The 72,089-nt window shown below is 39.9% G+C and overlaps 1 protein-coding gene across 3 annotated transcripts; it reads right to left on the minus strand.

The window, feature by feature from the left end:
• Nucleotides 1–13,180: 13,180 nt before the first annotated feature.
• LOC122654338 (eukaryotic translation initiation factor 5B-like) lies at nucleotides 13,181–29,656 on the minus strand. 3 transcript variants are annotated; one of them, XM_043848394.1, is made up of 7 exons: nucleotides 28,872–29,656; nucleotides 26,696–28,601; nucleotides 26,512–26,593; nucleotides 26,298–26,364; nucleotides 14,886–15,071; nucleotides 14,740–14,800; nucleotides 13,181–13,541 (listed from the first exon to the last, which is right to left on the minus strand). In XM_043848394.1, the coding sequence occupies exons 1-7, from the start codon at nucleotides 29,565–29,567 to the stop codon at nucleotides 13,372–13,374; spliced, it is 3,168 nt and encodes a 1,055-aa protein (XP_043704329.1). In that variant the 5' UTR covers nucleotides 29,568–29,656; the 3' UTR covers nucleotides 13,181–13,371. The 3 variants fall into 3 exon arrangements, with proteins under 3 accessions (XP_043704329.1, XP_043704328.1, XP_043704330.1); XM_043848393.1 differs by having other exon boundaries at nucleotides 13,182–13,541; nucleotides 26,696–29,656; XM_043848395.1 differs by lacking the exons at nucleotides 14,740–14,800; nucleotides 14,886–15,071 and having other exon boundaries at nucleotides 13,374–13,541; nucleotides 26,696–29,656.
• Nucleotides 29,657–72,089: the final 42,433 nt, after the last annotated feature.

Consider the following 72,089-nt stretch of genomic DNA (forward strand, 5'->3'; position numbering starts at 1 on the left):
TCTACCAATCATGATGATATTTCTCAGATATTATGGAATTTACAAAGTCTTAGAGACATCCACTCATACATCTGTTGGAACTTCTACTTTTATTGCTACCTTAGCTCATGCATGTACACCTACTCTCTTTACCACTACCTCTACTCCCTAGATCATTGATTCTGGGGCTTCTGCTCATATGACTGGTAAGTCCTCTTTGTTTAATTCATTTACCACCAATGATAGTTCCATGTTTATCATTCTTACAAATGGCTCTTCTACCCCTGTTTCTGGTCATGGTATAGTGTTCCCTACTTCCTCCATTAATCTTTCCTCTGTTTTATATGTTCCTAAATTTCCCTTAAGATTACTTTTTATTAGTCAGTTAATAAAGGCTTTAAATTATTCAGTAACCTTTTTTTCCTTCTCATTGTGTCTTTTAAGATCTTCACATGAGGAAGACAATTAGTGGAGGACGTGAGAAAGATGGACTGTACTACCTCAACGATGCTGCCCCGACTTCTTCTGTTGTTGCCCATACCATTCTGTTGTTGCCCATACCATTGGTGGTGTGACTCCTTTTCAATGACATTGTTGATTAGGTCACTTGTCCTTGTCTCGGTTAAAACTCGTGTTTAACCATTGGTGGTGTGACTCCTTTTCAATGACATTGTTGATTAGGTCACTTGTCCTTGTCTTGGTTAAAACTCGTGTTTCCTAGTTTTCGGTCTATGTCTAGCTTAGAAGGTGAGGCATGCAAGTTGGGAAAGCATCACCATGCTTCATTCCCTTCTCATTTTGTGTCTCATAATCCGTCTTCATTTTCTTTAGTATATTCTAACATTTGGGGTCCTTGTCGAGTCAAAATTAAACATGAGTTTATGTATTTTGTGACTTTTGTGAATGATTATTCTTATCTCTCTTGGTTGTACCTCTTGAAGGATCGTTCTGATTTTTTATCTGTGTTTCACAATTTTTATAATGAAATATAGACTCAATTTGGTATTCCCATTAAATTTTTCGTTCTGACAATGCTTTGGAATTTGTACAAAAAGATATTTTTGATTGTTGTGCAAAAAGATATTTCTGATTTGTCAGATAAGTATTCACCACCTCGATCCAATATAAGGCATTTGATATATCTACCTATTTGGTTCTCACCCTCGAATTAGAAATCTTTGAACCTTTCAAATGTTTCTGATGCATCAGATAAATGTACCAATAACGTGAATAATCATCGACAAATGTCACAAAGTACTGATATCCATGCCTAGCAGGTATATTAAAAGGTTCACATACATCTGAGTAGATGAGATCTAAAGTAACACTAAGTCTACCTCCCTTTTAGGGAAGGGCTTCTTGATTGTAGATCAGATTCACAGGTTTGATAAGATTGTCCCTCTAAAAAGATCCATCATTTCTAACATATTAGTCCTATCCTCATTAATATGGGTCTAGCCTATAATACTAGAAGTATGTTTAGTTCTCTGAAGATCATTTTGTTTTGTTACTCTAATAGTCATACTAGAATCATTAGATTCATTAAAAACTGATTTCAGAAAGTATAAGCCATTCATTCTATAACTAGAAACAATAAATTTATCATGGTAACGAATGATCAAATCATTATCAAATGAAATATTGTAACCATCATCAACAAGTCCTGAAATCGAAATCAAATTCCTCCTGAATCATGTACATAATATCAATTATTTAACTTTAAAGTTCTAGTATCACTAAACTGAATAATAAATATGCCATCTGCAACTACGTCAACCTCATCTCCAGTTCCCACTCATAGGGTGATCCCACTATTTCTTATCTTTTTGTTCTCTTGAAATCCCTGCAACATATTGCAAACATGTTCAGTAGACCCGGAGTCCACACAACACAAGTCAGTTGGATCTACCAACAAATGAGATTCAGTCAAAACAAAATATTTGAAAGTACTTGTCTCTACCTTGTCCTTCTTCAAGGAAGCAAGGTACTCGTGGCAGTTCCTCTTCTAGTGCCTAGGCTTGCTATAGTAAAGCAATTTACCTTCGCAGATTTAGTCTTTTACTTTTGTATCAATACCTCTTTCACAGTCAGTGCCTTGCCCTTGGACTTTCCCTTCTTAGCTTTCTTTTTCTTCTTATCCCTCTTAGAAGTCTGGAAACTTTTCTCGGTGACAAGTGCAACTGCCTTATTTTTTTTTAATGTACCTTCTACTTCATATAGTATATTGGTCTACTCGTAAACATTATTTACGCTTACCTTGTTCATATGATAGTTCATATTGAATGAACTGTAAGCGTCAGAGAGGCAAAGATAATCTCAATCTTAAACTAAATATCAAAGAGTGTCCCAAAGGCTTCAAGCTCCTAGAATTGCTTATTCAGTTTCATCATATGATCCAGGATGGTGGTGCCCTCAGACATCTTTGTAGAAAATAATGCGAGGAGATTTTCTGTCATGCAAGACAATCTTGCTTGCCAAAAGTCTCAAGGTGTTTTATTACCTCTTTTCCAAAGCCAAAATCAGCATATGTACTCTGCAGACTCTTGTCAATAGAGCTAAGAATATATCCAGTCACCTTGAGTGTCATTCCCATCACCATTCATATTGTGTACGTTGAGCAGACGGTCTATAGTCAGTCCTGTCAGTAGACATCAATAATTGGCTCACCACAAGTGCACAAAATATAACTGTAACAGTAATTGCCTATTAGGTATGGGAAAAAGAAACTATCAGAAATTCCTATTTCCAAACACAATTGATTGTGAACCATTAGGAATTTCAAATGGATCAATGTCCAATACATTAAAATTACTGCATTTATATTCCCATTGAATTCTCATTGGGGAAATATAAAATACGACATACTTAGAACAGAGTACCCAAGTCTATCCATAGTTGTGAACAAATAACAATACTAATATTGGGTTGTTGCACAAAGTATAACAATTATAACAAGCACATAAAGAAAATGTAATTTATTTATTTATTTCATCAAAGTAAATTGGGTTTGATAGACACATCAAATGCAATAAATCCAACACTATTAGTTGTTCAACGATGTACATGTTGTCAATCGAGGTATTCTAATTTATGGAATCTCTTGAGTGGAGCATCAACTCCAAAATTATGTTTCTCATACGATCCTAATTATGTCTGATGAGCACATTTATGTGTGAAATCTTAGGGCATAAAGCATATATTTTACCACATTGGACAGAGTTACTTTGGTGTTTTCTTGTGCTTTTCAGGTTTGAGGTGAATTCTTGTGAAAATGGAGCAAAAGATGCTAAGAATAGCCGGAAGCGCTCAGGAGTAGAGAAAATCAAGTTTGGATCGAGCATTGAAAGAATCATGCCAATCAATCAAATTTGAATGTGATTACAGTGGGCCCCTTAGCATAGTTTTGAGGTGTTAATAGTATAGATGTGTAGCCCGTCGAGACAGCTTCGCAACGGTTCAAACGGCACTTGATTCCGAGTTGAAACGAAAAAGTTACGGCCATTTTCGTGGATAGGGGTTTATTTATAATTATTGACAGTCGGATGGAGACAAAGTAAAGCGGAAATTCGGATTCTAGGGGCCTTAGAAAAATTATCAGAAGTTATCTTTCTATCAGCCGAAAGATTCCATTTGGAAGGCTCTGGAGCAGCCCAACTTCAACTTGAGATATCTTGGGCTCCCGAACTCCAAATTGGACGAAATTTGGGTCTATTTTGGGTGATTTTTTGTAAGAAATACAACAGTGAGGCCCATATCCCATGCTCTACGTCTTTTGAAGGACAGATTTGACATTTCATTAATTGTGAGTGGAATCCTAGTCACCACCCTTGCTCTCTCTCTCCTCCAACTTTTCAAGGGCACTTTTGGAAGTCTACTATGGATAGATTTAATTTGGAAAATATTATCTCATCTATGGAAGGTTGAAAAGTCAAAGATGCCTTGATCTCATTGCTTGGAGAAAACACCTACAAAGAAAAGGAAACACAAGTTAGAATTAGAAAGTTACTTTTTAATAAATAGAAGGTTTATGTATCTAGGATTCTTTTCTCTCCCTCTTTCTATTTTTTTTCTTTTTTCTTGGGATTCAAGGCAATGTAAAGGAGGAAGGAGAAGAGAATATTCTCTTTTCTTAGGGAATATTTCTCCTACACTTCCCTCTTCTCTCTTCTCCTCTCTTCCCCCTATAAATACCCCTACCCTCTCCTTTGTAATGTTGCTCATTCACTTAGTGAAATTTCCTCTCTTCTTCTCCTTCTAATTTGTGATTTTTGGCTTTTCTAAGTTCTACTTTGCTTTTATGATTTTTATTTAATGGTATTATAATAGGTTTAATTTATGCTTTAAATTCATGTCTTCAATATGGTTGTAATAATTCTAGTTTAGTTTCAAGCTTTCTAGTCTAAGTTCCTAAGTTTATTATGACAAGACTTGGAGATTTAGAAGAGGAAGTCATGCAAGGTTTGTTCAAGTATCCAGGTTTTTACTCTCTAAACTCTTAAACTCATTCTCCCTCTCTTCTATCCCATTCTCTCTTCTTCCATCTCATTCTTCTTCTTCTTCTCCCTCTATTTCTTTTATTTTTTTATGTGATTGTGGTGTGTGGCTGTAATTTATCCCTTTCAATTTGCGTTAGTTTGATAGTTTAGACGGATATGTATTAGGACGCCAATTTAATTCATTAGATGCTTGTGAGTTAGGATGTATTAATTTGTTAGTTTAAGTAGTTTAATTTAACACTTTAATTTGGTTCACTTTGCATTACTTTAAAGTGAGTAAAATAGGGTGGCATATATCTCCTTGTGTTCGACCCGTAGCTACGATTGACCCGTACGCTTGCGGTTATTATTTTGTGCAAACAATGTCTATTTATGGCCTCAAGAAAGCTTCAAGAAGCTGGAATATTCGTTTTGATCAGATAGTCAAAACGTTTGGATTTGATATGAACATTGATAAACTATGCATATATAAAAAGAACAGTGAGAGTGCATTATGCTTCTTAATCCTATATGTAGATGGCATATTATTGATTGTATGGGCATGCCGTCATCTGTCAAGGTGTAGTTGTCCAATATTTTCTCAATGAAGGACTTAGGATAGGTGAGTATTATCCTAGGCATTAAGTTTGTGAGAGATCGCTAGAATAGGATGCTTTGATTTTCTCAAGCCAACTACATTGAGAAAATTTTGATTAGATTCAACTTGCAAAACTCTAAAAGAGGAATGTTCCTTTTAGACATGGTATATGCACAATATGCATTAAACTAGATCGGATATATGTTATGCAATTGAAATAGTGAGCATGTTCCAATATAATCCGAGACAAGAACATTGGTTTGCAGTGAAGTGTATCTTCATGTTCTTGAGAAGGACCAATGGTTATTTTCTTGTGTATAGTGCAAACAATTTATCAGTCATAGATTGTTCGGACTCAAATTTTTAAACTGACAAAGATGATAGGAAGTCAAATACAAGAATGGTATTTACATTAGCAGTAAAAGTTGTTATTTAGAGAACTAAGCAGAAGTCGTTTGCTGACTCATTCAGCGTGATGATGTCCACCATCAAAATTGACACTATTGAAAATCTTTCAGATCCCTTCACCAGGGGACGGGCACTGAATGTTTTTGAAAGAAATGTTGAGAATGTGAGATTATAGCATGTAGGACATTGGCTTTGATGTACAAGTGAGAGATTTTTTGATATAGTTGTAGGGGCCATGAATCGGAGGCAAAGATCGATTGGAGGATCATGCACCTTGATTCCCTGGGGGGTCTTGTCTTCCCCAAGAAAAGACATCATGAGGTTCAACGGTTATTGTTTGGAGCTCTTTTAGGAGTCACCACCTAGATCAAGGTCTAGGGCCCATAAATGTCTTATCTTTTTTTTTAAACCAGAATATTACCTGGGTCTCGAGCTGGCCCTTGAGATTTTTTTAAGATATGAAAAAAGAATACAAGGGGGGGACATAACCCGCCTTACCCAACCCAAGGAGAAAACATATCAACTGTCAAGCACATAAGAGGCCCAAACCCTTCCATCAGAAGAGAAACAAAAACAAAGAAACTATTTCCTAAGAACCGGCAATCCCGATTTGTCTTCCCAGATAATTCGACCAAAGCCCCTTGGGAGCATAGAACCAACGTGAAAAATACTGTTGGTAGCAGTCTTGCAGGCCAAATTAGCAAGCCAGTTGACTGCTCTATTACTTTACCGATAAGCAAAAGTGATGGTAGGCCGGGTGGAATTACATCTCATTATGATTTCCTGGAACCAGTACCACCCCTTCCACAAGCTGCAATTTTTCTGGTTAACCATCTTAACAATCATGGCCGAGTCAAAGTTAACTATAAAATTTGAAAACCCATGTCCCAACACATTTTTAACCCATCACAAAGAGCTTTCAACTCTGCAACCAAATTAGTGCATTCCCCATAAAAATGAGAGAAAGCCTGCAGGATAACACCTTCCTGGTTCCAAATAATTCCTCCTCCACCTCCTAAACCTGGATTCCCTTTACAAGCACCATCAACATTAAGTTTAACAACTATATAAGGTGGGCACCAATAAATAGGAAAAGGGGGTTTCCTCTTAGGAGGGATGTCCTGCAATCCAAAGCAACTTAAGATAAGAGACTCTATGGTTAGCTGATTGCTTAGGCTTGGAAGAATAATAATGACTTTTCACCCAATCCTTGATTTTCCAAATAATTGTCCCTATAGTGTGAGGAGCTTCACCATGCCTTCTATTATTCCATTCACACCAAAGCTCCCAAACAATAAAAGAAGGTAAAATGCCAGTGATGACGCCACAAAGGCTTTAGAGCTAGTTACATTCTGCCAAAATTAAAATCCTAGTCCTCACATCCTGGGAATCAATTAAAGACATCAAAAACATTTTAAAAATGAACCCATACCTTCTTTACAATGCCCCCCCTCCACCAGGCAATGGTTTGTTGATTCCCTCTTTGGATTACCACAGCAACAGCAGTTGAACGCCAAAGGAATGCCAATGAACATCAAAGCATCATCGATGGGGATCTTTCCATTAAGAAGTTTCCAAATGAAAAAATCAATTTTTGTTAGGAGAGACTAGTTCCATAGCCATTTCGCATAGGAGGTTAGGGGCTTCTGTTGCCTTATTTCATTCTAAGCAGATTTGGTAGTGAAACGCCCATCACTAGGAGTCCACACTAGCCTGTCCTCTTTGTTAGAAAAAACAAAACTCCAACTTGTAATTTTATCCCTTACCTCCATAGAATCAATACGGTTTAAGACGTCCTAGTCCCATAAACCGTTCTCTTTGACTGCATCCTTCACGCACAAAGACATGTCCACATAAGGGCATTATCCACAAAATTGATTAGAGGGCCCACCCCAAGCTAGTTATCCAGCCAGAATCTAATGTTACCTGCACCAATGATCCAATTGGATCTTTCAAGGATGAAGTCCTTGTAAGCTAAAGCTCTTCTCCAAGACTATGATCCAATTCTTCTCGGTTCACCCATGGCATAATGAATATTTTTGAAGAATTTAGCTTTAAAGAACGAACCCCACAAGGAATTACCTGAGAAAATGTGTCATAGGCCCTTTAATCTCAAAGAAGTGCCAACATCTTCCAAACACCTAACACCCAAACCACCTTCCTTTAAAGGTCTACACATTTTACTCCAGCTCACCCAATTTGGCCCATTCTGAACTTCCCCAGAGAAAATCAGCACAGATTCCATTACATTTTCCAATAACCGCTTTCTGCAGCTCCAAAGTAGCAAGAACATGTATTGGCATAGAGGCCAGCACATATTTTAGAAGAGTTACCCGACCCCCTATTGACAGCATTTTACCTTTCCACCTTGCAACCTTATTCCTGACTTTCCCCAAAAGATCATCAAACAGACAAATCTTTAAATGCCCTATATAAAGAGGCGCCCCCAGATATGTTAGAGGGAGGGTATGCCTGGCAAAACCTGTGATGTTCTCTACCATGCGAGCCTTGGCTTCTATTGTCTTATTGCTCATGATGAATCCACTTTTCTGCTTATTGACCAGTTGCCCAAAAAAACCTTAAGGATTTGCTTCAAAGAATTTTTCAAACCCTTTGTGAATATAATAGTGTCATCTGCATAAATGTCTCATCCTTTTCAATGGGAGGAATCTATTTGACTCAATGATAGATAAGACAAAGGTTGCACCAGAGTTTTGGGTAAGCTCAAAGTTACATGCTTGGAAGCTACAAAATATGTTTGTATGCAATATGTACAATTTATGAAATATGCAAAAAGGGGGGAAATGTATGTATATGAATGCAACCATGCTAAAGCGTAAGGTCGTTTGGCTATCTACGTATCCCGACTAGTTTTGAGAATTAGGTCGTTCGCATGCAAATATGGATGACATATGGGGATTGAGATCATGGAATGAATGCACATGTGTATGTGTGTGCAGTTATATATATGGAATGCATGATTATACTATTTGAATGCATGGTTATGACCAAACCTGACTTGGTCAGGCTGCCTACATACCTTGGAAAAGGATCAGGTCAACCGTAGTTCTCAGTACTTGATTGGGAAGATTCTTAGGGTTTTGACCATATCCAGAGTCTAGCCACTGGGGTTTTGAAAAGGTTGGGCCTGATGACATTGCTTGGATGTCTATCAGATCCTTACCCAAAGTATGGCAGCCCAACGGCGTACCACATGTATATTTTGGAAAGAGACTAGCATTGCTATGACGTATCGGGGGTTTTAGAAGCACATATGCAAGTATATATAACATGACAATTTATATATAATCTGTCATTGCAGCCTAAGCGGAAAGCCATCCGTAGCAGCCGACATATCAAATGAAGTTGGATTGAGGACAGCCTTCGCAATGGTCTGGTCTGATCATAGAGGAAAGCGATCCGTAGCATCCCGAATGAAGTTCACTCTGATGCACGGTGAAATGATTGATTTAGTATGTCTTAAGGTAAGCGAATACGGTCAGTCCAACTTCGAATGAAAGAAAGTAGGCAAGCCACGCCGATGACACTAACCAAGTTCAAGTCGAAATGGCTAGCCTGCTTCCTTGTTAGGTTACTGGCGCGGTGGACACAGACCTAATCCAAAGAGATAGGCTATAGTGAAAGGTCCATCGCATCCCTACTACAAACAATTTCGAGAAAAAGGATCTCTTGTTTCTGGTTTCCATTCCCATAAGAATGAATACTATAATTCGCATTTCTAACAGGCAAGAATACATCATCTATAGGATAACTTATATCTTGAGAGTTATTAGTGTTTTCATATGATATCCGCGCCGCCTCCTTACAGTGTCTTTTTTTTTATTAAAAAATCTCTATATCCTCTGCTGAAAAATGAAGACTAAGACTAGAGTTTCATGGAAAAAAATAAGCCCTTTATCGGATTTGAACCTATTACTGACTCTATATGAAAGCTACGTGACTCTACCGCTGAGTTAAAAGGGCCCATTTTATTCAATTATGAATTAGATGATTTTTTCGGGAGGCTCGCGTAGTTTGCTACGTCAACTCCAAAAGGATAAGTTGCTTGGAATCGAGAAAGTTTTGTGGAATTTATAATTGTATAAAAGGAGTCAAAGTAGTGGCTGTGGCACGTCAAGGCACTTCTTCAACAGTCCCAGTCTGCCACTCCTCTTCCTGTTCTATTGGTCAGAAGCATCCAACAATCAAACCAAAACTCTTAAGGGTCTATGATCAACAGTGGTCGTAGATCAGCTTACTCAAATAGGGGCTCCCTCCGTTGCTTGCTTGTTCTGGTGATCGTAGACCACCCTAGGGGTGGAAGTCCTCGAGTCCTTGCAAGGCTTTAGGAAGATAAGGGGAACACAGAGCTTCTTTGCCTACGTACAGAGTTGGGGAGAGATTGATCGAGCCATAAAAGCAGACATCGTTAGCTGCTTTGACAACATAAACCACAAGGGACTGAATCAAGCCTTGAATGAATACATTGATGATCCACAACCTACCAATCTCATCCATCCTTTACTGACTATTAGGACGCAATGCGTCAGGTTGGTTTGCCCCAACTCTAAACCTTTTAAGGGCTAATGCGTGACCCAGCAAATCCGTTCGACCACTAGGAGAGAGTGATTTACGACCAGCAATAAGAAAAGGTTGGTCGTAGATCACTAACACACAATGGTGCTCTACGATCAGCTTACTAATAATTGGGCATAGAAGCCTTATCTTTGTTGTTTTGGTGATCGTAGACCATCCTAGGGGCGAAAGTGAGACTTTGGCTTATTCATTATATACTTTTTATGAATGTCAACTAAGAATCGTAAGTAAATGGATCCCGGTTGTTCAATCATTTGACAACCAGAGTCATTCTTTGATAAATTATCACTGAGTCAGGCTCAATAGAATTTGATCCATCCTTTTTCCTGACGATCTTTGGTTATATCACTGAGTTGGTTACTCAGTGAGACAATAACATGAGCTTCACAGAGTGCTACCTTTTATTGACTGTAACACATCCAGTCAGCTATCTACGTACTCAAATAAGAAGACCCGTGCATTTATTACAATTTTTTGCTAAGAGAGGAATCAACTGGTATAGTTCATTTGTTAACTATTGCTTTTCAATTGGCTACTTTTGCATTAATTGCTACTTCAGCCTAGAGTTGGAGGTTGAATAGAAAATCTTGCGGATCTCCATGGCGAAAGGCATTCTTCACGTCAAGTTGAAATAAGGACCACTTTTTTATTGCAGCCAAGGCAAGAATGACACAAATGGTGGTCATTTTAGCAACTTGGGGCAAATCTTTCTGAAGTTTCGACTCAATATTTTTGTTTAGCTACTACTAACGGTTTGTATTTATCTACCAAACCATCTGCTTTATGCTTGATCTTGTAAGATACAATAATTATCTTAGTATTTATTGTCATGCCGACAAAAGCTTGGGTTAGGGCTCCAAAACCTTAACCTGGGTGCGCAAAAGCAATTACATATTCAAAATCTACATAGAAAACTAAGTAAATGTATGTAAAAAAGGAGGAGAGAGATAATACCTTTTTGGGGGCCCGAAACAGGCTAGCGGGTGATTTCCAGCCAATCGGGTTAGAAGTTTAGAATTCTGACATACATTGTTGTGTCCTAACCAGTATTCCAGTTCCAATGGTGTCTTGACGTCTTTTTTAGGGTTCTTGATTTTTTTTGGGAATTTCGGCCCTCATTGGCTTTTTGTAGATTCCCCCTAGATTTCAAGCCTTCTCCAGGGCCTTTTGGCTTATCAAGGGACTATTGTGGGACTTAGGCCAGAGAAAAGAGATCTCAGAGCATGAAAAAACAAATTTCCAAAGGCTTGAGTCTGTTTTTTAAAATGAAAGAGATCCTCCTTATTTATAGGGAGAGGAGAGAAGAACAGGAGGATCCATGTGGAAGCATCCCAAGGCCATAGGGTTTGTCCACCTTGGGGTCTTGTATGCTATCAACTTTCTACTGTCTTCCAGGACTGATTCTAGAAGATCTGTCGCCCGATTTGGATGATCTGTATATCAATAGAAAGAATTTTGAGTCTACTTTCCAATGACATAAACATCAACTCTATATTCCATCGAGAACAGTCAGATGTGTCCAAAGCCGATTGACTTGCAGTGCGATTACCCTTCTAACAGACTTCCGAGAGTGATTTCGCAAGATCCTATTGTTAGATTTTGATGATCCATATAATTAACATAAATAATTTTGAATGGTATAATCAAATATGCAAATGTCCACCAAAAATTTGGCCAAGAACATGATCAGATCTGTATTCTAAAGCAGGCAGGGCTGGTAGAATTAGGGTTTGATGAAATAGTGGCCAAACAATGTCGGATTTGCACCAAATTTTATGACATGCTTTGGGCATGTCATGGAAATGTGCTATCTAGAGATTTTCAGCCCATTCTAACAGCGTTTGGGCATCCAAATGATTTCAAGGACAAAACGGTCATTTTCCATCAAAAATTCCCTAAGAAGTATTTTGGGCTCCAATCACTGGCAATAAGATAAGGGATATTTTAAAGTGATAAAATTCAACATCAACAGAATACCCCTCTAAGTGAGTGCACGCAATGGACAAAAATCAAAGAAATGACTCTAAATCTTATCATAGTTGAACCTTAAGAATCAAATGATCAAACTATATTCGAATTCAGAAGTGAAAGGGATATCAATGTTTGGTCAAACCATAGAAGAGTGCAATAGTAACCAAAAAATATAAGAGATCAAGCCGTACGCGAGTAAAAAGCAACATACCTTGAGGGAGCTAGATTAAGCATTGACACTAATCAACTTTGGGTCGGCTAAGATCTCACTTTAATAGTTTAATAATTCTTGAAGAGTAAAAACTAGTTCAAACAAAAGATGAAAACTTGTGCACAGGCCCACAACAAAAGTGAATGAGCGCATGAATATTAATAGTCTAATACGAAATAAGTCTAAAACATGGAAAGGCATGCAGCATGGAGAACGACATATGATTCACGAATGATAACTTGGAATCAAATAACATGAATTAAAGATCATATGAGACCATTATACTCATCATGGAAGATCAAAGGTACATGTAAATGGCTTTAAAACTAAACCTATTCGTAAATTAGGATTTCTCTTACAAATTTATGAATGAAATGTTAAATTCTAATGGTTTTATAGTCTGAGAATGCGAAATTGACCTAGAATGCATACGAAACACAGCCTTTTGTAAACCATTTCTGAATGCTAATCCACATGTCAAGCTTAAGTCAATTTTGTTGAGTTTAATTGTTCTCTTTTTTTTCTTGTACAGGGGGTTCAAGTACCTAGTCTATCTCAAAACCCTAACAGTTATTGAAAAAAAAACGGAATAAGAAAACAAACTTGACAAAAAAGGGTTAGCAAGAGGAGCAATTTGCTCTGTAAACTGAAATTTAAGCCAATATTCATGTACAACAAGGAAACCCAACACAACCCAATGCGCGCGCCCCCCAAACCCACCCACCAAAAATAAAAATTATACTACCAAAGAATTAATAGAAATACATCTATCAGTACCAACTCTGGATTTTGTGAACCCAACCAGCAAAATAAAGAGGGGCTTTGTTAAAAAGGTGTAAACCAAAATAAAAATTTGCCTTGTGTACAAACAACAAGATTATCAGTTGAAGGTGTAGATGCAATATAGAAGAAGGAAAGAGATGAAGCTTGACATGGTCTTGGAATGCTTGCGGCACCACTTACAGATACACTAGGCACCAGCATGACTGCACTTTCACCAGCAGTGCTACCTGGTGTTCTTTAAAATTCTCAGGCAACATTTGTTTGGATCCTGGATCTGGTCAGCATCATTCTGAACTTAGTCTATAATAGCTCTTGGCTGGAGGCAAGAGGGAGAGCTAGTACTACTGTCTTTAAGGTTTTACTTCAGATATCTTGGCACCAAGAATCGTACTGTAGAAACTCCATGACGGATTCTCGCATGTGATAGCACATTGACCAAATGGATGTTCCTTCACATATTTCTGCACATCCTCAGCCATAGATAATCCTTCTAGATAAACTCGAAGATTGCCTCCTGTGCCTGTCATGAACAAAACGTTAAATTTCTGCCTTTCTATAGGACCAAGACGAGAGTATTCTCAAATATTCATTACAATTTGACACAAGGGGTAAAAGCATCCAGCAGGTATACTTGTTCCCCATGCAGGATGGTGGCTCCTGGCCTGCTGATTGGTCAAACCTATACATATTGACGATCTAAAGCCAAAAATTCCTAAACATCCATCAATAAAACTTAATTCTTATACGTTTCGGCATCAATTTCCAACCCTTTCAAAAGATTGTTCTAATCTATTGTGTTTTGAGATCAACTCATTAACACTGAATGCTAAAACTGCCTTCCCTTTTATTTGGTTACTTACTACTTACTAGTATGTTATTCCTGAAAGTTCCATCGCAATGTGTTTTTAATTGATTTTTCGTTCTACTAGGGGGGGGGGGGGAAGTAATTCCATACAAACCTGTCACCTCCTTGTATTTGAAATGAGGTCCCTATTATTGGGTCAATATTTACCAAAATGCATTAGTTGTACAAAAAATACAATTGACGAGACTCAAATTCGCACATGTCATTGACTACACAAAAGCATGCACATACTATTCATTTTACCAAAATGCTATTAAACATTGTTGGCCTCATATTTTGAATCTTGTCATCGCAGTATCAAGAAACCAAATAGTGTAGTCACAGTCATACATCCCATTTGGAATACATGTTATGAGAAAAATGAATTACTAAAACTTCCCATACCCTGCTCACAAAAACACATGCTTAGAAAAACAAATGTGGTGTATCACTGAATTTTTATCACCTCCAATTCGCTGCCCTCTCCAATTCCCTCCAATTCCTCACATAGGAGCGGAAACGACCACCCTACCCCCTGCCCGAACACACTGCCCAAGGTGGGGTAGGGTGGTCATTTCTGCTCCTATGTGACGAATTGAAGGGAATTGGAGTGGGCAGCGAATTGGAGGTGATAACGATTCGTGTATCACTACTTTTTGGGGCGATCTTGAGGTTTCAATTCAAAAACAATAAAAAAGAGCAACCCAGTGCACAAGGCTCCCGCTAATGCAGGGTCTAGGACAGGCAAATGTACGCAGCCTTACCCCCCACTTCGCAGGAGAGTCTGTTTCCAAGTTTCGAACCCGCAACCAACAGGTTGCAATAGTGCAACTTAACCGTAGGAATGTAGAGAAGATAATGGAGAAGGTTTTACCTAAAGAATTATCCTCTGTATCCTGAAACCTGTAGGAATCTGGGAAGATTGCTGTATTTGGCTGAACAATATGGAGAAATAACTAAAGTGAGAATCAATGATAGAATTCAAAATGTAGAACAAAGTCTCTGGATGAAGAATCTCACTGGATTGCATAGAGCCTTGTAAGGAGAATCATCCACCAACAATGAGTTTGACTCGTTGTAGTCTCCCTTCTCCCATGGAAGATTAGGGTCATGTTTATCCCATAGCTTCTTTAGCTCTTTCAATACAAGAGGTTTATGCTTGTTCTCAATAGTTTTGAACCCTGTGTTAGTACAATGCGACTGGTCCTGTCAAAAATAATCAAGTCAAATGAAGACCACTAATAACATTCATTGTTGATTCGTTCCTGTGATATTAATAACATGGAGGAAAATGGTCATTGACTCAAACGATATATGGGCAAGACAAACACATAGTATAGAGAGAATTTCAATAATATGCAGCCCAGAGGAGTCAAAATAATATGATTTTTTGATGGATTGATGTTACATTGTCTTTAACAAGGCCAATAACTCAGAATGATTATCACAGAGCTTATAACTGGACTTGAGTGGATCCAGAGCAGAGTTTGGGGGGGGGGGGGGGGGGAGGGGGTTCTTATGATAGGAGCATAGTTGTCACAGTGTCTAGGTGACCCAAGGCATTGAAGGGGGCATAGACACAAGGTGACACCAACAAGGAAATGCTCGCCTAGGCGACCAAGGCGACTGGATGCCAAGGTGACGCTGGCCTAGTCGACGCCTTGACAACTATAGATAGGAGAGTTAGGAGGATCTTATCCTAACCCCTAAGGGCATGTAACAGAATGAAGCTAATGTAGTCCTGACTTAAACATTAAACCAGTACCAAAACAGGATCGGAACAGAGTGACAAATGTCCAGATTTAGGAGAAAACACATAATAAATCAGCAAATCATTAGGCTATAAGCCTGGTCGAGTTATCCATTTAGGAGGTATAAACTATGTTGAAAATTCCAGCAAGATCCAATGGCCAGATCTGTCGATTTCGACAAGTCCTAGTGACTCTAGGATTTGTCAATCCAGGAACCGTATGACTGTTCAGACTTCAGATCACAGAATTCTATTGTCCATTTGTCCAACAGAAAACCAATATGTATGATCAATTTCAGACCCAAACAGTAAAGAGCATATATTGATTTCAGCTTTTAAGTCAACAAAGTTAAATCCTACTCAAAGTAGGACTCCATGAAATAACCAACAGAATTGGTATTTGAATACGGATTATGAAAGAGGGTAATGTCGACTACAGATATCAGAAACCAGAATCTAGATCAGCACTGTAGATCACCCTCAATTCAACAGTCCTAGTGAGGATAGGACTGACGTATCGCAGGAACCAAAACTGGACAGAATAATATAAGAGCAGATTGGTACCTTAATGCAAGCAGAATAAAGAACAATAGCACCTGGGCTTCTCACCACAAGGTATTGATTGGACTCACCACCAACCCACCTGTTGAATCACCACAACAGGGAGCATTCTGAATCACCACAGGACAAAAACCAAAAGCCAAACTTTATTCATCAAATTCATGTACCAGGCTATAACCCTGTTACAACTTATATAGAAGACTCAAACTCATAAAAGGAAAGGTCTAACCCAATCCTTAACTAATAAGATAACCTAAATTGACTAGGAAATTAAAATAATGAAGGAAACTGACTCAAAATAGAACTCAACTTATAAAATACTAATCCAGCCTAACTAAAAGACTTAATAACAATTAAAATTAAGAAATAAACACACTAAATTGATTAATCGCATATCCTAGCCTCTACCCATATTATAGGCATATTAAAGTGGCCCAGTAAACGCATAGGATCAAAGGCCCAACACATACATAACCAACCCCAAAGCTTATTTCTAATCAAATAAGCCTATGTAGGTGATTTAACTGCATCAATTCTTCCTCGGCTTGAAGAAACTCGACCTCGAGTTTCGTGAAGTCGAGGAACCAACTTTATGTGGTGAACATCCGTCTTCAAACCATAACAGAACTCTGGCAACTAGTGGATGTTTAGAATGTAGTCTTCGAGGTGTGGTGCTTTCTCTTCATAGAACCTTTGTGGCATAACAAATTCTATGTGCTCAACTTTGAATCAATATCAACTGTGAATTTCATATTCATAGAGTTCTACACTTTGGTAACCATCATCAAAGACTCAAGGTACAAGCTCTACCTCTTCAAAAACAGCATCATGAATGCCGATGATTTCTTGTGGAGTGTTCATGACCACTACCTCATCTTCCACTGTTCTAGTGTTATCTGCTTTGATCTCTTCAACGTAGATCTCATCAGTAGATTCTTCTACCCATTGATCTTCCGACTTTGAAGCTTCAAGCATAGTTCACTGTGATCACTTCAGCTTTATCTTCAACTTCAGGCTCCTTTTCTTTGAATGATTCATTCGTTCTTCCTTTGATGATGCAAAGTTGAGCTCAGCTTGTGATTTAACATTTGTTAGAAATATCGTATATTAGTGAGTCTCGGGATTAGTGCCCGAATCTATTTTAGTATTTTGTCTTTCCTTATTTGCCCCTACCCCTAATATATATTCTGTATCTCTTTCGTTATTCATCTAATAGAAGATTTTCGGCTGCTGTTCCATTCTCTTCTTCCTCTTCTCCTCTCTTCTCATCTCTTCTCTTCTCTACCTCCATTATTTACATGGTATCAGAGGGCCTATTAGGACTGGTCCACAGCCTGTGGAATTCTTTTCCCTTTTTTTTCCCCGTTTTCCTTTTCTCTGTTCTGCGATCTCTGGTTTTTCTAACCAGCGACTTGCGGTTCTAAAAACCAGGGGTGTTTTCACCCCTTCTTTTAGCTGGATTGTTGGTTGCGGTTTTGAGGATTGAAGTTATGGCTTAAATCTGCTTTTATATTAATATAACACCAAAGCAGATTGTGGAAGTTTTTTTTATGATGTTATGAAGGAGTTGATGTGGCAATAAGAGTATTGGCTATTCTGGAAATTTTATGGTGATTTGATTGGAGCTTGCGGTATTTGATTGGAGCAGTTCGTGGCTGCCAGTGATTTGATTCTGGTGTTTCTCAATTTTTTGTGGAGCTTCCTGAATTTTTCGGTGAGGGTTGAGGTTGGTTGTTTGTGCATAGTCCCACTATGGGTGATGAGAAGAAGAATATGGTTACTAAGGTTGTTTGTTCGTCCTCCAATCGAATCACAGAGAAGAAGCTTGAAGGGGTCATAAATTTTCAGCAATGGAAGAAAATTGTGCAGCTTGTATTGACCGGTCGTGATCAACAGGCACATCTGACAAGCACTAAACCTGCTGATAATACAACCTGGGAGACTATTGATACTCGAATCCTTGGCCAGATGTTGAATTCGATGGAGAACCACATAGTTGATTTGGTTACTCGCATCGACACTGTGAAGAAACTTTGGGAATATTTAGGAGTTTTATACTCGGGCCAAAATAACTTGTCTCGAATTTATGAGCTCTCTTAGGACTTCTATTGGACAGAGAGGAAGGGGATATCTATTACAAGTACTTTGCGGATTTTAAAAGAATATATGAGGAGTTAAATTCTCTCCTTCCCATCTCCTCTGATGTGAAACAGATGCAAACTCAAAGAGAACGTGATGGGTTTTTTAGGAGGCCTTGGACAAGAATATGATTCGGTTAGGTCCCAAATTCTTGGGGCTGAGACTATTGCATCCCTCACCGATACTTTTTCTCGGGTACTTAGGGTATCAAAGCTCTCATGATGCTGCCCCTGTTGTTGAAAGTTCAGCCCTGGTCTCCCAAATAGGGCCTAGTGGTGTTGGTCGTGGAGAAGGTGGGGGCCGTGGCATAGTAAGAGGTCCAAACTAGCAAGGTTTTGGACAGTCAGGTACTACGCCTGATGGTAATATACAGACTTGTCATTATTGTGGTCAACCTGGGCATATTCAGAGGTTTTGTTGGAAGCTCCATAGGAAACCAGCTCAGCAGCAGCAATTTGCCAACTCAGTTACTTCTGTGGAATCAGCCCCTCAGTCTCAACCAACTGAGGATAAGATAGTTGTCATGTCCGATGAGGAGTTTTCTTGGTACAATCAGTTCCAGATGTCACAGCCCACTTCTTCCACTGCTACTCTGGTTGAGACGGGTTATGCCATTGCGTGTCTCTCCGCTACATCTTGTCCCTAGATTATTGATTCAGGGGCATCTGATCAAATGCCTGATGTGTCAGGTATCTTTTTTTCTTTGTCCCCTTTGTCTTCCAGTGTTAGTTTAGCCGATGGATCTTTAGTCAAGGTTAAAGGCACTGGTACTATTGTTCCCAGTTCGTCTCTATCCTTGCCTTCTGTTCTCTACCTTCCCAATTTTCCATTTAATCTTATGTCTGTTAGCAAATTGACTAAAGCTTTAAATTGTTTAGTGACATTTTACCCTGAATCTTGTGTCTTTCAGGAACTTGCTACAAAGAAGACGATTGGTAGAGGTCGGGAGTCAAGGGGGCTGTACTTACTTGAAGGTTCTGGTTCGGTTGCTTGCTCCAGTAAAAATTCTCATCATCAGATTCATTGTCGGTTGGGTCATCCCTCGTTGGAGAGTCTTAAAAAATTAGATCCCAGTTTTGTTTCTCTTTCTAGTCTTGAATGTGAGTCGTGTCAATTTGGGAAACTTCACCGTATGAGTTATCCTCCTCGAGTCCATAAGCGTTCAGCATTGCCTTTTTCTTTAGTTCATTCTGATGTATGGGGTCCGTGTCCTGTTACTTCCAACTTGGGATTCAAATATTTTGTTACTTTTGTTGATGACCATTCAAAGGACACTTGGTTATATGTAATGAAAAATCGTTCTGAGTTGTTTTCTATTTTCTATGCTTTTGTCTCTGAAATTCGAACTCAATTTGGTGTGTGTCAAAATATTGTGCAGTGACAATGCTAAAGAATATTTTTCAGCACCCTTTTCTGCATTTATGGTTCAGCATGGTATGGTCCATCAGTCCTCTTGTTCTGACACCTCAACAAAATGGTGTAGCAGAAAGGAAAAATTGTCATTTGTTGGAAGTTACCCGTTCCATGTTATTTGAAATGCGAGTTCCTAAAATTTTTTGGGCTGATGCTGTAATGACTGCTAATTATCTTATCAACCGTATGCCCTCATCAACCTTGAAAGGGGGGGATTCCCCATTCTTTGCTATTTCCTACAGAGCTATTGTTCTCCTTGCCACCTCACATTTTGGGTGTACATGTTTTACTCGTGACCATCGGCTTGGTCTATCCAAGCTGGATCCTGATGGTAGTTCATCTTCAGCTGAACCTATCTTTTCTGATCTTGATATTCTCATTGCTCACCGAAAAGGTACTCGTTGTTGTACCACACATTCTACCTCTAACTTTGTTTCTTACTCGAGGTTATCTTCTACGTATCGTTCCTTTTTATCTACTATTGAGTCTTATCCCCTTCCCAAGTCTGTGGCAGAGGCAATGTCTAGTCTTGGCTAGAGTACAGCTATGGAGGAAGAATTATTGGCTTTAGATGTGAATCAAACTTGGGAACTAGTTTCGCGGCCACAGGGCAAGACAGCAGGTATTGTGGATTTGAAGTCTTATCTCCAACAGAAGTTCCAGACTAAGGATTTGGGGAGGTTGAAGTATTTTTTGGGAATTGAAGTAGCTCAATCTCAAAAGGGAGTGTTTTTGTCGTAAAGGAAGTACGTTCTAGATTTGCTGACTGAGACAGGTATGCTTGGGTCCAAGCATAGACTCTCCTATGGAGCCCAATGTAAAACTAACTGCTGAAGAGGGAGATGTCCTTGATGATCCAGAAAGATATAGAAGACTGATAAGCTGAATTATTTAACGGTTACCCAACCAGATATTGCTTTTCCTGTGAGTATGGTGACCCAGTTTCTCTCTTCTCCTCAGACTCCTCACTGGGATGCTGTTATCCGGGTATTACGATATCTCAAGAAGGCTCTGGATAGAGGAATAGTGTATCGTGATCATCGTCATAACCAAATTTAGGGTTTTTCAAATGCTGATTGGGCAGGATCTCCAGTTGATAGGAGGTAAACTACAGGATCCTGTACTTTTGTTGGAGGAAACCTTGTCTCTTGGAAAAGCAAGAAACAAAGTGTTGTGACTCGGTCGAGTGCTGAATTAGAGTATCAGGCTATGGCTCATGTGACTTGTGAGCTGATGTGGATTTAACAGTTGTTGTCTGAGTTGGGTTTTAAAACCTCAGTTCCCATGCAGTTGTTGTATGATAACCAGGCAGCCGTTCATATTGCTTCAAATCCTGTGTTTCATGAGAGGACAAAGCATATTGAGATTGACTATCATTTTATTCGTGAGAAGATGCGAAGTGGTCTAATTCTTCCAAGCCATATCAGAACCGGAGAGCAGCTGGCAGATGTGTTTACAAAATCCTTGGGTAGTGGGCGTATTGATTATATTTGTAACAAGCTGTGCATGATTGACATATATGCTCCAGCTTGAAGGGGAGTGTTAAAAGTATTATATATTAGTGAGTCTCAGGATTAGTGTCAGGCGCTTGACGCTAATCCCAAGAATCTATTTTAGTATTTTGCCTTTCCTTATTTGCCCCTCTTACCCCTAATATATATTCTGTATCTCTTTCGTTATTCATCTAATAGAAGGTTTTCGGCTGTTGTTCCATTCTCTTCTTTCTCTTCTCCTCTCTTCTCATCTCAACTCTTCTCTACCTCCATTATTTACAACGTTATTGATGTCTAACTTCCAACACTCTCTAACTTGCAAATTAAATTCCATAGATGAATGCTTCAAGTTCTCTTCAGCTTTAAATACCTTTTAGAGGTAATCTTGTTGAAAGAAGAACTTCCTTTGGATATGCTCTAATAGGTACTTGTTCAACTCGTACTTCATCTCTTCCCACATAGTGGGTGCTCTGCCACTACTCTCAAAATTCCTTCCTAAGTTCTCCACTACCTGTGTGTTGCACCAATAAATTTTTGCGATCCAATTTCATATTCCTTGTTTCAGAGAGTTCGAATTAGACACAATAGTCATCTAAGCTCGCCAACCAGTCATAGAATACCTACGGATCATGTCTCCTACTAATATTTGTCAAGGTGTCGCCTAGGCGTCCAGGCGAATTTGTTAGGGTCTAGGCGATTGTCGCCTTAGTGGCATTGAACGCATTGGCCCTTATTTAAGCCAAATATCATACTTAAGATATTATTCATAAATAAACAAATACCCCCTATTTGAATCTAATAAAATTGTTAAAAAAAAATCCAAAAGGATATAAAGTCAACCACCCAGTTCAAGAACAAAAACTAGATTTTCGGCGGTAGGGGAAATTTTCAACTTTCTAATGCTGGGTTTTTTTCTTAAATCTAAAAATTTCATAAATCTTAATATGGTAAAACATTGCTAAAAACCAAAAGAGCGGAAAAATATACATTTGTTTTGATATCTAAAAAAATATTTTCATTCAGAGCGATTTTGACCGCATTTCGCGCACACCAAATAAGGTTTGACCAGATCATAATTCCTTCAATAAATCATTTGACCAGTTAAACTTCTTAGAGAACAAGAACATTTGTCTAAATCGAGAACAGATTAATTACTTATAGATAAGATCATATTTTCTAAGAACAGTATAAATCAAATGTGAGACTCGGTATACCATGGCAATGACCATTTCCAAAAACAGAATAAATCAACTGTATGTTTTGATTGTTTTAAACTTCCAATCGTTTGCTTCTTCAGTTCTACTGTTTATGATGACTTGATGTGGCTTAATATTGATTTTTTATGACTTGATGTGGCTTAATATTGATTTTTGATGACTTAATGTGGCTTAATATTGATTTTTGATGACTTGATGAGACTTAATGTTGATTTTTGATGACTTGAAGTGGCTTAATGTTGATTTTTGATGATATAAGGTATATATTGTAACATACAAAATAATGTTAGAAAAGAGGGGAAATAAAAAATAAGACTTGGGCACCTTGGTCACCTAGGCAATGCCTAAGCGGGCGCCTTGTCGCCTAAGCACTTAGGCACCTCTCCAATGCCTCGGGTCGCCTTGCCTCATTGACAACTATGCTCCTACTATATTCCTTCAGTTCTAGCTTGACCTTCTGTGTATCATCACAACGTCTTTGGGGTGTACAATGTACCATAAAAAAATATGCACATCAAAACAAATGAATATTTTACCACACTTTGGGTTTTTAGCAATGTTTTACCATATTAGGATTTATGGAAATTTTAGATTTGAGAAAAAACCCAACATTAGAAAGTTGAAAATTTCAACTACCGCAAAAAATCCAGTTTTTGTTCTTGAATTGGAGGGTTGACTTTTTATCTTTCTGGAATTTGATTTTTTAACTATTTTTATTAGATTCAAATAGGGGGTATATGCTTATTTATGAAAAATATCTTAAGTAAATGAAATAACAAATATAAAAACATTTACTTACCAGTGCAAGGCACCCTGCACTATGGCGACAGTCGCCTAGGCCCTACAGATCCGCCTGGACGCCTAGGCAATGCCTAGTGCAAGGTGCCCTACACTATGACGACAGCCGCCTAGGCCCCTACAGATCCGCCTGGACGCCTTGACAACTATGCTTCCCATCACTCAATAACAATATAAGAGGATGACACAGGGTTTTACGTGGTTCAGCAGTAAGCCTAGGTCCACGGTGCAATGCCCTATTTGGGCCTCATATTATGCATGATACACATGGTACAAGATCTCAGCAAGATCGAGATCCCCACGAGATCTCGAAAAAAACTCGATTTCGTGAAGTCTCGAGATGAGACGGTAGGCGATACAGGATACATGCATGATCTCGGTATCTCTCTGGGATCTCGTGGTATCTCGATCTCGATTCAACTCGATCGAAAACCAAGCTATAAAAAGGCACCCTCTCGGCGAGATTTTGACCTCAACTCGAAATCTAGCCTCTCTCGCTTTGCCATGAAGGAAAAACACTTGGAGGCGAGGGTTTTGATGCTTTTTGTTGGTAAATCTCACCACGAATGAAGATGAAAGCTTGGAGATCGAAGATTGAAGCTTCAACATCAAGAGAGGGTTTTGGTGTTTTTTTCATAGATTCATGATCAATACTTGTTTTTTGACTATGTAGTTTTTATGTGATACAATGTCTACCGACACTCATTTCAATACTAGCTACTCTCAAATTGTAGGCCTTGTTACACACTTACACTTGTATTTGTTTAATTTATATCTCTTTCCAAGTTTCTAACAATTATTAACAAACCATCCTCACCATGTATGATTACGAATATGATGCCTAATGCTTAAATGGTTTATGGTTTGATGTTGTTTAATTCATAATGCTTAATTAAGTTGTTTTACACCTATATTTTAATTATGTGTTCTAAATATTGTGTGGAATAGCCTAGGGTAGAGCTCACCTACGTCGTAGACTATCAAACTAGGGTCCAAAGTCAAAGTACCATTTTAGGTTTGAATTTATAAAAACTAATGTTTCCATTGTGTTTAGAAGGCCTACAATAGGGTGGGTGTCAAGTTTCAGGACCTATCTTGGCCATATGACCATCGAAACCACCACCGAGTCAAGACTGGAAAAGATCTCGGCAGAACTCGGTTTCGTGGCCTGGCGAAACCAGGGGCGAAACCAAGACCTAAAACCTTGAAGATACACTACAATTGTTTTTTACTGCAACTACAGTCTAGGAACACCTATCCCTGCTTCAATCAATGCCTCAAAACAGGCGAGGACTACAACCCCTTCTCCAATCAAGCACCCACATGAATGGAGTCAAAAAATATCAATAATAATCACTGGAAAAATCCTCCCATTACAATACCCAAAACTAGGGTTTCAGTCAAACTAGGATTTCAACACATAAACTACCTAAAAAAGGGGATTTACAATGATAGACTATCTCTTGCACGGTAATCCCACACTTGACTGTGTCTTCGGAGAGTAGTCATCAGCATTTTGCTCGCACTCCACAGATCGAGAAAAACTTCAATATCTTCTTCTGCCATGTGACCATACATCACTGCCATATCACATTTTAACCATTCCAGCTCGCCAAGTCATCAATTATTACTGCTTCATCCCCTTTCCGGTGACTCTTTGATATATATATATATGGCAACAAAGAAAAGAATGTTTTTGAGAACGGATGAGTAAAAATCAATCATGTGATATGCAAGATCAAGGGATGGAACACAATAATTGTGTGAGCTTTTAACAACTTCTTTAGGACATGGACTTCAGTAGCATAACAGCCACCTCTTCCTTCTTCCATGCATGCATCCTGGAAAGCATGAATGAATTAAAAAAAAATAAAAAAGCGTCCCAGTGCACAAGGCTCCTGCTACTGCAGGGTCTGGGGAATCATTATCCTCTCAGGTTCCCTGACCGGTGCAGTTGCCCGGTTCCTCTCATAAGGGAGTGGAAATGACGACCTAACCCCCTGCCCGAACACACTGCCCGAGTGGGGTCCACCCCCCCTCTTATTAGAGGCACCGGACAACCGTACCAGGCAGGGAACCTGAGAGGGAAAAAATTCAGGTCTGGGAGGAGCAAATGTACGAAGCCTGAATGAATGATTTAAACTTCCATAAATGAGGCTGGCTTTGGATCCCTGGACTTCAGAAATTGGAGGCCTCCTCTGGATGGAGGAGAGTAATGTCTGCAAGGTCTAAAGGATCAGGATCAGTCTGAGCCAATCCCCATTTAAATCCATTGTGGATCAATCAGATCCAGCCAATGGATCAGAGAATCTGTGACTTCCTAGCTGATCTTACTTCACGTTTAGGTGTTCATGCTTACAAAGATGAAGCCCTTTGTGCTTCTGTGCGTGCATGAATAAATGATAAATCAAGGGGAATAAGTTTGTCAATTTAGTACTCGAGGATGACACTTCTTAATGTTTTTCAGCTGTCTGATGAGCAAGACAAGGGCTTTCTGAGGTTCTCTCATCTCATCAAGAAATCTGGGACTTAGTTTCCTCTTTAAGTCTCTCATTCTCATTCACTCTAGCATCAGCTAACAAGGAGGGAGAAGAGAATTTTCATTATGGATCAGTTCATATTCTTAGTGCTGCGATGTGGACCTTCTCTAATATCTTCCCCCTTTTCCCTCTTTCTTTAATGAAATAATATTCCAGCACCTATTAAAACAGAAAATGGTAGGGCAAAAAGTTCACGGCAATCTAGTAATGAAATTCCTGACACACAGGGAAAGAATAGGAGAAAATAAAAGGCATGGCAAAGGTTAATAATCTAATAATTGAATCAGAACTCCAATGGGTTCTTTAGTGAAATCAGAACTCCTACAGGTTCATTACTGAACCTAGCTTTAGGAACTTTAATCTTATGAACCCTGTACCTCTTCACAAATATAGCTGCTTTTGTTTTTCAATTTTATTCCTCCCCGTTTTTTGTGGAGCTTGTTCAATATGTTAGCACAAAACATAGCAGAAAAACAAATGAAAACAAGAAGCACGCACATTTCAGCGTATACTATGCTTACCCAACAAAACAGCAACTTGTGTTTCATATCTTTCATAAGAAAATCAACTACACCGTCCACATTTTTCCTGCAGGAGAGTTAATAACTGTCAGACATGATCATGAAATCCTGTATCATAAATTGAAGAGTACTTCCAGAAAATGAAAACAGGAATTTAAAAAAAAAAAAAAAAAAGACAAAAAGCCACACAGCCAAGTCAAAGGTTGAAGAGTACTTATGTCTTGATGACCAGACACCCACATCGAACCTCTCAAAGCAGAACTTCAGGAACTCGTCACAATGTTTCCTCTTGAAAACTGAAACAAGAGAATAGCCAAACTTGTTACAACCAAGCAATTAAGGTGGAACTACTAACTTTAAACTTAGTAAGAAAGCCAAATTTCAAAAACAATACTTACGTGACTTTCTAGCAATTTTCTTGTCCGCTTTGAACCCTTTAGGGGCATCAGATACAATATCAGCAAGTAAACCATTGAGATCAAGAATAAGAAGCTTTTTCGGTGTACTACAAGGTGATCTTTCTGGTAAAGTAGGTAACTTCTCCAGAAGGTTGTCTTCCTTACTAATGGCACCAACTGAAATATCATCGTTCATTACAGAACCATTACCAGAAGATATTTTTATCTCATTTTTCTGTTCTAGCTTCTTCGGGAAAGCGTTACAAGGGGAGTCCAGAAGAGCATGGGACACTTTTTTCTTCTTTCTAACTCCCTTTCCTGGTGTAGGATTCTTGTATACACAATTAGCAGAAGACTCGCCAATGGAAATTTTCTCAACAGATTGTGATTGGGTGTTCAGGCCTCCCTTACCTGACTCTAATGAGTTATAATTTCCATGCCTCAGATTGATCAAAATATGAGCAGCACTGTCGAGGTCATTTCCAGTTTCCAAAGAATATTCGTCTTTGTCACAGTAAGTTAAAAATTCTTCCACACTTTGTTTCCCAGAAAATTCATGATCTTGTACTGCTTTCTGAATTTTATTTAACTCATCTTCATTTTCCTTTACACCAGCTAACATATCTATTTCTAATTTTCTCTCTGAACAACCATGTAACATATTTGGCAACTCTTCCAAGTTTGTTTCCTCAGAAATACCATGCTCCCCAACTGATTTCTGGGCCTCTTTCAACTCATTCTCATTTGCCCTATTCTTTCTGTTTTTTCCCAACTTTCTTTTCGATGAAACTAAATTATCTGAACAACTAACAGATACCTCTTCCACTGAACTGTTTTGTACAGTTTGCATCACATAAGCTGGCTCTGTAGAACTAGCTGAGGAGCATGACAACTTTTTCTTCTTTCTTTTTCTCCTCTGTTCCCTCCCATTATTTATTGAACTAGTCTCAGCGAGCTTGTCATTCTTCTTCAAATCAGTATCACTCTCTACCACCTCTAAGATCAAAGTGCTACCCATGGACACATCATGATTCAATTTTTCAAGATGCTTTATATTTTTTAGATCTTGGTCACACATGTTGCCACTCTCTAGAATCTCTCGTACAGGTTCATTATTTTCCACAACTTTGCACTTCTTTTTTGTCATCCTCTTGTTTTTCTGCCTTGAACTCCCTTCAGAATTGTTTTCTGCTCTTTGCATATCCATTTCTATGTTTCTAATTGGTGACTTCATAGCAAGATCTTCTACCTTGGAGATCACCTTATTCTCATCCAAGGATCCTTTTATCTTCAACTCCTTGTCCATGTTGATTTCTACATCCTCTAATTCTTTTCCATCTTGCTCACACAGGTTAACACCCTCCAACAGCTGTTTTGCAGGACTATTATTTTCCACAGATTTACACTTCTTTTCCTTCCTCTTCTTTTTCCAACTTGAACTCCCTCCAGTGCTCTTCTCTGCTGTTTGCAAAGCCATCTTTACATTTCCATTGACCAGTGATTTCAGAGAAAGATCATCTGCATTGGAGATATCCCTATTCTCATTCAAGATATGTCTTCTCTTTTTATCCTTTTCTATGTTTATTTCTACATCCTCCAATTCTCTTGCATCTTTCTCACACAGGTTACCATCCTCAAGCAGCTTTTTTACAGGACCATTATATTTCACAGCTTTACACTTCTTTTCCTTCCTCTTCTTGTCCCTACCTGAACTCCCTCCAGTGTTGTTCTCTGCTGTTTGCAAAACTGTTTCCATCCTTTGATTAACTGGCGACTTCAGAGAAAGATAATCAGTGTCAGACACCTCCAAATTCTCATCCACAGGTTTTTTTCTCTTCTTCTCTTTTACTATGTCAATTTCCATATCATCCAGTTCTTTTTTATCTTGCTCACCCAGGCTACCAATCTCTAGCAGCTTTTGTAAAGGACAATTATTTTCCACAGCTTTATGCTTCCTTTTCTTCCTCTTCTTTTTCTTACTTGAACCCTCTTCAATGTTGTTATCTGCTGCTTGCAAACACGTTTCTATGTTTCCATTGACCGGTGTCTTCAGAGCAAGATCATCACTGTTGGAGACCACAAAATTCTCATTCACCGATTGTTTTCGGTTCTCCTTTTCTGTTTTGATTTCCATACCCAGCAATTCTTTTAGACCTTGCTCACCAAGGTTACCAACCTTTGGCAGCTTTTGTACAGGACTATTATTTTCCGCAGCTTTATGCTTCTTTTTCTTCCTCTTCTTTTTCTGAGTTGAACCCCCCTCAATGTTGTTCTCTGTTGTTTGCAACTGCACAGCCATTTCTGTGTTTCCATTGTCAGGTGCATTCAGAAAAAGATCAACAGTGTTGGAAACCTCCAAATTCTCATCCAATGATTGTTTGCTCTTCTTATCTATTTCTATTTTCATTTCCATATCCTCCAATTCTTTCAGATCTTGCTCACCCATATTACCAACCTTTGTTAGCTTTTGTGCAAGACTATTATTTTCCACAGTTCTATGCTTCTTTTTCTTCCTCTTTTTTTTCTGGCTTGAACACCCTTCAGTGTTTTTCTCTGATGTCTGCAAAGCTGATTCTATGTTTGCATCAACCGGTGCCTTCAGAGCAAGACTAACACAGTTGAAGACCTTCACATCCAATGATTGTTTTCTCTTCTTCTCCTTTTCAATGTTAGTTTCCACAGTTCTATGCTTCTTTTTCTTCCTCTTCTTTTTCTGGCTTGAACCCCCTTCAGTGTTTTTCTGTGATGTTTGCAAAACTGATTCTATGTTTGCATTAACCGGTGCCTCCAGAGCAAGAATAACACGGTTGAAAACCATCTCATCCAATGGTTGTTTTCTCCTCTTCTTCTCCTTTTCTATGTTAGTTTCCATATCCTCCGATTTCTTTTTCAAGTCCCTCACCACTGTCTAAAAAAAAAGTATGTTTCTGCTTTCCCTCTTTCTTCTTCTGCTTCCTTTTTGCTTCATTTGATCCTGCAATATGTTGTAACAATCATGTAATAAAAGAATGTACTCATAGTAAGCTCTACTCGACCATCACCAACCCTTGTCTAACAAAACCCTTCTTTTAATTTAAGACAACATATATGATTCCATCATTCATTCGGTCTGGTTCAAATTATTGAAATAAAGTAAAATAACATCATGCTCATTCAGACAAAGGAAGGGGGTTGGGGGAAGAAATAACTACTCACCCTACTACAGGTTAAGCAACAAACAATGGTAAACAGGTTGGACCAGAAAAGCTAGGCAACAATGCCAAAATATAAGGCTATGTGGGGGGGAATGCATCTTATGACATAGGCCTCACAATGGAATGTTGAGCTGTAAAAAGTAATAGCCGAAGTAGCGTAGATTCTACAATTTTAAAGTGCATAGAAGTGCATAAATATGAAAGGACACACCCAAGGGACATCAGAAATCAGATAATGGGGGAGGAGGGAGGAAGAAAAAAAGAAAAACATTATCTTAAAAATCGCTTAACAAGGTAACACTGCTTTTGGAGCAGCAGATTAAAGAGGAGGCAGTTTCCTTTTTCAAGAATCTCTTTGGGGCTGGTTCTAGGGAGGGATCTAGTCACTGGCCGAGCATGGACATGGATTCTACTCTCTTCAGAGCAGCAGATGGACCGGGTTTCAGAGGTGGTGTTTGAGGAGATCAAATCTGATGTATTTGCTTGCAAAGACAGCAAAGACCCTGGTCCAGACTGCTTTAACGCATTTTTCTTCAAGTTCAACCGGTACCTGACTGATAAGGACGTAGTCAAGGCAGTCAGATGGTTCTTCTCATCTTCATTCATGCCCCGGTCAGTTAATTCTACCTTCATTTGTAAAATTCCTAAGAATTCCATGTCTTCGGAGTTTGGTAGTTATCAGCCTATTGCCCTTTGTAATTTATTATATAAATTCATTTCCAAGAACATGGCCAACCGCCTCCAAAGGGTTGTGGGGACTTTGGTTTCTCACCACCACTCGGCTTTCATTAAAGATCACTCCATCTTAGATAATATTTTGGTTTGCCATGACATTGTTAGAGGATTTGAACAAAAGAATTGTCACCCTTCGGTTGGCTTGAAGATAGACCCCCATAAGGCTTATGATTCATTGAGTAGAGATTTCTTATATACCTCTATGTATCGCATGGGATTTCCTCAGTTTGTTGCTTGTGCTCATGCTTGCATAGTTGCATTGAATCGGTGATGTTTTCTATCCTCATTAATGGAAGTCCAAAAGGTTACTTCACAAGAGGAAGGGGCATTGGACAAGGTAACCCTATGTCTTCCTACCGATTCACTATTGCCATGGAGGTTCTTTCTGTTATGATGGAAATTTGGTGCAAGAGGGCAAGATCCCGTTGATCCCCAAATGCAAACCTTTCTTTCTCTCACCTCATTTTTACGAATGATCTTATGTTCTTTATGAAAGCAGATGAGGCCTCAATTTCAACAGTTCTCAATACCATTAAAGAGTTCTCCGATTTTCAGGGCTACACTTGAATGCAGCAAAATCCTCTACCATGTTTGGAGGGGTGAATTCTATTAGCAGACATCAACTTTTGATCTCACAGGGTTCCAGGAGGCTACTCTTCCCATTGGATACCTAGGCATCCCTCTGGTGTCAGGGAAGTTGGAAGACTGGAAAGCTAAGTTCCTTTCTTATGCAGGGAGGTTGCAACTAATAAATTCAGTTCTCCAGGAATACTACATCTTCTGGTCTGGCATATTTGGCCTTCAAGATAAGGTGATGAAAAACCTTGAATCATTATTTTCTAATTTCTTTTGGTCGAGTCCCAACCTTGAAACAAAGATCCATTACACTTGTTGGGAGGTGGTCTGCAAACCAAAAGCAGAGGATGTGATGCAGATTTAGTAGTTTTCTTTTAAGTGTTTAGTGGGGCTGGATTAGGACTCTATTTTGAGTCTATTTGTTTTTCCTAGTCAGTTTAAGTTACCTAATAGGTTAAGGATTGGGTTAGGCCTTTCTTTTTACTGTAGGAGTCTATTTTTTAGTCTTTTATTAAGGTTGTAAGGGGGCAAGTATTGAACACGAATTTTGATATTAATGAAAAGCTTTTTGGCTGCTCTTCTTCTCCTTTGAAGATTTTTGTCTTGTGTTTGATCAAGGTTGGTGGGATTGGTGTTTGATCCAATCGACACCTTGCGGTGTGAAGCCCAGGTGGTTCTTTTACAGCTCTACATTCAAGTTCTAGTTCAAGATTGGATTTTTATTCAAGAATCTTATGCAAACAAGCTGCTGTCCAGGAAATTCTGCAACTATAGTAAGTTTAAATCATCCCAACCCCTACCCTTCTTCTAGCCTTCCAATTGCCTTGGTCGACTTGGGCGCCTTGGTCGGCTAGGCGGACAGCTTGGCCGCCTATTTGGCGTCGCCTTGATTTTTTATCCTCTCCAACGCCTTAGGTCGCCTAGACGGCGTGACAACTATGTTCCATACATCCAGAACCCTAACTTTTTCCCTTTTTGTTTTTCACTTTTCCCAATACCTAATTTCTGCCCAGACCAAACCAGCTAGCCAAATCACACCAAACTTTGATCGAATTCTCCTCTCATACAAGGGAAAACTCGATCCAAGTTTCTCCCTCATCTGACCATCATAAACCCTAAAAATCCATCTTTTCCTCTTTTCAAAAACCCGAAACCCTAACCCTAACCTTGCTGTCAATTCTAATTAAAAGTCCTAGACCTGTTAAAACTTAACAAGACCTTCACTGGAAGACTCCCCTACATCAACTTGACCTAACCCTAACATCAAACCCTAATCCTAATTTCACAATTTTCACCTATTTTGACCTAACCGAACTACATATTCAAGTTAGATCCTGGTTGTTTGGCTTCTAGTTGGTCTCCTACCAATCTAGAGTTACATTAGGGTGGTCTTAGGTTGAAGAGTATCAAGGATATGAACTTGGCGGGTATCTTAAAACATGTGTGGTGGATTGCCTCTAATAAGGACTACCTGTGGGTCAAGTGGGTGCAACACAAATACTTGAAATCTGAATCTCTATAGACAATTAAAGTTTTGAAAAATTGCTCTTGGGTTTGGAGGAAAATTCTTAAACTTAGGTCCAAAGCTGAGGTTTGGGTGGTACATATTATTGGTGATGGGCAAGCAACCACAACCTTTGGTTACCTTGGTTCAAGATCTCGGTGAGATCTCGCTTTTAACTCGATCTCGTAGGATCTCGAGACGAAACGCCATGCAATACACAAATATGTCATTATCTCGCTCGAGATCTCGAGCTATTTCTCGTTTCTATTCGACTCAGTAGAACCAGAAAGCTCATAATACACCATAACTCGTCGAGATCTCGACTTCCTCTTGCCTGTCTCGCCTCTGTGAAGGGAAAGCTCCATCTTTGGGTTATTTTTTTTTCATTTCTTTTGGCAAATCACACCTTCAACACCTTATCGAAGCTTGATTCATTAAAGATTGAAGCTGCTAATCTCCTCCAAGCTGCATCTCAAGAACCTAAGGTAACTATTCATCTCAAAAACTAGATTTTTCATAGAAACATGATCTAAACTTGTAGACTACCAACTTGCGGTCCGTAGTCAAAGTAACATTTCATGTTTGAATTTGTAAAAACTAAGGGTTCCACTGTGTTTAAAAGGCCTGAAATAGGGGGAACGTCAAGTTTCAGCCCCTATCTTGGCCATATGGCCACCAAAACCTACCATCAAGTTCAGAAGAAAAAAAATACATGATCTCACCGAGATCTCGGTTTCCTGGCCTGGCAAAACCAGTGGCGAAACCGAGACCTAAAACCTTGACCCTGGCACTCAAATGAGTCCTCTTGACCCGGTATGGAGATCCTATCCATTATGATTCCGGCTCCAACAGGTATCCTCTAGTGCACTCGATCCTCAGAGATGGAACCTGGGACCCAGGCGGCCAGGCTCCCAGCCTCCATGGTGCTCCTAGATATTTTCGGTCTCGGCTTTCCAACTTACAGAGACTGGGAGTTAGTGATCCGGACAAGGTGCGTTGGAAAACTGCTTCATTGGGGCAATTTTCTGCCAAATCAGCTTGGGACACCATAGCATATCAGAGTCCCAGAGTGGCATGGGTGAAGGTTCTTTAGAATATCCCAAGACACTCCTCTACTACTTGGCGTTGTTTGATTAACGATTTGCCCACAATGGGTCAATTGAAGAAGAGGAATATTATAGAACCCCCCTTTTGTTGCTTTTGTTGGGCTGGTTTGGAAACTCGGGATCATTTGTTTTTCCATTATCCATATATTGTTTCCAAGTGGAAGGAAATTAGGGCCCTTTGTTCCAATAGCAGACGGCAAATCACAACTGCCTTGCATAGTTGTCAAGGCGCTAAGCAATCCAGGGCGTTCGAGGTCCTTCCTAAGCGCTTAGGCAGCCTCTAGGCGGTACCTAGGCGACCTAAGCATTCTAGTATTATTTTTTTTTAATGTATCAGTTATATTTACTACTAGTAGTATAGCAAATTGCAATATTCATGAGGAAAACAAGAATTAAGAAGTAACTAAAGTAAGAACCAAGAAGCCAAATTATATTCATCAAAAAAAAAAATCAATAAACTAAAACCATCACAACATATAATTATGAAACAGAATTATAAATATAAGGGGAAAAAAAAGGTATCCATAACACTGAAATAAATCTCTTTATATGTTACATGAAGAATCAACATAAGGTACATCAAGAATCAATATAGAAGCCATAACAACACAATATGATTGTACAATGAGTCAACTACAAACTACATCAGAAACATTATAATTTATAAATAAATTAATACCCTATCAAAGAAACCATTTACCATTAAATTGAATATTCATTAAAAAAAAACATCATAAAATTAATTATTAAATAAAAATCAGAAACATCATTGATCATCCACTAGAAAACATATTCCATCATAAATCAGAAATGAGAATTGACAATTGGTAACTACTAACTAACAATGTATTTTCTCAAGTTGAATTCAAGAATGAAAAGGGTAATCAAGATCATTCCAATTTCCAGCACTCTCAACATGAGGATATATTATAACAGTAAGAAAAACCAGTGACAAATGTAAACAGACAATTGTGAATTGCCAATCAGTCAATCACATTTGGAAATACCAGATCAACTCAGCCGTTATGACCAATCTGATCTGTTCCCAATACCCTAAATAGGTCTGTATACCATGGAGAGATCTCCCACTATATATATGAGTAAATTACTCAGACCTCCCCTGCATTTCTGACAACTCAAACTTGGCTTCACTTAGCCCCAGTCTGTTAGTATTTTAATGATAGTTAACGGATAAATTTGAAAAACCTAAGAAACCCGACAATTATACCTATTTTCCTTTAGGAAGTTACCCTATTGCCCTTACACCCTTTCCCTTTCTTCTTCTTCTTCTTCTTCTTCTTCTTCTTCTTCTTCTTCTTCTTCTTCCAGCCCTCTGCAACCCCATCCACGCAGGCCGCAACCCCTCTACAATCAGCGAGCGTCGTAATAAGGTTTTTGAGATTTCCGACAGGAAATCTTTGTCGGAAATCTAGTTTTTGGTATTGGAACATCAAATGGGTTTTCATAGTTTTCTTGTTTTCGAGATCTAACCCTTCTGGGTTTTTTAAATTTATTGGGCATTTCAACATTTTAGGGTTCCATTTCTTTGTTTAGGAGAATGTTTTTTCCTTTAAAAGTTTCTAATCAACCAGAGGAGGGAAGCAGCTCCAAGATCGGATTTTTCTCCCTGGTGGGCTAAGGAATCAGAAGGAAACAGAACACATGGGGAAGAAGACTACTTTCACGTGGCCATGAAAAAGCTGCAACTGATGATAAGAGCCAACAACACCCTCAACCCTCTCTCTCTCTCTCATCCCATGTTGATTCTTCCCCTCACGGATTCACAATTCTCAGCAATTTTGCTTTAACTCATAACTGTAAAATATCTCTAGAATCAAAAGATAGAAAAAAAAAACTTACCTTAACAAAGCAATGGAGAAAGAGATTGAACAGAGAGACTATTCATGTTTGAGACAATTCTCTAGATTAGATTTTCCATCAATTAATCAATAAATCACATAATATACAAAAAAAAATAGAAAGAGGGAGACAAGATTGTAATGGAGCAGGAATACTGTCTGCAATCCCCTTCTTCTTTCTTCCCCTCCCCCCTTCCCCCTTCCTTTTCCGGAAATCTCTCAACCTACATCTCCTCCAATAAAAAGCTTGTTATTCCATTACTCCTACCTCCCATTCGAACTCGGAACGACTCGGCGAACCTCTTTGCCATCTCCACTAGATTCTCCGGAGGTAAACAGACTCTCCCTTCATCAACTATCACAGAATCAAACAGAAAAGGAAGAAGATGAAGAAAGAAGAAAGGTTTACACCGTTTATATCCACATCAGTTGCAGCTTTCGCTGAGTTGAGAGGTTTGCAGAGGGATTGTGGCCTGCGGGGTTGTGGCCTGCGTGGATGGGGTTGCAGAGGGGTGGGAGCAGGTGGGTTTTGCAGGAAGAAGAAGAAGAAGAAGAAGAAGAAGAAGAAAGGGAAAGGGTGCGTTGATGTTGGTCCCATAGTTGTCAGGGCGCTAAGCGATCCAAGGCATTCGAGGTGCTTCCTCAGTGCTTAAGCGCTTAGGCAGCGGTATAAATCGCGTTCCATCATTATTTTTTTAATATATCAGTTATATACTTATATTTACTACTAAAATAGTTTAATTGCATAACAAAATAAAAGTAATAATGAAGATTAAGAAGTAACTAAAATAAGAACCATCACAACACACAAACCAGAATTATAAGATGCCAAATTAATACATATTGCAATATTCACTGAAAAAAAATCAATAAGTTCAGACCATCACAACACATAAAACAGAAAAATGCCAAATTAAAACATACGGCAATATTCATTGAAAAAAACAAATCAATAAATTCAGATCATCACAACATATAAAACAGAATTATAACTATAAAGAAAAAAAAAAAGGGGCCTGTTAAAATATGTAACTATGTAAGATTGTAAGAAGAAGAAGGGGAGAAAAAAATGGGAGATGGTTACCGGAGAAGAAGAAGGGGAAACAATGGGAGATGGTTACCAACTTACCGGAGAAGAAGAAGTGAAAAAAACAAATGGAAGATAGTTAGTGGTTAGTGGTTACCGGAGAAGAAGAAGAAGAATAAATAAATAAACTTACTGGAAGTGTTCGCTGGACGAAACAAGGAAGCTGAAAGTGTTGCCGTAGTAAGCAAGGCAGCCGGAAGGGAAGAAGAACTTTGCCGAGCTGTTCGCAGGAAGGGAAGAATAACTTTGGAGGAAGACAGTGAGTCACTGGGTCCTTTTCTTTGTAAAGCAAGTCGCAGAAAGACGGCTCAATGTTTTTGGCACCCTAATTCGATTTTTTTTTTTTTTTTTTTTTTTTTTTAAATATCTGATGGTCCAATGTAGCCATAGTATATTAAACCCGTACACCAAACAAATCAAATTAGTATGAACAGAATCTTTAAAATCTGATCAAATCAAAAGATTAAAAATTGAATCTTGATTAAAATGGTTTAAGTTTTCTATAAAAAAAAAAACAGAAAACTACTGAATGGCGACCGCCCAGCCTTAAAGGCGTATCATGGCGTCCAAGGCGGGGCTTAGACGATGCCCAGGTGGCTTAAGCGGTCGCGATTGTGTATTGCATATAGTCATCCACACACCATACCTCCATAAATCCGCCTCGATGCCTAGGTGCCTCCTTGACAACTATTGTTGGTCCTTTATAAGTAAGGGCATTTTGATCACAGCGGGATTTTTACTAATACCGTTAACGGACTGGGGCTAAGTGAAACCAAGTTTTAAAAGTAGGGAAGGTTTTTCTATGTGTGTCATCTGAGCCAATTAAATCCTGGGCAGGAGCCTTAGTTTAACCGGTAAGCAAATCCACAACATAAAATAATTGCCAACTTGCTTACCTAGCTTAGCCCAAAATGAGGCATTCCAAAAAGCCACTCCACAGTGCCTCTCATTGTTGTACCCACAAAACGATTACTGTCAAAACATGAGTAGATCAATGAAGCTTCAACTTCAAAAGAACTAAAGGCACTATTGACTAGGCAGTGCAATACTAGAAAGAAAAAAAAAAACCAAATTTAACGGAGTGCTGCCGGAAAAGAAGTAGAAGAAAAATAAGTGGGGGGGGGGGGGGAAGTAAAACAGAATCGGAGGAGGAGGAGGAGGAGTAGAAGAAAAAAAAAGTTGGGGGGGGGGGGATTTCTACCCATGCTTGGCTAAACACTTCACTCAGAGCTGCAACAACCGTGAAACTCATCAAGGTAGGGTTTCTTTGCTATTGGCTACAAAGGACTGCTCTCCCCGTGGGTCCTAAGCAGCAGGTTCCTGCTTCAGTATGGGGTTCGGCGATCAGGATGGCCTGAAGGGAGAATCTTTCTTTGGCAGTTGTTGTGGTTGCAAAGCTCTATCACGGGCTCAATGAGTTGAGTAGGCGGGCGACGAACTAGTCTCAGGTAGTTAGCAGCGAGGCCCAACATATCTGGATTCCCACTTGGCTTCTACAACTGTGGATCTGGGAAAGATTCCCCAAGTTAGGGTCAGAGCCTCAGGTCTTGACTAGGGAGGGAAGTAAAACAGAATCGAAGAAGAAGAAACAACAAAAAAAACTTACTTGTGCCGTCGAAAGGAGGGTTGCCAGAAAAAGGAGGGGTGGAGCCGAAAATGAAGGGGTATCGCTGGAAAGAGTGTTGTTGTATCCACCAAACACCTAGGGTCTGCAGAGCGTGAGCTTTTTTTTGGAAAAATTTCTATCACTCCCTGATACTTACTTCTTATTTACTCAAACTCCCCTATTCAAACTTTTACATCTGATTCCCCCAAAAAAGTAAACCCGTACTTCTCCTTCTCCCATGTTAATTTTAAATACCTAAATTGCCCTCCCATGATTCAACCTTGCCATTTCTTTTTTAATTTTTCTTAACAATAGTGGGACCCACTTGTATTTTTTCCTTCTTTTTTATCCCCAGCTCACCTTGCCTCACCATTGGAACCCCCTAAAACATTACCTCACCACTGCAACCGCTCACCTTGCCCCCTCCATCCTAGTCCCCACTGTCCTACCCCACACTTCACTACACTGTATCCAGCCCATTTAAACAGGATCCAAAAATTAGGTCATTGTTACTAGTAGAAAAACACATCATCGTTTCCTCAATAGCACCTCGGCAGTCAGCACTTGCAAAACCTATTGAAGTATCAATATCTAATCCAACAAGAATTCGTGACATGAAGAAGAGGAATACTAAGAATGACTTAGTAGATCCAGAACAAAGATTTTCCAAGCTTGAAAAAGCAATGCCCGGCACTTGCAGAGCCTAATCCAACAAGTTTTCGTTGTTAAAAAATCCTTGGGTTTTGTGAAACCCGAATCCATCTCCATAAAGAGATCTAAAACACGATTGAATAAAAGAACGGGAAAACAATGTGTACTTTGCACCTGCGTATGTTGGAGAAGAATAATCCCCTTTGTGTCGCCATCCTTTGCTTTGAAACTTTGATCAGGATCTTCTCCAGTCTCCTTGTCTCACACACCCCTCACATTCTCAGTGGGAAGAACAGAGAATGAGATCAAGTGACTGCAGGGACCCTAACCCTGTACTTATAATAAATACAAAACCCTAATCTAATCCACCCCTACAATGGAAAGACTAGTATACCCCCATTAACCTTAAAGTAGTCCCAAAATGGGTTTATGCCCATGGACCCACACCAATAGAATAGGGCATAATTAATTAAGCCCACAATGATATTGGAAATATCTTACATTCATGACATGGAGAAGAGGAATACTAGGAACGACTTAGTAAATCTAGAACAAAAAATTTCCAAGCCTGAAAAAGCAATGTCTGATATAGACAGGATCTTTGGAAATGCACAGAAAAAAAGAAGCACGGAGAGAGAGAGAGAGAGGCGTGTACTTGCGCCATCACCAAGAGCTTGATGAACTGATTTCCAACGTGATTATGATGAAACAGATGAAAGTAGCCCCCCGACAGATTGGCGGTCTAAGTAACCATCTCCCATGGTCACTACACGTAAGGGTTTTGCAGTAAAAAATAAAGCGAGTGAGATGGAGAAGCCCAGCAGCCAACAAAGATTTGAAGATGAAGGAAACTAAGCTGATTTTTAAAAGGATTAGTCCCATTTTTTGCAAGGTGGGTTAATTCTCTATTGAAAGGAGAACCGTGTGTTCATAACCAAAGACGACAGACACCCAGTTACCCATTATGGCAAGATCAATAGCCGGTGATATCTTAATTCCTATGATGGGGGGTGTAAGGAAGCAGGGAAGTAGGGGGAGGGACGGTGGGACTAGGATGGAGGGGAGAGGTAAAGGGGTTGTAGCTGCAAGGGCAAGGTGAGAGAGTGAGCAGTGGGGCAATGGAGCTGTGGAGAAGAAGTAGTGGGTCTTCTTTTGTTAATAAAAAATTAAAAAATTGAGACGATTGAATCATGGGAGGGTAATTTGGGTATTTTAAATTAATAGGGGATAAGGAGGGGTAAGAGTCTGCATTTTTGAGTAGGGGACTTAGTAAATGGGAGATAAGTATGAATTTTTTTCGTGTACGGTTCCCTGATCGGTGCGGTTCCCTAGTGCCTCTCACAAGAGGAGGGTGGACCCCACCTGGGCAAGGTGTTATGTCAGGTGCCCCAGGTGGGTCCCACCCCCTCTTGTGAGAGGCACTAAGGAACCGCACCAGTCAGGGAACCGTAGACGATAACTATCCGATAAGTACAGGGGAGTGATAGAAATGTTCCCTTTTTATAGAAGAATGAGAACCTCAGAGGAGGAATAGTTGAATTGAACCATCGAGTTCGATACTAGATATTCTGCATTCTTTTCCTTTTTTTTTAAATAAACAAACTGATTCAGTGCATCTCGCATGTACTGTAATATATACACAATCCAATAAAAGTACAATAAATAGCATGATTTTATAATTAAAAAATATATATACACAAAATGAAGTCACCCCCTAGGTTGCCTAGGCATCCCAAGGCACCCTAGGCAATGTCTAGGGCACCAAGGCGCCCGCCTTATTGAGTTAGTGAAAGGTGGTGACCGCCCAGCCCATGGAAATCAGCCCCGACACCTAGGCACAGCCTAGGCAATGCTTTAACAACTATGCTGCCTTGAATGAAGCAGAATGGATTGCGAACAAGTTTGAAGGTGACGAGGGCTTTTGGTGCTACCATTGCTCACATTTGGCAAGAGAGAAATTCCAAGATCTTCATCAATAAGACTAGAACCAAACCTCACACAATTATGGATATCCGGTCTGATATGGTGAATAAGAGTAGTGGATTGGAGACCAAAGGGAAAGAGAAGGGAATGAACCAGTTCTTGGTCCAACAGTGGGGTATGCAAGTCACAAGGACTCATATCTAGAGCTTCCTTTGGTATGTAGAGTCGTTATTCAGCCTCTTTTGTTCAAGTGCTTTTGTTTTTTGCCTTTGGAGATTGTTCTCCTGGGTAGGGCAATGTTGCGATTTTTGTTTTGTTTGGCCCTTTGGGGCTTGTACATTCTTCTTCTTCTTCTTCATTTTCCTTTCTAGTGAATAAATTTGATATTAGCTAAAATAAAACACTGATTTTGGATTTATGTAGACACTTTCTCAGAGAGCTACATGAACTTCACAATAGATATGCCTTTCTCAAAGATCTAAATGAACACAAGGAAGATGCCACATGAATGGAGGAGAAGCATCATTGTCCCAGTTTACAAAAATAAAGGTGACATCCAAAACTACGATAACAACAGAAGCATAAAGCTAACGAGTCACACAATGAAACTTTGGGAGAAGGTTATTGAAGCCCATTTGAGAAGAGAGACTCATATCTTGATGAACCAATTTGGCTTTATGCCAGGTAGATCCATGACAGAAGCTATCTACTTATTGAGGAGGCTTATGGAAAGATATAGAGATAGCAAGAAGGTTCTCCATATGGTCGTTATTGACTTGGAAAAAGCCTATGACTGAGTCCCTATAGATCTAATCCAACATGTTCTAGTGAAGAGGGGGGTATCAAGTAAATATGTGGATGCTATTAAAGAAATGTATGAGGGTGTGGTGACTAGTGTGAGATCTGTGGGAGGTCAGGGTAAGGAATTCACAATCACGATTGGATTACATCAGGGTTCAGCCTTAAGTCCTTAACTTTTTATTCTTATCATGGACACTATAACCAAAAGCATTCAAGACGAGGTCCCTTGGTGTATACTCTTCGTCGATTATATCATTTCGGTGGATGAGACAAAAGAAGGGTTTAACTCTAAGTTAGAGCTTTGGAGGTCAACCTTGGAAGCACGAGGATTTAAGATTAGTAGAACGAAGACTGAGTATATGATGTGTAATTTTAGTCACACTTTGATTGATACTGATATGGTGCGAATTGAGGAAAGAGAGATGTCGCAAAGTGACTATTTTAGATATCTGGGGTCAATCATAAGTAAAAAAGGTGACATAGGGGATGATGTGTCACAAAGAATTAAAGTAGGATGGAGGAAGTGGAGAGGTGCGTCGGGAGTGATGTGTGATCGACGTATTCCTCTAAAACTTAAAGGAAAGTTATATAGGACTGTAGTTCGCCCGACCATGATGTATGGTGCAGAATGTTGGGCAGTTAAGAAGTGTCATATTGATAAGCTTTGTGTAGCAAAGATTAGGATGTTACGATGGATGTGTGGAAAAAATAAGGAAGGATAAAGTATGGAATGAACATATAAGGGAGGACTTGGGAGTTGCCCCGATCAATGACAACCTCTGAGAAAGTTATCTACGATGGTATGGCCATATTCAACAGAGACCTAGGGATGCCCCAGTAAGGAGGAGTGATATGATTTCGATTGAAGGAGCTAAAAGAGCTAGGGACAGACCTAAAATGACCATAGGAGAAGTGGTGAGGAAAGACATGCATGGTCTAGGTCTGGTCCCAAGTATGACCTTGGACAGAACCTATTGGAGGGCAAGGATCCATGTCGCAGACCCCATTTAGCTGAGATTATCCTGCGTGTTGGGTTGTGCCTTTTTCCTCATTCTACCTTTCATCTTTCCTTTACTTCCCATCTTCCATTTGTCTTTTCCTTTGTCATGTCTCATCTCTTTCCCCATCCCTATTCTCCTGTCTTTTCTTCACCTTTTGTATTTTAGTATAACTCAGGTTTTCTCTATTTTGTTTTATTTGATTCCATGTAGATGACCCCATTAAGTTGAGATAAGGCTGAGTTTGTTGTTATTGTTGAAGTTCAGAGAGCTAAATGAACTTCACAATAGATATACAAAAATCTAGTGGCTACTTAAATTTCTTTTGAAAAAACATCTGTAGCAGAATTCACAAAAGTGTAGCTATTATGAGGACATGGTGTATATATATGTCAGGTCCTCACTGGCAACAAAACACTTCAAGCAAGCAACACAAAGTTAATTTTTCAGTTATAATCAGATATGGACAGAACATAATGGCATTGTATTTGTTCTTTTTCCATTCCCTAAAGATTTAACTTCATTGTGGAAATTTGTGTGCTTCATTTTGACCTCATGATTATCCATCATACAACAGTGGAAAACTTCTACTTTGACATGAAAGGAAACCAAAATGAACTATCCCCCCCCCCTTTTGGTACTCCAAACAAAACTAAGGAATAAGAAGTTATTTTCAATGAGAGACTACTTATACCGATTGAACAATTCCAAACCAAAAAATGTAAATAAATGAAAATATTTAACTTCATTTATACATGAAATGGACAGAAATACACCCGTCCCAAATAAAAACATAGAGCAAATTAATCATCAAGTTCCCCTAGTACTTCAACAGACAATCAAATAATAATCATGAAACTAAAGAAGCATAAAGAGTAGTGACAGTAACGAACAATTGACAGACTAAGTTCCAAATTTAACTAAAACAACAATAGAAATCAGCTTCTTATGTGCAATAGATGCAATAACAGAAAACATATTGAGCATACAATGAAACTCGGGGTGGGGGGGTGGAATCATGAAGAGACAATAATATGAATTTCTAGTCAAACATTACAAATGATCAAACAAATCCTCGTAATGAATGATGCTCCAATGCAATAAACTAAATGTCTAAAACCTGAACTAAATTTGAAGTGGAAAAAAAAGAAGGAAATTAGATTTGAAGTTCTTCGGATGGTTTCACCTGTTTCCGTCATTGCTGAATCTTTCATTTCACTGTATCACCTCAAAATCCATTAAATGGAATAGAGGAGAGTACAGTTCCTTTTCCCTTTTATCATTTAGGTTACCGCGACAGGGCTTTTCGGATTCCATAACGGTAGCCTAGTTGAAAGATCGTCGAATGGATGTCAATCTGTTTGGTTCCGATTCATCGGTCTAGGTCCTTGTCGGTTTCACCATTTTAAGGCTAGGACTGGATCAGATCAATTAGTTTGTTTGGTCATATACCTTGGAACCATTACCAATTAAAAAACTTCATCTAGTTGTTGGTTCTGGTTTTAATTGGTCGCAAGATCAAACCATCAATCAATTAAGGCATGATTTGGTATGATTTCTATTTCAATTTCATGGGGTAATTTATATATATTTTTTAGTTCGGTTCAGTTTTGACTCTAAATACGAAAGTCATCTTTAATAAGTTTTTAAAAATACAAAACAAACAGGGTAGCTCCCTCTGTTTATATGAAGGCATTACCGGACATGTGGGCAACAAACACAGACGCTAAGCCTCTTTGCAAGGCGAATCCCAACCGAGCATAAACAAAATGGTCCGGATAGCTAGACATGGAGTTGGATCTAATAATCTGAGATATACATGCCATAAGGGCAACTGCATCGCAGGCCATTCCGCCAAAAGTGTCCAGGGCGAAAGGCAAAAATGAGTACAAATTGGCCACACACGCTTACTCATGCTTCATTATTTTGGCTATAGCAGCATTTATATTTCAGAACTTGTTTGGTTTGATTTTTACACCTTATTTTCATGAAACATAAATCAAATGGAATAGAAATTCTGAAATAAGAGAGGAGAGGTTTCAATTCTGACATTGAAATTGATTTCACTCTTGCTCTTTAATAAGCACATGGTTAATTTGATGGGAAAGTAGTAATTTCATGTTAAAATAAAACACCATCCTTCTTCTTCTCCTTATGATCTTACCACCACTTCCACCACCCCCTTTTTGACCTTGCCCTGCCCTGCCCTATCTCTGCATTGCCACCATCACCCTCTCCCAAAGAAATATAGAGAATTTATTCTCAAAACCCAAATGGATTTCTTATTCTTGAAATATTTCAAATTATATAGTATTGGCCAACATTAAAGACCTTTAGCCTTTGCCTAGATTTAAACCAGTGTGTTTTCGCCAATAGTCGAGAGCTTCTGCTTGTTAGATGGGTCTTCCAATAATAGCAGTCACCGCCCATCTATCACCAAAGCCGATTCCATCGATGTCGCCACCAACTACTCTCTCATGCTTTCCTTCACCTATCCTCCCTGCAACTTCTAACTCATTTTCCTCCTCTTTCTCCACTTGTTTCCCCTCCAATGGTCACCTTCTCTCTTCCATCATCATCCTCACCCACTTATCACCTCCCATTTCTCCTTCACACCTTTCTCATGTAGAGGTTGTTAGATTTATGTGTCCATCAAATCCGGTTTGTTCTGGTTCAGTCCGATTTACATTGTATTAAACCATTTATACATTTTGGTTTAATATTATCACATGTGATATAAACTTTTTGAGCATTATGTGTCCATAAGTTTAACTTAAAATGGTAGCCACGACTAGGGTTTGGTCATGACACCCTTATCATATGGTCGTCGCATTGGATATGCCTAGATATGTTGATGTCAGGGTACGAATGTGAGTGCACATTATGATGTGCATTGGCCAAGAGTCTAATTTGTCGATTCCCTTATGTATTACTACCAGATGTAGGATTGGGATAGACATGTGTCACCGAGACCTAGTACCTGAGAGGACCTTGTCACTGCAAAATGTGAATGCATTCTTTGGATCATCAATGACTAAGACTCAAGAGAGTCAAAGCCGGTGTTCTGGGAATGCGCAAACATTTCGTGAGTGAAAGAGTAACTCAACATGGTCACCACTACCCAATTGGAGAATATCAAGATAGAGAGTGTCTATGGATGGTTGGATTAGAATCTGGATCGAGTACCATTTTAGAAATGGTTTTTGCAAAAACTATTTTCATATAAAATGATAGATTATATGTAGTTTTAATTAAAAATGTTTGATCGTGTTTTGCAGGTTCCGATCACGTACATAGATGCTCTAATATGGACATGTACTATGGAATGGGGTTTGGCAGTACATGTGTACATGCCCTAGATTCCATAATGATAATGTTGATTAGTGGCGGATTGGTACATAATAATTTATTATTATGTAAGGGTAAATTTGGAATTTACTAATTAATTAGTTGTTTATATAATTTACTGGATGTGGTGCTAATTATATTTATCCATTAAATATAAAATAATTAATTAATTTACTATTCCCTTTAACATTCTGCTTCTTCACCAATTAGAAGCCCATCAGGTTTAAATAAACCCAAGTCAAAGAGGAGAGAGAGTGTCTGACTCTCACTGGGATTTTCCAAGTAGGGTTTTAGAACCCCACTTATATAAACACACCAAGGGGAGGGGGGTGCCCATGATTCTAGGCTTTGACGAATTTTGGCTCCCTCCCCTTGGATGAATTTTGGGCTCCCTCTCTCTCTCTCTCTCTCTCTCTCTCTCTCTCTTGTTCTCTTCTCTCTCCTTCTTCTTGCACTCTAGTTCTTGAGAGTTAGGGTTTTGGAAAACTAGTTTTGTGCTTGAAGATTTGAAGAGATTCTTGGATTGACTTGGAGAACCTTGGCTGCACCAAAAGAGGTTCAAGATTGTTTACCTAGTGTGCTCATTGGAAGAAGAACCACTATCTATTGGAGGAGCAACACTTGAGGCTCCACATGTTAGCAAATATGATTATTCTTTTAGTGGTTAATTATAGGGAAATTTTTGGTGACACCCCCTCCAAAGGACCGTGAAATTAATGCCACCCCACTAAGGGCCAAAATATCAATTTGGGCAAAAAAACTAATGGAAATAATTAAGGGTTAACTAAGTGGAAGTAAAATGACTAAACTACCCTTTATGCTAAAAATATAAAAACACCCAGCCTTCTCCGTCTCCGTCTCCGGCTACAATGGCATTTGTCTCCCTCCAACTCTCCCTTTCTTCTCCGTTCAAATCTGTGAAGGACCTAGGGAATAAAAAAGATGAATGGGGCAGGGGGTATCTCACCGTTGGGTGTCGACTACTAGAGACTGAGAAGAGGAACACAGGAATACAGATTGCACCACTATAAAAGGCAGAGTTTTTTTTATTTATTGAAAACTCTAAGAGAATTTACTCATCCAATTCGAAGCTGTTGCATTTACTTCAATAGAAAGGAAAATCAATCAAATAGGGTAAAGAAAAGCGAACAAAAAAAATCTGAATCCGACGGGAGGGAGTTTCATCAATGAAAAGAGAGCACCATTCCAGAAAATCTGGAACTCCATATGCTAAAAAATTATTTCTTTATTACAGAGTTGTTAATCAGATAATGATTCAAAGTTTTCTCCTCTCTTCTTCTACCTTGGACCAATCTCCATCCAACCATTGACTTTTTAACTTCCATCTCTTTATCTTGGCACGATGAGATCTAATTGAAGATAAAAAAAAAGGATATTTAACTCCAGGATTTGCACGACAAAGCATACTGAGTACAGAATAGGAAGGGGCAGGGGGTGTCTCGCCAGCCACTGTGAATGGAGATGCTAGAACATAGTTTTGTGACTCTGAAATCTTTGAATAAATTTAAAGATCTCTCTCTCTCTCTCTCTCTTGTTGGGTCGCCATTGAAACCCTAAGTTCCACAGTCCTTACCCTCCCTTTCCTGATGGATCTCCTTCACTTTCTCATCTTCTTCCCTAGCGATTTGCTTTTCATTGGCCATCATCTAACGACCTTGTTCGTGTTCTTGACCTGCCGGTACATGGTTTTCCATGGCGCCTCCTCCATTTTTGGAGTGGTTGAAGAGGTGAGTGTGGCTAGTTGCAGAAGGTGATGCGAGATGAAGTACGTGTGTGCAAGAGTGCAAAGGTTAGAGATGGGCAGCGGTGCAAGGCGGAGTTGCAGAGATGAGAAGGAAGTTTGACTGAGGAAGAAGAAGATAAGTTTAGTTCTTGTAATGGGAAGGGCAAAATTATCTTTCCAAAATCACTAACATGCTGATGTCACTACTTAACTGTTACAAGGCTATTTCAGTTAGTTTTTGTGCCCAAATTGATATTTTGGACCTTAGTGGGGTGGCATTACACGGTCCAACGAAGGGGGTGTCACCAAAAAGTTCCTTTAATTATATTTTTATTATCTATGGAATGCGAAAAAAAATCCGAATCGATCTCTTTCCACTGCGTATTCGGGTATGGGATGGTTTTCTTTTTCCATGGGATGGAAAGAGATGTTTTTCTTTTCTTGTTTCTTTACCATAAATTTTATGGGACAAGAAGAGAGATGGTTTGGTAATATTCTATACCAAACCACAAGTATAAAGAAAATTCAAGTTTGATCTTTTCAATCCCCATGGGATTGGGTGAACCCAAAGATGATCCCATGGCTGCCAACAATATGGTATCAGAGCCACTCTTTACCAACCATGGGTAACAATCTTGGCATGCAAGATTTAGTTTCTTGAAAGAAAAAATTTATTTTGTTGTTTCCCATGAGATTTCTTGTTTTTCTTGTAAAGAAAAAGGATGATTTGGGTTTTTTTTATTCAAATGGGAATAAAAAAGAGATGTAAAAATCTGTTTTTCAATTTCCATATGGTAATGTAAAAACCCAAGCAACCATGGTTGCATGCTTTGCAAACAACCATGGTTGCCCGTGTATATACCCAAATCACCAAAGCCCAAGCACCCTAGCACCCCACACCCACTGGCAGCACCCACGCAAGCCAGTCACCCCATGGTTGTGCGGGCATGTGGGTTGCTGCCAGCCCATGGGCAAACCACGCGCGCCAGCCGCCCCACACCTGTGCAAGTGTACGGGTTGCACATGGTGTGTGGCCTACTCAAGGTGCGGGCCAGGTTGCGCAGTCGCGAAGCACAGCTGCACAGCCTTAGCCGCCTCGATGTGCTACCTTCTTTGCTACCTCACCAATTAGATGTGCCCCATGAATTTTGTGCAGTTCTTTCTGCAATAATAGTAAAAAAAAAATGATGTAAAAAGGAAGAAAATGAGTGAATGAGGTTTCACTTCACCTCCTTTCGATTGAAAAGAGTTTTAAAAGTATTGTGGGATCTAGGTTTCTTGGTAACATGTGATGTTGGCATGTTTTATTATTTTATATGGTGCTTGATCGTATGAGATGTGATGGTATTGGTTTTATTAAATCATTATTTTATGTGATGCCTTATGTGACAATTAATGTTGATTAATTGTGGTAACTATGGTTCTTGAAATTAATATTTACAATAGCCAGTGATTATGGGATTGGCTTTCTAGATGGATAAATTGAGATGAGTTATTTTCATGGGATAATGGGTGAATGTGATGCTTCTCTCTCTTTCTCTCTATTCCCCTTTCTTTTTCATAAACAAATGTACTCCACCTCATGGGTAGCCCAAATGATGGGTTGGTTTCTCCATGGGTATTTTTTTATCTTTGAAAGGAAAATGTATAGATTTTTCTTAGGATTTCAAATGTAGTTTTTAGAGGAGATAGGATTTCCCAATTCATGTTGATGATGATCTACATGTGTTCAAAGTTTATGGAGATGATGATCACCAACTTTGAAGGAAGATCGGATGGAGGACATGATCGAGGTAAAGCATGTGCATATGATTTGTGACATCCTTGACATTATCCTTGACATGATGATGTGCCCATGAAGTTTATTAGATTTTAATTTTTCATGGAAGGGAATAATTATCACTTCTATTAAAATGCTGCCATCTCATAATCACGTTTAATTAATGTTCATTAATTTCTATGTTTATTGTCATCCATGTTATGATGTGTGAGTTAATCATTATCTCTCTTCTGATGATAATACATGTATGATATGGATTAGTCTAGGTTAGTAGACATATCCATGGCCTCCTATTGAATGTAAGTATAGAAATTGTGTGATATGACCCCGCATACGCCGATAAGACATTGCCAGGTTTATTATCACATGATCATCTATATTTATCTCTATCTAGATAAGTTAGGATATAGTTATTGAGAGGGCACTGCGACAGTGGGCCATCTTTCATGATTCTGTGATTCTAACTAATTCAATAGGTGTATACATGACTTGAGTGTATGTCAGCCGACAGGATTCAGACATGACACCCAGATGGCCGAAAATATTGGAAGCCCATGAGGCGGACAGATTAGTCCACACTACCATGATGTGTATTATCATTCCCAACAAGGTAAGTTTTGCATGCAAAGGTTGTAGGTATCCAGTTCATTTTTTAGGTCATGAGGAGACTTAAATTATGAAAGACCATTGATATTGTTTGCTCAATTTTTTATTGATGGTTATTATGTGTACATGGTTTACTTGTACATGTGTAGATTCTAATTCAATGGTTGTCGTTAATTCCAACCTATTGATGCTCATTAGTGAATACAAATTAAATGGAATAAACTATGTTGATTGGTACTGGAGCATTAAATCACTCCTGACTGCAGAAGGTCTCTTCTCCGTTTTTGATGAACCAATTCCTCCTGAACCCCACCATAATGATTTTGATGAACATGAAAGGATGCATGATTTCCTTATTAGAGATTTGAAGGCTTCCCTCTACATTCTAGGATCATTAGAATGATCAGTATTAGACTCGATCAAGGACAAAAGTACTACATGGGGAAAAATGGATAACTTGCTAAACTGTTCAATAAGCAGCTAACACATGCCCATTACGAGATTGTGAGTCAGATCCATAACTGCAAGATGATCCAAGGGACTCCAGTAATGGACCACGTCATGAAAATAATAAATCTATTTGAAAAATTGGAATCCACAGGGACTAGGTTTGACTTGCAGTACAAGACTAATGTGATCTTGACTTCTCTCCCTTCCACTTTTGTGTGAGGATTCGTTCTTGCTGCGCCGCAACGCGTAGGGTATACTCCTCGATGGAGAGATGGAAGGAGTCTTCTTGATGTCAATTATTAGGGGATGGGGGTCATATAATAATATGGAGTCGCCACCTAGGATTAGGGCCTAGGACCTTATTGGAGTAGCCCTGTGAAGGGCTACATGATTCCATTTGGTCTATTAAGAGATTCGAGGTAAGTGGTCAGGTTACGAGAGTGGGAAGGTGTTAGGCACCCACCTCACCCAGATAAAATGGTCTTTCTACTGGGTGCTTGTTTTCAAATATTCTCTCTTTATAAATGTCTTATACCCACATGCATGGCTAGATAATGATACACAAACTGTTTAAATAAATTAAACTATGTTATACTAACTACTATGTACACTACACAAGAAACTTGAGATATTGTGCAAAATTAAAGGTTAACGACAGAAATGTATACATGTATGTTAAAACAATGTTACTGTGGAAATTCAATGCGAAGACGTCCCCTGGCTCAGGTGGAGACAAATGACTAACTTTGTCCTCTATCAGATAGAGTAACGGCTTATGAAAATCAAATCAGAACGACTTTGATAGAATATGAATGTCACAAGATTTTGGGAGGTGAATACCTGATTCTCGGACAAAATGGCTACTCCATGAGGAATTTTTGAGCATCGGGCAGAAACGTGTCAAAAAGTCAAATTCAGGTCACCGGATTTTGGACAAAGGAACAAGGCTTGAAGGCTTTGAGTTGGGATGGGGGAAGGCACCGAAACAAGGGAAAGCGAAAAAAGTCAGAAAATGGGATTTGGGAGCTCCCCTCTTCGAAAAACTGGGATGTGTGAAATGAGGGGGGAAGGCTCCTTTTTATAGGCAAAATTGGCCCTCCGCGGCGATGCCAAATAGTGTGGCACTGTTGCACGGTGTTGCGCTAGCTCGTGGAACTACACACACAATGTTGTAGGCCTACGCGGTGCTGCGTTGGCCTGTGGCATTGTTGAGTGGTGCTGCAGGCTTACGCGGAGCTACACTGGCCTGCGGTGTTGCAGGCATGCACAGTGCTACGCGAGTGCGGTGCTGCATTGGCCTACTGTGCTGCGCGTGAAGTGCCTCATAGTGGCTTGGGTTTCTGAGGTTTTTCTCCCTTTTGATTTTTCATGAAATTTTCTATCGGGGGACTGCCGTGGTTAGGGAAGGTGAGCAATACCTCCTTCAACATTTGGTAAAAGGGTTTTGTAAATTGGTTTTTAGGGATATGGGGTTGATATGGCTCATGTGCGTGGTCAAGAATCCTTGGGGGGACGTTGTCAGTCATTCATGTTTAGTTGTTGTCATTGTCGGGGGAGGTGATAAAATTCAGTGTCTACACTTTGCATCCTTTCGAATGTCATTTAAAATGACGGATAAGGAACTGGAGCTCATCAAGCTTGCTAATGCATTGGTGGAGGCGACGAAAGCCTTGAAAAAGGATAAGCCTGAGGTGAATGCAACTAATGTAAAGCCTTCTTCAAATGAGAAGAAGAAGAAGAAGAAGGGTAATAAGGGGGAAGCCTTGAAACCCAAGGGTGGGAGTCTGGCAATAAGAAAGCAAAAGACAAGTGCTTCTGTTGCAAGAAGGAATGTCACTGGAAAAGAAACTGTCGTGCATTTTTGGCCACTATGAAAGACAAGAAGCCAGATGATTTAGAGACTGCTAAAGAAGGTATATGTGATCTAAACATTCTTTATGAGACAAATTTGTCCTTTAAACCGACCAATTCTTTGTTGGTGGATAGTGGTTCCACTGTTCACATTTATAATATGTTGCATCGGTTCAAGGAGACAAGGAAACTGGAAAGAAATGAGGTGCGTCTTTGGATGGGCACTGGAGATGAAGCCATGGCAACGGTTGTTGGAACATTTTATTTACAATTTGATTCCGTAATTTAGTTTTAAAGGATTGTTATATGTACCCTCTTTCAAGAAGAAGATACTCTCTGTTTCTAAACTAGTTATGGATGGGTATAGTTTTTCCTTTCTCTAAATTTGTTATTCAGTTAAACAATGTTTTTGTGGCATCTGGATATTTGCAAAGTGGTTTGTATTTTCTAGATTGCCCTGTTAGAACGAATGTTGTTTTAAATAATGAATTGAAATGCAAAGCAGCTCCAGTGAACTCAACATATCTGTGACATCTAAGATTAGGTTATATTAACATGGACTGAATCAGTAGGCTAGTAAAGAATGAACCATTAGAGAGTCTAAGGGTCGAACCATTTCCTACTTGTGAGTCATGCCTTTAGGGCAAGATGGTCAAGAAACCCTGCAATAAAGGTACTAGAGCCACAGTTCTGTTAGAGTTGATACATACTAATGTGTATGGATCCATAAATATAAAAGCAACGTATGAATTAGAGTATTTCATAACATTCACTGATAATTACTCTAGATATGGTTATGTCTACTTGATGTGTAGAAAATCAGAAGCCTTTGATAAATTCAAAGAATTCCAAATCGAGGTCGAAAGATAGGTGGATAAGCGCATCAAGTCCTTACAATCTGATCGTGGAGGGGAGAATCTGTCAAACGGATTTAGGGAATACCTCACTTCACAAGGGATAGTTAATCAATTAACTAATCTAGTTACACCATAAAAAAAAATGGTGTATTTGAACGACGCAATCAAACTTTATTAGATATGGTCCGTATGATGCTCACTTATAGTGAACTACCTCTTTCTTCAAGGGGTTTGCCTTAGAAACAACGATCTATATCTTGAATAGGGTTCCAACTAAGTCTGTATCTAAGACACCTTTTGAGTTGTGGAAAAGGCATAAGCCTAGCATACAACATACGAAAGCAATAGATAGACAAATTGAAATCTAGGACTTTAATGTGCTATTTCTTATGCTATCCTAAAGGCACAATTGGTTACTATTTCTATGACCTGATTGACCAAAAGGTCATCGCAAGAAAACATGTTACATTTTCTCTGCACTTGTGCAAGGAACCAAGTTCATGCTGGACTACCAACAGCAGTTCAAAGATTTGTTCCATTTTGCTCCGGAACACTTGAAAGGGGAAGCTAGTAAGATGAAGAAATTTGAGCAGGGACTCAAACCAGAGATCAGGTCCATCTTACCAATTATGGATATTTGGGATTATGCACAAATGGTCAACAAGGTGAAGACTATGGAAGACAGATTGAAAGAGAAAGAGAAAGAGAAGGCTACAACGTCGCCCAGCTTGGGCAAGGGCCAAGCAATTATTAGAATTTTGGTTGGCCAAACATGGTTTTTCGAGGAGCTAGTTCGAGCCCCAACCGGACTCCATATTGTAGACCAGATGTGGGCCAAAAATATTTCCACCCCACTTATAACCGGCCTACCCAGTCAACTACAAGTCAAGCGACAACTGTAGCTTTGCCAGCCCGACCTGCAAAGAGCCAAGTGAGCCAAGCCTCAACACCGGCCGTGTTGTCCAACAGATGTTACGTGTGCCACAAGGAAGGACATATGGCCAGGGATTGCATGCACAGTGGATACAACATTTACTCGCCAAACCAGTCCTACGCTCGACCTTTCCAGCCACGGGACAGTTAGACTCGAGGAAAAGTGTTGGCTCTAACTAATGAGGAAGCGAAGGCGAATCTCAAAGTGATAACATGTAAGTCCACTGAACACTACTAAATTGTAGGAAATAACCTGTGGATGCAAGAAATTTAATTGCATCCTTATCTTATACAAACCCTACGTACCCTAATTGTCTATCCGTCCCCGCGCGAGTACTATTCGACTGGGCGCATCCCACTCTTTTATTTCCACCACCTTTGTGAGTAGGATGACTGTTCAACCAAGGGACATCGGGCACGATGTAGTAGTCAGTACACTGACCGGTAGCATCGTAAGCCTGAAGGAAGTCTACGACCCCTGTCCGGTAGAAATTCATGGGAGGAACTTCGCCGCATGTCTGATTAAATTCAATATGAAGGATTTTGACTTAATACTAGGCATGGATTGGCTATCCGCCTATGGAGCGAACATCATGTGTGTGGAGAAGAAGATTACATTCAAGTTAGATGATGGCTCGATTTTCACCTACCAAAGTGAATTGATGAGGAAGCAAAAAAGAATAACTTTATCCGCCCTCCAGGCGCGAAAGTTGCTGGATGATGGTTGTTAAGGCTATTTGGCCACAGTAATGGATACCGAGGCAAAGATAAAGCCTTTGGAGGAGCTTGACGTCATTAGAGAATTTCTTGACATTTTTCCAGAAGATCTGACCCAGCTACCGCCTGATCGAGAGACAGAGTTAGCAATCGATCTGACTCCTGGTGCGGCACTGGTATCCAAGGCACCATACCAAATGACACCTACTGAGTTGAAAGAACTGCAGGTCCAACTACAAGACTTGCTAAACAAGGGTTTCATACGACCTAGCGTGTCTCTTAGGGGAGCACATGTGCTATTCGTAAAGAAGAAGGATGGTAGCATGGGTCTGTGCATCGACTATCGAGAACTGTATAAACTGACGATCAAGAATCGATACCCGTTGCCATGCATCGATGACCTATTTAATCAACTACAAGGAGTAAGAGTTTTCTCCAAGATCGATCTTAGGTCCGGATACCACCAATTGAAGATCAATAGTGGTGATATTCCTAAAATGGCGTTTAGAACTCGATACCGACATTATGAATTTCTAGTACTATTGTTCGGGTTAACCAATGCCCTGGCAGCGTTCATGGACATGATGAATAGAGTGTTCCATGATGTGTTGGACATGTTCATCATTGTATTCATCAATGACATCTTGGTGTATTCTAAGAGTGAAGAGGAGCATGCTCGACACCTTACCTTAGTGTTGCAGCGATTGTGGGAACACCAGCTGTTTGCCAAGTTCAGTAAGTGTGAATTTTGGCTCCACCAAATTGGATTTTTGGGGCACATCATCACTAAAGACGACATCAAAGTAGACCTAGACAAGGTGAAAGCGGTTCTTGAGTGGGAGACTTCGAAGAATGCCACTGAGATCCGAAGCTTTTTGGGTTTAGCCGGATACTACCGCCGGTTTATTGAGAATTTCTCGCTCATCTCGACACCCATGACAAAGCTGACAAACAAAGGTGCAAAGTTTGAGTGGAATGACTCTTACGAGAAAAGCTTCCAAGAGTTAAGGAATCGATTGGTGACGGCGCGAGTATTGACTATTCCAGATGGCACCAGAGGAATGGTGGTATACACCAACGCATCCCGAATAGGATTGGGCGGCGTGTTAATGCAAAGAGGTAAAGTGGTCGCCTATGCCTCAAGGCAGTTGAAGGAACACGAAAAGAACTACCCCACTCATGACCTAGAGTTGGCTGCGGTAGTCTTTACGCTGAAAATATGGCGGCATTATCTCTATGGTGAAAAAAGTGAGATCTTCAGCGATCACAAGAGTCTGAAGTATTTCTTCACCTAGAAGGAGTTGAATATGAGACAAAGACGGTGGTTAGAATTGGTGAAGGACTACGACTGTAATACCCAGTACCACCCTGGTAAGGCCAACATAGTAACGGATGCGTTAAGCAGGAAATCCCAAACTGCATCCCTCGCTTCCTTGGCTGTAAGCGAGCAAATGATAAAAGGAGCCCAGAAATTTGATCTGGAGCTTATGATCAAAGGAACGACTATACAACTAGCAGCCATGGATATACAACCGTCGATCCAGGAAGAGAAAATTGAAAAATAGCCCAATGACCCCGATCTAGCCAAGATAATTTGGGAAGTCCAACATGGTGTCCACAAGGACCCAAATTTTCACTGGCCCAAGACGGGGCATTAAAATTCAGAGATAGGTTGTGCGTGCCTGACGACTATGAGGTGCAAGACCGAATTCTTAAGGAGGAATATAATTCACCCTATTCAATCCACCTGAGAAGCACAAATATGTACAAGGATCTGAAGAAGTTCTATTGGTGGATTGGGAAGAAGCAAACCATAGTGATATAGGTGTTTGAATGCCTCACATGTTAGCAAATAAAGGCGGAAAGACACCGACCATATGAACTGTTGCAGCCACTCCCTATTTCTGAATGGAAATGGGAAAGAATTACCATGGATTTCGTAACCAATTTACCCAACACCAAGAAAGGGATGAATGCAATCTGGGTGATTGTGGACGGATTGACGAAAGCGGCTCACTTCATTCCCATCAGGATAAACTATTCAATGGAAAAGCTCGCCCAACTATACATCGAGAATATAGTCCGCTTACATGGCGTGCCTGTTAGCATTGTATCCGATAGGGATCCCCGATTCACCTCAAGATTTTGGAAAAGTCTACAGAAGGTACTAGGATCTCAACTAAATCTCAGCACGGCTTTCCATCCACAGATGGACGAATAGTCTGAAAGAACAATCCAGACTCTGGAGGACATGCTCAGAGCTTGCATATTGGAAATGAATGATAGTTGAGATGCCCACATACCCTTGGTGGAATTTGCATACAACAACTGCTACCACTCCACGATTGGCATGGCACCATATGAAGCTCTTTATGGTCGGAAGTGCCGGACCCCGTTGTATTGGGACGAAGTCAGAGAACGGAAGTATCTTGGGCTAGAGATGATACAGGCAACCTGTGAGAAGGTGAATATCATTAGAGAAAAGATTAAAGCGGCCCAATCAAGATGGAAGAGTTATGCCGACAATCGGAGGAAGAACATAAATTTAGGGTCGGAGAGAAGGTATTCCTCTGAGTATCACCAACAAAGGGATTGCTACGCTTCAACAAGAAGGGCAAACTGAGCCCAAGATTTATTGGTCCTTACGAAGTCCTCAATAGAGTGGGACCCGTAGCGTATCGACTGGCATTACCGCCATCTTTGCAAGGTGTCTATGATGTTTTCCATGTGTCAATGCTAAGGAAGTACATCAACAACCCGACACATGTACTCTCAGCTGAATCTGAATAATTGGATGCGGATATGACCCATGAAGAGCAACCAATAGAGATATTGGACAGAAAGGAGCATAACCTCCATAACTGCACGGTCGCATTCATTAAAGTTTGATGGGGAAATTATCCCACAGAAGAAGCATTGTGGGAACGTGAAGAGGAAATACGGGAAAAGTATCCCCAACTATTTGAATTACAAGGTAAGCCAATTTCAAGGATGAAATTTTTGTAAGGGGGGGAGAAATATCAAGCCTACCCCTGACTGACTGAAATTTTGGATGAAGGACAAGGACCTTTAACCAGTCACCCAAACACACCGTGGAGCATCACTCCAGTAGTTGAACCTCCGAGGATGTCCTCCTACATACCTGCCAGAGGGTGGATTGCAGACCCATGCAGTTGTACTGCCCACAGCATAATGTACTGCATCAACCCCAGGTATTCTCTCTCCTATCCATAAATGTAGGGCCCACACCTATTCAGATGTGTATCAGACCCTGGGTGAGGTGTTGGTGTAAAGCCCAAGCCTTGGGCCGAGCACCTATGCAAGCACAGAGCTTATACAACATTGTTGTATTCTCTGGGTGATGCATTAGGTGATTAGGCCCAGAGTGGCTGAATTGTATATTGTGGACTCCAGACATGTGGGGACCACCCATAGAGACTATGAACACACCCTAGGGGTAGATGGAAATTTTAGGAACCATTACCCACCCCTGGTACCATGTGGACCCCACCTGAGTAGCCAGAATGGCCCAAAATAAGGGGCTGGCAGCCAAACAGGCCTTAGTCATGGCTGGCCTATAAATAGGAGGGCCCCAGCCCAAAATAGAACCCTTAGCACTGTTCAAATCATGGAGAGAAAAGAAAGGAGAGAAAGAGAGAAAGAAAAGAGAGATAGGAAGAAGAAGAGAAGGAGAAGAAGAGGAAGGGAGAGGGAGATCTCTAGAGCTACTACCTACACTCTGCCTCTGTAGTACCTCCATCTCAGGTAACCATTTTACCACCTTATGTTGTTGCCCTCTATATATCTCTATGGATCCCAGCTTTGAGATGGTATATCTGGCTAAGGAAAGCCCAGAACACTTGGGGGCTACCTTGGGATGCCTCAGATTTGACATGCAAAGCTATTACATGTAAGATCTGAGCATTTTATATGTGATTTTGTTACTAATATACTACTAAGACTGAAACCAGTCTCTGTGCCAGACTGCACTGCCCAGTTGCACCCAGAATAGGTAGTCTAGGCATGGATCCTTGCATGTAAGTTGATCCTTGCTTGGATTTGTGTAGGAATAGCATCCTACCATGAATCTATACGTAAAACTACCCTTGCATGCAGCCCAAACAGTGGCTCTGAGCTGGAATACAGCCTGGGCTGCTGTTCTCTGAGCTGTCTGGACAGCTCCTGGGTTCTAGATGGATGAACCAGGCCAAGAACCATTGGGACCATTGGATTCCACTCCAAATGTGGCCCATAATCATCCCACATGCATTCCAGATCAACCCCATGGCTGCCCATGCAGCAAAATCTAAGAAACCAGGTTTGTTTTCGTCTCAAACAGGCTCTGGGCGATGCATTGGGCGATTGGCCCAATAACCCAATGAATTGCCCATAGATTAATTTTGGGCTGTATTGATGTCCAATCTCTGTGGGCCTTCACCAATGGGCTATACACAATGTGTGCAGGTGGTAAATGACCAAAATACCCCTCTTCACATATGTTTGGTAATATCCATACCTTGAGTACCTAAGTGGGCCCCATAGGGCCTGGTAACCATGCCAGGGATGGTCCAACTGAACTGCTGACCTGGGAACTGTTCTGTATGACTATCAAGACCATATACAACTAAACTATACTGCTATGAACCAAATCAAATCCTATTTCACATCTCTGGATGATGCACCGAGACATGGACTCGAAAGCCCAGTGCAAGACCCAGAGAATTCCAAGTAACACCAGACTAAACACCGAGTTAGACCAGTGAGCCTATACCAACACTAGGTTATCCAGAATAGTTTTGAATATTAATTAACACGTTTTTGATTTAATAAATTAGGAATTGATCCTGTGCTCGAGGTGCACAGCCAGACACCGGTCGAAACTGATCCAACAATTGAACCAGTAGGACCAGACTAGGGTGAGTGAAATTTCACCGTGTATGTAAATATAACATAACTAATATGCTGGAATGAATTATAACATAATGATATTGTGCTATATACAATTTCATAAATCTTGAAATCTGAAAACAACAATCTGTTGACTGCTGGAATCTGTGAATGATCATTGTATGCTATATGTGAATTGTTAGACTAGATGCCATAGCCGGCTTGGAAATGAGGCCTGTGGTAGCCCATAGAATGGGATGCGGTTGCCACCACTCAACTCATACGATGCCATATAGATACATTGGGCTAGAGTTTCATCACCCATGCTACGCACCCTTGCCAACAGGGGTTAAGGTGTTGAATGCCTGTGGGAGTGACCATATGAATGAGAAAAGAAAAGAAAAGAAAAGAAAAGGAAAAAATGTTATTGCACCGAAAAGGTGATTATGGGCTATAAGCCAGAGAAAAGAAAAGTGATAAAAAGGATGGATGCCTCATAGGTTAATCCCAGAGGGCTGGTCGGGCTGACCTTGGTGACTGATGCGGGAGCTGACTGGTCCTCTCCGACAACTCAATGGGTGTATCACGGGAAGGGGTTAAAAGCCCGCACTAGGGATACATGTATTGGGGATTGTAGTAGCACTAACCTGCCTTAGTTGTGATGTTAGGTGGCTAATAAATAAAATGAACTGCACCTCATGTAGGACTCATATGGTTGTGATTGCATGTGCATGCATGGTGATGTGTTTCATTCATGGGCTCGGTGGAGCTGATACTCTATTATATATGTTTTTCTATTAGATGATCCTATAGGTGGATGTCACTGTGGCGGGGAGACTTATCACCTGGAGGAGAGCTATAGTGGTTATGATTGTATTGGTATGGACCCGGATGGAGGTCATACCGATGGTGCGAGTGTTTTCTGTGACGGTTGAAGATGACCCATGAAGGGTGTTGCTGCTGACTCTTTTTGTCTTGGGGACGGACTCCTTTTGTTTTTATCGGAGTTTTCCCCCGTTTTACTTTTTAGCTTTCTTTCTTTTTGGGGCTCGGGTTACCCTACCTTGTATATATTTCTTTTATTTAAAAGCTGTATATGGTAGAGATAGGTACTACTGTTCTTATGGGAGTGAGAGAGGGAATGAACAAATATAGTATTGTATATATTTTTATTTCCTGTACTGCTACTCTTTTTAAATGTTTTAATGAAAATATAGCTTTCTGCAGCACTCTGAGTATTACATGATATATTATGGTGGATGTGTGTTTCTATGATTGGATTAACTGCTTCTAGATCTATGAGATTTGGCGGATTGCTGTTATGCAATTCGGGTCACCTACCTAATCCTCCCAGAGGGTGGTTTACGGTGTGACAGCTAAGGTGGCCAAGTTCATAAGCAACAACATCATGTACCGATATGGAGTCCCTCATGAGCTCATATCAGATCAAGGATTTCATTTCAAAGAAGAAGTGAAGAAATTGTGTGATAAAATGAAGATTCAAAGACATACATCATCACCTTACAGACCTCAAATTAATGGTGCAATGGAAGCCGCCAACAAGAACATCAAGAGGATAATACAGAAGTTAGTCAACAAACACAATGATTGGGTCGACAAGCTACCCTACGCACTTTGGACATATAGAACATCCATCCAAACTTTGACTGGGGTAAGACCCTTCTCACTGGTCTATGGAATGGAAGCAGTCCTTCTAGTCGAATTAGAGATACCCTCTCTTCGGGTTATGATGGATAGTGAAGATACAGAATAGATTTCAGAAACTAAATCTCATTGACGAAAAAAGGAGGCGTGCCATCGACAACATGAAGAAGTACCAACAAAGGATGATACAAACATTCAATAAGAAGGTTGTACCATGCCAACTATCCGTTGGTGATTTGGTGCTTAAGGAGAAACGAGCCCCCATACACGATCCACGAGGCCAGTTTAGGTCCAACTGGAGCGGCCCTTACATGATCAAGGAAATATTACCTGGCCAAGCAGTTCGAGTAGTGGATCTGGATGTGAATTCACCTAGAGGGGGGGTGAATAGGTGAAGCTAGGGAATTATAAAATCTTATGCGAAAATTAAAATAAATCACCAAAGTAAGGATAACAAGCAATAATTAGAAGAGTGACACAAGAGATTTATAGTGGTTCGGCCAACACGTGCCTATGTCCACTCCTCTCAACTTAGAGAGAATTTCACTAAAACAAATCTTGAGTGAGAGCAAGAGAACTCGTACAAATCTTGATTAAGAGCAAGAGAACTCAACTACTCTTGATTCCGAGCAAGAGGACTCACTACTATTGATTTCGGGCAAGAGGACTCACTACTCTTGATTTCGAGCAAGAGGACTCAATTAAAACATAAAGTAAAAACTACTAGGAAAAGGGTTACCTCAACCTTAGTAGGAGTGTATGCTACCTTCCACCCTTGGAGCTTGAGGCTAGATGAGGTTGAGGAGCTTGAGTGTGTGAGCTTGTGATGATTGGATGCTTGAATGCTCACTTAGACTATTGTAATTAGAGCTTGTGATGAAGTCTCTTAATGATGATTATTAGTAGTCATTAGAGCCTTAAACAATAGGATATTTATAGGGTTGATGGCTCAATTCAATTAGGAATCTATTTCAAGATCGGATTCCAAAAGCCATAAATAATCCGGTATGCCGGATCACCTAATTTATTGAACAAAGCAATAACGGTCAAAAGATAACAGTATTATATTTATCCGGTATCCTGGATTATGATCCGGTATGCTGGATTACAATCCGGATGGACTGGAAGGCTATTGTGAGCAATTTCCTGAGATTGCAACACTGATCCGGTATGCCGTTTCATGATCCGGTATGCTTGATTTTCAAATTTCTGCTGAAATTTGTTAAGTCCTTTATTGGACTTACATGGATGAATCCAATTTGGTTTGGTCACATGGATTGGGTTTAATTTAAACCTCCTAAAGTCCATCTAAATGAATGTATGTAAGTGTGTGCAATACATTAATTATGACTATAAACATGATACAACTAAATACAAGAATAAACAAGTTCTATGAGGTCTTGTATCCCATTGAGTTGCTTGAATAGAAGTCTTGAACGTAGTCCTTCACTTCACAACATTCTTTTAAAATCTTTGTCTTAGTGCATCAAGCTTTTACATGCTCCCCCTTACTTGATGCTCATCTCTTATGAAGTCTCTCTATACCATATAACACAGGTTAGTACAACTAACTTATTTGTTATCATCAAAACCATAATGGGTGATGTGTGGAATTTACCCCAACAATCTCCCCCTTTTTGATGATGACAAATAAATAGTATCAAATGATATAAAGAGATAATATCAAGACAATATATGTTCCAAAAGATAAACTACAACTTTATCTCCCCATTTCTCTCCCCCTTTGGCATTATCAAAAAGCGGGGATAGAAAGGAAAAAAAAACTTAGTAAAGTTTTGGTCCCCATTGTGTGTTGGGTCCATCAATCTTAGTATCATACCTTTCTCTCGATTTTTACACCATTTGGTTACCATAAAAATTTGGGTATGATTGGGGGTTTCAAGGTCTTTGGTTTTGGGATACCTTATGTGAACCTTAATTTTTGGGTGGTCTTTGCACATTTGGATGACTTCTCCAGTTTTGACCATTGTAAGGTCTTCTAGGACGGTGAAAAGATTGCTTCATATGATAACATTCCCAAATAGTGTGTTCCTTCTTGTTGTAATTATTGCATACAACAATTTGAGGGGTATTTTGAGTCTTCCCTTTGGGATTGGGGTTCTTAACTTGAGGATTTTTCTTTCTTGAGTAGCATTCCTCAATCGAGTGTCCTTTCTTCCTACAGTAGTTACAAAACTTATTTTTCTTTACTCATTTGCTTGCTATCTTACTTGAACTTGGCTTTTGGATTTGCTTTGAACTCATATTCACATTATAGCCTAGCCCTTCCTTGTTGAAAGGTGCTTTAGATAAAAATTCAAGTAAAATATCAAGATCCTTTTTACCATTAGTAAAAGATTCTAAGTCTTTACATAATTTCTCTTTTTCTTTTTCTAAGTTGTTAACTTGAGAAGTTAGAGTTGTGTTTTGAACTTTGAGGGTATTTATCTCTTTTAAGAGATTCTTTCTAGTAGTAGCTAACTCCATACTACTTTGGTAGAGGTCTTCAAAAACTTCTTCTAATTCTAGAAAATCCTTATCCTTATGAGATGGAGAAGTGGGGGTTACCTCTTTTTCACTTTCTTCATCTTCAATAGCCACAAAAGCAAGGTTGATTTGCTCTTCTTTTTGAGATTCTTCGTCTTCCTCTTCCTCATCGCTTGAATCGAAGGAGTGTTCGGCTTTGTATACTTTATTGTATTTCTTTATCTTCGGACAATCTACCCTAAAATGTCCCGGTTTCCTACACTCATAGCAAACAATGTCTTTTGAAGAAGAATCATTATTTTTTTTAAGAGCATTTTTACCTTTTTGGTCTCTTGAGAGTCTTTTCTCGTTGAATGTGGCTTTGCCTTTGTTCTTCAGAAACTTTGAGAACTTCTTTGAGAGATATTCGATCTCGTCATCAGATAGTTCTTCTTCATCATCACTTACTTCATAGTATGATTTGAACGCTACAACCTTCTTCTTTGGTTCTTTTGGTTCAATCTCCTTGGTGTCTTGTTTGAGCTCCATCTCATGAGTTTGGAGTGACCCAGCAGCTCATCTAGGCTTAGTTTGTCAATATCTTTGGATTCTTTGATTGCTGTAGTCTTGGGTCTCCATTCCTTTGAGAGAGATCTCAAAATCTTTCGAACGTTTTCACCATTGGAGTAGATTTTTCCTAATCCTTTCAGCTTGTTCACAATGTTAGTAAACCGAGTAAACATTGCATATATGTCCTCATCATTTTGCATTTTAAACAGTTCATACTCATTTACAAGCATATCAATCTTAGATTACTTGACCTCTGAAGTACCTTCATAGGTAACAATGAGCTTATCAAACATCTCCTTAACGGAGTCACACAAGCAAGTTCTATTGTACTCATTTTCTCCTAGAGCACATTGAATATAACTTATAGCAACAAAATTGAGTTGAATCTTAGCTTTTTCAGCTGGGGTCCACTGTTCTTTGGGCTTGTCTATGGTATTTGGTCCATTTTCAATTACTTCCTATGCGTCAATGTTATTGACACACACGAAGTTCTTGAAGTGATTCTTCCAATAGGAGAATCCTTCACCTTCAAAGAAAGGTGGTCTAGTAATAGTGTATCCCTCAATCCTTCGATTGCTAGAGGATCCCATGGTCTTTAACTCTTAAATAGATTGAAAAACAATCACAGTCTTGAGCTCCCGCTCTGATACCAAATGTGAATTCACCTAGAGGGGGGTGAATAGGTGAAGCTAGGGAATTATAAAATCTTATGCGAAAATTAAAATAAATCACCAAAGTAAGGACAACAAGCAATAATTAGAAGAGTCACACAAGAGATTTATAGTGGTTCGGCCAACAAGTGTCTACTTCCACTCCTCTCAACTTAGAGAGAATTTCACTAAAGCAAATCTTGAGTGAGAGCAAGAGAACTCGTACAAATCTTGATTAAGAGCAAGAGAACTCAACTACTCTTGATTCCGAGCAAGAGGACTCAACCAATCTTGATTCTGAGCAAGAGGACTCACTACTCTTGATTCCGGGCAAGAAGACTCACTACTCTTGATTCCGAGCAAGAAGACTCAATTAAAACATAAAGTAAAAACTACTAGGAAAAGGGTTACCTCAACCTTAGTAGGAGTGTATGCTACCTTTCACCCTTGGAGCTTGAAGCTAGATGAGGTTGAGGAGCTTGAGTGTGTGAGCTTGTGATGATTGGATGCTTGAATGCTCACTTAGACTATTGCAATTAGAGCTTGTGATGAAGTCTCTTAATGATGATTATTAGTAGTCATTAGAGCCTTAAACAATAGGGTATTTATAGGCTTGATGGCTCAATTCAATTAGCAATCTATTTCAAGATCGGATTCCAAAAGCCATAAATAATCCGGTATGCCGGATTCCAATCCGGTATGCCGGATCACCTAATTTATTGAACAAAGCAATAACGGTCAAAAGATAACAGTATTATATTTATCCGGTATCCTCGATTATGATCCGGTATGCTGGATTACAATCCGGATGGACTGGAAGGCTATTGTGAGCAATTTCCTGAGATTGCAACACTGATCCGGTATGCTTGATTTTCAAATTTCTGCTGAAATTTGTTAAGTCCTTTATTGGACTTACATGGATGAATCCAATTTGGTTTGGTCACATGGATTGGGTTTAATTTAAACCTCCTAAAGTCCATCTAAATGAATGTATGTAAGTGTGTGCAATACATTAATTATGACTATAAACATGATACAACTAAATACAAGAATAAACAAGTTCTATGAGGTCTTGTATCCCATTGAGTTGCTTGAATAGAAGTCTTGAACGTAGTCCTTCACTTCACAACATTCTTTTGAAATATTTGTCTTAGTGCATCAAGCTTTTACATGCTCCCCCTTACTTGATGCTCATCTCTTATGAAGTGTCTCAATATAATATAACACAGGTTAATACAACTAACTTATTTGTTATCATCAAAACCATAATGGGTGATGTGTAGAATTTACCCCAACACTGGATGGCATCGAGCTCCCTTACTTAACAAACATGGATCATCTCAAGAAGTACTGTGTCTAAATTTTCCTAAACAATGGAACTATGTTCGACCTGATCCCTCAAAAACTTGAGGGTACGTAGGCATCTTGGTGAAATAAACATCAGGACCGGCCACATAAAAAAATCAAATAAAAAATCATCATTTAATTAAGTTCAAAGTTCAAAGTTCAACAAAGAAAAAAAATATAATGCAAAAATTAAAAAAAAAAAAGAAAAAAAACAAAAGAGAACTACTCTTGGCAATTAAAAATCCTAATAGCTCATATCTTCCACCTTCTTCTGCAACTTTGTGATCTTTGCTTTTAGAGCAATCAGATCGTCCGTGTCTTCACCAACATCTTCTTCTACTTCCCTGAAACACTTGGAACTTGAAGAGCTTGAAGTCTCCTTTCTCTCCCATGTCAACTTCCTCCTTATAGTCTTCTCTTTCTTCTTTCCTTGGGTTTTCACCCAGTCTTCGTACTCAGCAGTCATCCCACCATCATCAACAGCTCCCACAGTCTTTAGTATCATCTTAGATCGCCACAAACTCGCAATCCGCACCACCAACTCCTTGTCTAACTAGTTTGGTGGATAATAATTCACCAATTCCGCAGGCACACCCTAAGTCAGTCCATATTATTGACGCAACCGATTGGGTATATAGAAGGAAGTATGACCCAACCCCATCAGGCGCACATAGTTACACCCCGAAGAGTTCAATACTTGGGCATCAACATGCTACCATAAGCACTGCCAATGGATGTCGTTAGAAGAGATACGAGAAAGAGCACGCTCCCAAGTATTTCAATGATGGTACTCCATCACTATTGAACGGAGGTGATAGTGCTTAATCTTGAAGTCTCCCCAGATCGATTTCACAAATTGTAGCCTCTCACAAAGCCAAATCTGCCATTAAAATAGAAGCAAGTGTAGTTCTAAACATATAGCAGAGAAAAAAAAAAGAAAAATCATGAGGAGAAGAGAAAGCATATGCAACAATTATGGGCTACCAACAAAATCTTCACTACGAGCAGTATGACTCCCGCTCAAGATGTCCAACCCCCTCATTGTTTCTGCCAAGATCGTAGGAACAATATCACTGCTGGATTTATATGATAACTTCCATTAACACAGGGGAAGCCCCACGAGCACCGATATAAAGAAGGAATTGAGTAATCACACAAAACAGAAAGCCTCTCTTCCTACACTCCATAAAACCATGGTCACCCCTACATTGACCAGTAAAGAGGCGAATAATCGCTAAGGCATCAATACGGTGACCATGCATAAAGTGGGGAAGATGTCCCTTTTCCAAACCAAAGAAGGGCATGATGTCTTTGGAATAGTCATAGTTCAGAAGGGGACGTATCATAGCACCATGATGAGGAGATAGAAAGCATGCACGAAATTCCTCATAAGTCGGACATACCTCAACTGTACCAAAACGGAACATGTGAAACTTCAGGATCCAGTAGCGAGAAACGCCTCGAAGTAAGTCCCATGCGAGCATCATGTTCTCCATACCCACCAAAGGCTGAAGATGCACTCTTCCCAAGGCTTCACGATCATCCTATAACATGGAATCCATCCATGAACCCAAAGCCTTATCCATTGTTTGGGAAAACCAAGGAAAACAACAAAATAGAGAAAGGGAAAGAAGAAGCCCCAAGCAGAACATTCCAAGAGCAAAGAGAAAGAATAAAGACTTTCTACACTCCCCATGCCTCTTAATATAGCCCCAAGGACAAGCAAAGGCTCAAGAAGGGAAGAGGAATCAAAGAATCTCACAAGAAGGCATTTTGAAAAGGAAACAAATCAGAACTGGAAACACGGGGTCGACAGTGAAACCCCCCGATTTGACAGCGAACCATGGCTCCCTTGACATTGAAACATTGTCAGAGATTTCACTTCGATGTCAATCCCAAGTGGTTCACTATCGAGCAGTTCCTTTTTCTTGTCTAAGTTGGTATGACAGTCAGTAAATAGTACTTGACATCCACAACATCAACCTCGATGTCTAAAAAGGACCCTTCATTGTCGGTCGACAGCATCTCGATGTCGATACTATGTTTTTTACAGCTTAGTTGATTCGATTCATTATAGAGCAGTCCACACTATACTAGTGGGTCCCTACCGTCCCAACACATTCTCCTATGCCCTACGGTCACAATGGACCATCTCACACCACATGTACATTCACACATCACATTTCAACTATCCAACACATCCAATTGATTAAAAATCCTAAAAATGGATCAAAAATCAATTAATCAAAATTATTCAAAAAGTATTTACAAGGCTCAAAGGCCCGAAGCTGTTTATCATCCTTCTATCATCTGAAAAAAAAAAAAAAATCCACTATGTTGCCTCATCCTCATTGGACCCATCTCCATCACCACCCTCATTGTCATTACCATCCTCACCATCCTCGTCATCATCATCCTTATCACTCTCTTCCCGCTCGCCCTCAATTTGCTCATCATGACCATCCATGAGATCATCGATCTGGATCGTAAGAGCCTTTGACGCCAGAACCTCTGCAGCTGGGGCAGGTTGGGCAGCAGCTAAAACCTCATCCCTTTCCCTCTGGAGTCGGTTGGTAGTTGCCTCGTACCCCAGAATGTGTCCCTCCTGCATCACATGTCAAGCATTAGTATCATCATACATTTCTATTGCATATACTAACCATGCAAGCAATAACACAATTCAACAAGCAACTTACCAGCTGGAGGATCCGTTCTTACTGGGAAACGGTGGGCTCCTTCAACCTCGCAACCATCCCTAATAGGTCATCGTACCTATAACCGGGGACCTGTACCAAGACTGATGGTTAGTTGTCATAAAAGGAAGGAAATGCAAATTCATAGAGAGATCAAAATACTTACAAAGCCGAAGCCATCCCGACAATGGATGAAGAAGGATGGGGAACAGGCACCTCCCTGCCCTGGCAAATGAATGACCACCTAGGCACTGGGAAGAAGGCATCTGGTACCTTGTGCAAACACGAGGGTGCCGACGATCTAGCCCCAGTATCACCAGCAGGGGAAGGGGCCGTCCTAGGAGTGGACTCGAACAAAGTAGCTCCCCGAGTTGATGTACCAACATCAGCAACAGCAATACCAGTGGTCTCCCTAGCCTCATAAGGCTCGACACCAGTCGGGGCCTAATTACACAAGAGACAATTAGCGACTAAGAAAAACATTGGGAAAGGAAAGAAGAAAAAGATAGGAATTCAAGATTCACCTGTGGACCCGAAGAATTGAGCCTGACACACATCAGCTCCTTCGCCCTATACCCATGGTAGCGTCCCCATGAGTTCGGCTCATTGAAGGGCTGCGCATCGACACCCTTCATGAACAGGTTCATCTCCTTCTTCGAGTGTCTCTCTGGCTCGAGCATAAAGCAAGGAGGCCTCATGGGAATACAAGACCTCTAGATGCCGGGCCATTGCCTATAGGCCCGATCCCCCAGGTGCCAGACATACCCAGATATATGGCCCCGCAAGGACCATGCACCGAGACACAAGTCTCCTAGCAGCCTCCAGCCGAGCCTGCACACCCAGCTCGAGAGACTTGAACAGTTGACATACCACCTACCAACACAAGTCAAAGTCAATATCAAGTCCAAAACAAGACAAATGAAAAAAGAACAAGCAATAGAGAGCAAATTTTACCTCTTGCGGGGAGAGTCAGTCCAACATCTCCCTCACCACCAACACCGGAACCTTATTCTCCTTGGGACGAGTATTATTAGACAACCACATCCCCACCCTAGGAAAGTACGAGTCGTCTCTAGATATCAACTTAGGAGCTCGCACCTCCAAGTGATCGTAGCACCAACACTGTAATCAAATCGACAGACATCACTATAAGCAAATACAATTACAACTCAAAGCCAAATACACGAAAGGAATGATGGATTACCTCTGGTACAAACCAAGTGCCGCCGATGCATTGGGTGTGCCACATGGCCAAGGAATCCAGCATCCTCAGCATATGGGCGTAGCCTGCCTCAGCCCAGTCGAAGGTTTTCACATTCAACAGATCCTTGAGGTACCACACCATAGAGATGTGGATCCTCATATCGCTGGTGCTAAACAAGGTGTTCCCCAAGAGATAGAAGATGAAACACCTCGCCTGCTGATCCAGCTTCTCACGATTGGAGGAGTCAGCCACCGTCTTCTTCTCCCACTCACGATGGAACCACTGCACTGCCAAGTTCGAATAAGGGGGAAGGGACCCAAGCAGCCTCTTTAGCTCATCGTCATCATACTCCCAAGCGCCAGGGCACCCTGTCACTACTTCCCTGCCAAAAGAGAGGTTCGTATATAAAAAGTAGTAGAGGGTCATGATCGTTATCTCACCCACAGGCAGATGGAAGGTATGAGTAGTGGGCCACCACCTCTTAGCCAAGGCCTGCGCTAAATACATAAAAGGACCTTGTCTTGAGAAGAGCTAGATCCTCAAAGCCAGCCACCATAACTCCTTACCAGATAGCCCCACATAGCACGCCGTACCAGCCCAAAATAGTGGTGTGTGACCCATATTTATGGTAGGTTACAGGATCCTGGACATCAAAACAAGGCAAAACTCAAGATCAGTTCTAAAATCCCCAGTGGGTTAAATTAAGCAACGACATCAAAATGGGTCATCAATGCATAGAGATCCATAAAACCAACCTGCCTTACTAATCCCTAAGTGAACCCAAAATCCCGAATATGGTCAATGCCGAACAAGAATCACAACAAGCAACATGGATCCAACCATAGCCATACAATATTGGGTATCACATATTCCAATAACAGGGGATTATAAGGGATTCTAATCAACCCCAGTAGGCCCCAACAGGTCAATACAAGTGTAATAGAACCAAAAAATAATCGATAGCTTCAAATGGACAAGCATACATCCATACAAGTATTCATATGCAAGATAGACAACACGGCATTCCAAATCATAATCCAAGACTCAAGGAAATTCGGATATTTACCTTGGGTGGCTTCTAGGCATTGCTACAGATATGAGAGGGCGTATCCCTGAGTAATCGACCCTTGTACCATGGAGCCCTAGATGTCTCCCCACAGTCATTCAAAGCATCCTCATCTGGGTCAATCTTCGGACGGTGAGCCGAATCATCTCTTTTCCGTACCACGATGCTCGAACTCCGCAGTCTCTTAGGAGGAGGAGTACCACCAGACACCATCGGCCTCTTTCCGCTATCTTGGCCAGACATGGTGAAGAAGAACACAAGAAGAATTCAAAAAGCACAAAGGAAAACTGTCAAACCTCCCCTTGACTGGCTGGAATTTTGATTGAAGGACAGAAACCCCTGACATGGCATCCAAGCACACTGTGGAGTATCACCCTAGTGATTGAATTTAATGGAGAACCCCCGAGGATGTCCTCCTACATACCTGTCAGAAGATGGATTGCAAATCCCTGTAATTGCATAGCCCACAGCATAATGTACTGCTTGGACTCTAGGTACTCTCTCTCCTCTCCATGAATGT

This window comes from Telopea speciosissima, chromosome 3, assembly GCF_018873765.1.
Source record: "Telopea speciosissima isolate NSW1024214 ecotype Mountain lineage chromosome 3, Tspe_v1, whole genome shotgun sequence".
In the NCBI taxonomy this organism is placed as follows: domain Eukaryota; kingdom Viridiplantae; phylum Streptophyta; class Magnoliopsida; order Proteales; family Proteaceae; genus Telopea; species Telopea speciosissima.

Coding starts and splice junctions, on each gene's coding strand:
- LOC122654338 (XM_043848393.1), bottom strand. CDS start 29,567: ATGGAAACTAACATAGAAAAGGAGAAGAAGAGGAGAAAACAACCATTG. Junction 26,365..26,511: donor GTCTGGTCATCAAGACATAA/GTACTCTTCAAC, acceptor ACTCTCCTGCAG/GAAAAATGTGGACGGTGTAG. Junction 14,801..14,885: donor ACAAGGCTCTATGCAATCCA/GTGAGATTCTTC, acceptor CATATTGTTCAG/CCAAATACAGCAATCTTCCC.